Source organism: Pyrgilauda ruficollis, unplaced genomic scaffold, assembly GCF_017590135.1.
Source record: "Pyrgilauda ruficollis isolate IOZ18807 unplaced genomic scaffold, ASM1759013v1 scaffold12, whole genome shotgun sequence".
Lineage (NCBI taxonomy): Eukaryota > Metazoa > Chordata > Aves > Passeriformes > Passeridae > Pyrgilauda > Pyrgilauda ruficollis.
The window spans coordinates 7,602,862-7,674,950 of NW_024510321.1; the positions used below are offsets into that span (position 1 = coordinate 7,602,862).

At 38.6% G+C, this 72,089-nt stretch overlaps 1 protein-coding gene across 1 annotated transcript; it reads right to left on the reverse strand.

Annotated features, from left to right (window-relative positions):
• Positions 1-4,045: 4,045 nt before the first annotated feature.
• Positions 4,046-48,454, reverse strand: VIPR2 (vasoactive intestinal peptide receptor 2). Its single transcript, XM_041489551.1, has 11 exons — positions 48,223-48,454; positions 45,311-45,413; positions 33,822-33,929; positions 30,096-30,193; positions 15,447-15,597; positions 14,489-14,549; positions 12,111-12,180; positions 9,033-9,124; positions 7,055-7,184; positions 6,927-6,968; positions 4,046-5,344 (listed from the first exon to the last, which is right to left on the reverse strand). The coding sequence occupies exons 1-11, from the start codon at positions 48,271-48,273 to the stop codon at positions 5,171-5,173; spliced, it is 1,080 nt and encodes a 359-aa protein (XP_041345485.1). The 5' UTR covers positions 48,274-48,454; the 3' UTR covers positions 4,046-5,170.
• Between the last annotated feature and the right edge of the window lie 23,635 nt (positions 48,455-72,089).

Here is a 72,089-nt window from a genome sequence, read left to right on the forward strand (position 1 = left end):
TAATCTTAAATTTTTTACCATACTTGACAGATATAAAGTTATAACAAAGATGACAAAAGAGAAATTTGAAGTAATACTCATACATACATATTTTGTGCCAGGACAAAAAAAAGCTGCAGGTAATCATAAACTTATTACAGTGTTTTGGGAAATAGAGGGGTTTGGGACATTTCCGTCACTTTTTAAATCTGACAACAGAAATGTTCCTGAATTAGATTTAATTACAAGCTGCTATCACTGGGCAGAACCAGATTCAACAGAATGGTTAACCCATATCGTAGAATGCTCCTTTTAAGTGTAATCCTGATGTACTCTTGTAACATAGATGTTCGAACGCTTTTAAATTTTATTATTTTTTCAGCAACAGAATAGCACTGCATCCTAACTTCTGTATTTGGTCATGCCAGGGTAGTACTGACAGCCCACAGCTGATATAGGCACTCATGGTAACATGAAGGTACTTCTGTTGGTAAAGGTATTTCCTGTATCACGATGCACAGACAGTAATTGTTCAGATGATGACCCTTACACACAGCAGCAGACACAGAGTCTGCAGGTTACTTGCCAGTTCTTTCTTTTTGTCAGACATATTTAGGGCTTGATTTTTCCTTAAGGATGTTTGAAAAAATCTGAATAGACTGAATTTGGACTTTATCCCAAATCACTTTGCTGAACTGGGCAAATTCACAGTTAACAGAAGATGATTTTTAGAAAAATAGAGGACAAATGATGCAGATGATTCATCTTAGTCTTTACACACGGACTGTGTGACACATGCACCTGGCAATGCCTTATTTCATCAATCTGCCCCAGACAGAGTCTCTGGTTTGCTGAGGGTCTGTGCTTGTTGCTTTCCCCTCTGGCATGTTAAAAGCCAAGGGAAGCCTGGGGTGAATCAGGACATGAAGCAGATGCTACAGAGTGGGGTAGGATGGCTCCAACTTGACTGTAGAAGGTTTTTTGTAATGCTATTTGCCACCAATTACCTATTGCTGCCACAGTACACTCCATCACAAGCTTAGATTGGGTATTCTTCAGCTGGCTACCTGCAGTACAACATAAAGAAAATTTTGGGTACTGTAAAGCACTTTCTTTTAGCATATGGCCCTCCTACAGAAGGCAAAACCCAAAAACCTTACCCAAAACAACAAACATTTGTTGGAAGCTGAGGCCAGGCAAATCAAAATGGGACATAAGGCTGTGGGCTTTATCATGGCAGGCAGGGACACCTGACCCAATGAACTGTGGGATCCTCCCCTGCCTGACCTTTTGAATTACACTGCACGTTTCTTGGAGGATAACTTTGGCCAACCCAAGGTAATTGGCTTAAAAAGGAATATCTGTTAGCATTACCCAGACAGTTTAATGATCTCTTCTGGAGGGATACATCTTACCTGATTCTATCTCTGGAGTGAGAAATGTAAGTACTAGCTAGCTAACCCAGGCTTACATTATAGTAAGTGCAGAAAAAACTAGGTCCAGCTTACCTGCCTCAGATGCCCAGCTGAACATGGAAGGAATCATCTTCAACTAGTGCCTATTTCTCTATGATGACTGTGGAGGGCACTTTAAAAGTGCCTTTAACTCAGAGACAAACATGCAGCTTTCAGACACTAAAACCAGGGCAGAAGAATTTCACCTGAGTTTATCGAGCGCCCAGCTGAAATTGACTCTGCAGAGGAAAATTTAAGTCAGTGTCCATATATATCTTTTTAATTGTGGTTAGCAAGTGGAGAGCAAGCTGTCACTGTGTTCCCCAGGCATTAGCAGCAGGTAATGCTGACAGAAGTCACTCCGAATTAATGGTGCCTCCAGGGGAGCTAAAGGACAACAATTAACCATGGTCCTGGGAGTGAATTGTATTACCATTCTTGTTCAGTAAGTACAAGCTGTGCTTCTGGCTTTTCAGTGGGGATGGACAAAAAATCCCAGGTTTCTTGCCTTGAAGACTTTACAACTCAGTTTGGACCTTGATGCAACCAAAGATTGCAGTAAAGTAAAGGCATCAAGTATGCAGTAAAGGCGTAAAGAAGGGAGGTGCAGGGGAAGGTTACACTTGTCTTGCAGCCTCTGCTTCCTCCCCTGATGCTGCTAGGACTGAATGAGAACTGGGATTAGGGATGAAGAAGGCCAAATGATTGCATTGTTCTTTTGACTCTTTAGAGTCACCACAGCACAGAGCAAGAGCATTTAACCCCATACTCCTCAGCAAAATGCAATGAGAGACAAAGCCATGAGAAGCTGTCTTGTTATGGGTGTTGTAAAGATGAAAAACACTAGTCAAGTTCTAGATTGGTCAAACTGTTCTGCACCTTTTACTGATATTTTTATATCTGTCTATGAAAAGGCAGCTGCCAAACTGGTGATGATAGTTTTACTGCTATAACTTTGCATAAAATTATTTGGAAATCAGAAATTTTCCGTGAGTAAAAACAAGTGAGTGCAGTGCCCTCTGTGTCTTTACTGCCATGATAATGCCTGAACAAAGTATTATGAAGTTAAACTGCCTCGCAAAACAGTATTTAGATTTTCTGCATTTATATTATTAATAAAGGAATGAGGTTCTCCAAAGTACTGTATTTTATACTGGTTTGAAAGAAAAATATATACAGCACCTCTCTTTCCTGTGTGCCATTCATTGCATGTCCACATGGTCCTTTACAAACTCAGTGAAACCTCTGTGTTCTCCCACTATGAAATTCTCATGTGGCATTTCACCCTACATGAAAAATAGAATCAAGCCCAAAGGCATCTGCACCCTTTTAAAGGAAACAATGCTGGTTTGTTGCAGTATAAAATGTATTTTCTTATTAAGGCTTTTCTTTTTTATAACCCAGAAATAATTAAAATGCAGATTTTTTTTCATGCTCACCTAATTAGAACAAAGACAGTTTTCTCTAAGATACAATGTGTTATAAACACATATAATTGGTGATGCATCATGCAGAACAGACTGATGGAAATGATTGCCTGAAACATCTATTTCTGTGCTATCATTCTGTCTGTGTGTCAACTTGCTCACATAACCTCATTTGAGCACAAAGATGAGCACACTTGAATGCTTGTCACGTGTGCCTTTCTACCCCAGAAATTAAGGGGAAAAAAGAACATCCTGCACGTCTCATCTCAGGGAACTGAGCAGTCCCAATAACACTGCAGACAAAGAATCCTAATGTGCACAGATGTGTTTAATTTAGGTGTAAAAGCAGCTCCCAAAACTCCAGTGGGTCTCCACATATTTGTAGTTAAGAGCTTGTGACAAGTTTCTCAAGAGATCCAGGAAACAGACTAAATTTTAGCAGTTTCCTCAGTCTAAAGTCTTTGGGAATATATTGAGTTTAAATTCATGTGTAGGGGCACATCTTTAGACCCCATGGGAATGTTCTTGGGCCCCCTACTTCCACCCAGAATCTCACAGTTACTTTGCCAAACAGAAAACACTATGAATAATCTGGAAGTGATCAACAGCTCCTTTAAATTCAATTTTTGTAAGTAACAATTCTTTGAATGATTATTGTTTAACTCAAATGATACCTGCTGGTGTCATGTAATATTCACGAGGTTCTGCAGCAGTCATGTGAACCATGAGGCCCTTTCTATCTTTGGTCTGACAAAACTTTGTGTGACTCCATGGCAATCCCATTAAAACAAATTGTGTTTGACTGATAAATAGCTGGATTAAATCACACCAAGAATTGTAACACACTTAGACAGCTGCAGACAATATTTCCAGTACTGGTAATATTTTCAAGGATGTACAAATATGCCTGCCAAGGGATGCCCTTGCTGCTGCTCTTCCCTTTATCTGACAAGAGTAGGGACCTTGAATTCTGCTGGCTCCATAAAATCTGTTATCTGAAATATGAGGGCAATGGTTGGTGTGGAGGTACTCATGCAAAACATATTATTCCCACTTGTAATGTAGGGTGGACATGGTTAAACATTGACATGGGAAAAGAACATGACTGGGTTTGTTTCTTTCAAAGAGAGGAAATGTTATGTATATTTTTATAAGACTGCCAGTTCTCTGCCTTTTTTTTTTTAAACATGGCTACATAAGAGGCTTGGCATTATTGAAAACTCCTTCTTTATGCCTTTTATGGTAATTTTTAGGGATTCTATTTTTTTTTTCCTGGAGCCACAGTCAGGACTAAATTTTAAATAATTTCAGATAGATACAGAACTGAATAAACCTAAACCTTTTAAATTTTTTGTTAAATCTGAGTTGCAACTTCACTGCAATATTCCTTGTGTTTTGCAGTCAAATATGTAGTTGCTAGAGACAGAGTTCAATGATAATACTGTAAAAAATGGTATTTTCCATGTGTAATGAGCTATCCAAGGCTGTTTTTCATCCTTTGCCAGGCTGCTTTAGCAATAGAACACACTTCTTCAGAAAACTCCTTCATGAAAGATCAACACAAATCTCTGACTTGAAACAGAAGAGAGCAACTGAAAACTATTATATTCAAAAGTAACATGACAGTTTTTTCTGTATGGCCTGTAAAATAGCCCTACACTCTGCACCCAAACATCAAACCAGGCACTTTTGAAAGTAACAATAGGATTGAAATCAAACTCTGTAGAAAGTAATCTCTGAAATGTGTACCATTAGCCTAGAAGTACTACCTTTTTTCCCTCTCTTGTAAATCATGTTAATGATTTCCTGGATTAGCACACTGAACTCCCAGTGTGGTTAATTATGGTCTTAGTTTTGTTTTATTTTTTATTTTCCATAATTAGAAAAGAATTTCCTAATCCTTAAGGCAATGTTTCCTTAAGTATAAATAAAGTGTAAGAAATTTTCTTCCCATCTTAACCCTTTACATGTGCCAAAGAAATCTGCATTGAGCAGGATACCCTGCATGGATCTTATAGCCATTTTGGAAGGTAAAGGGACCTTTATGGAAAACGAATTTTTGAATTGTTATGGCTAGTAAACTGCAAGAGAACACCAGAATTAATATGAATACCATTTGAACAAAACAGAAAGCATCCATGGGGCAGGCTTCTCCATTAATAATAGCTTGGCTGCACAAACCAATTCCCCAAGTACCAACATGTAGAAAAGCAAAGCACTAAACTGTACATGTTATAAAATATCACATCAAGCTGCATAATGAATGATATATCCCACAGTTTTTTCATGTTTTGGGGGGACCTAGCTCATTTATATCATGGTGGTCTCTGTCTGCATAAAGGAGTGAGCTCTTGAATTCCTGTGGAGCTGGGAAACACTTTCTGATCCGTTTCGGGAAATGGATGAGCTGTGGAGTCTGTAGTCTCTGCCTGCTGTCTGCTTCCAGCACAAACTCCGCCACTTTCTTTTCAGCTCCCCCTGCACCTGTGTTCAAAAGGAAATGAACAATATGAACTGAAAATTTTCTTTTATGTGAGGAAATTTTCCATGTCTGTTGGCTGTCACATGGGCAGCTCTAGGAACAGAATCATAGAATGGTTTGGATTGGTACAAACTTTTAAGGATTATGTAGTTCTACCCCCTTCCGTGGGCAGGAACACCTTCCACCAGACAAGGTTGCTCAGAGCATCACCCAGCCTGGCCTTGGGATGGGGCAACCACAGCTTCTCTGGGCAACCTGTTACAGTGTCTCCACCACCCTTACAGAAAAGATTTTTTCCTTCCTAGATCTACCACATATCAGTTTAGAAGTGCCCTGACACTACAAGCCCTGCTAAGAAGTTTTTTGCTGTTTTTCTTATAATCCCCCCTTTATGTACTCCAAGGTGCTATGAAGTTCCCCCAGATCCTTCTCCTTTCCAGGCTGAGCAACCCTACTCCCTCAGCCTGTTTTCATAGGAGAGGTGTTCCAGCCTTCTGATAATTTCTGTGGCCTCCTCTGGACCTGCTCTAACACATCCATGTCTTTCTTGTACTGGTGACAATTCACCTCTCATGATCTGCTGGCCATGCTTCTTTTAATGCTGAATAGAGGTGGCTTTTTGGGCTACAAGTGCACATTGCCAGCTCATGGCCCATTCTTCATCCTCAAGTCCTTCTCTGTTGGATGGCTCTCAACCCCTTCATCCCTCAGTCAGCCCTGCACAGACCCTGGTCCAGAGCCTTGAACTTGGCTCTGTTGAACCTCTTGAGGTTCTTTCCCCCCTCTCCACAAGCCTGTCGTGGTCCCTCTGGATGGCATCCCTTCCCTCTAGAATATAATTTTACAAAGGTCACATAACTGAGGCAAAGACTGCCTACACTGTGTGTGAAGAAGTGCCTTAAGGTCACTTTCAAAAATCAATTTTGTATCACTTGTGCTGCAACAGTAGGTTTTGGTATTGAGCTATTTATCTCATGTACTTAAGGCATAGAATCAAACGATTAACCCAAAATCAGGCATCTCATGAATATCAAAGACCAGAACAGCACTCAGGAGAGCTGAATGTTAATTGTCTGTGCAGGTGTCTTCAGACAGATTCCTTCTGTCAGACACTGCATAGTGGCTGAAATCAAAAGGAATTTCTTGCATCTTTCTCAGTTGAGACTATGAAAACTATGACATGCTGAGAACTTCTGAAAATCTGTGCTTTTCTGAGGTTTAGATACTGACAGAGCATTACCCCTAAATACTTACTAAATGGTATTTCAAGTTCCAGGTGAATTTTCAGACGTGTTGCACCTCACTTGCACATTGCTTCTGTCAGAGCTAGATTAGATCATGTTAAATAGCAGAAGACACTAACACCTCAGTTTGCAAGGAATTCGATTTTAAACAGCTCTTAAAGCTCTTCACCCAGCTACACTGATTTCTCCTGTTGTATAAAAACTGTCACAAATATATTCCACTAATAGGAATGCAGACATCTTCTAAAACAGTTTCGTGTATCAGAGCAGAATTATGGGGGCACTTATACATTTGCTAAAATCAGTATTTAACATTCTCAGTAGGAAAGATGAGACTTACTTCACTGTTCAAAAAACAATACAGGACTGCAACAATCAACCCCTGGAAAGAGACAATATTCCTTAGTTAGTAGGCAGCACTCACCTAGGTCAGTAAAACTTCTTTTGAATAAAAACCTTGAAATTTACCTGAAAAGATCCCAAACACAACTCAAAGATTATTTTATAATTGTTGGAACTGCGGTCAGGAAACAGAGCAAACACTGTGTAGTGAACTCCAAATAAAGGAATCAGCAGCAAGGTGGATTTTGCAAGTCTCCTGGGTAAAGGAAAGAAACAAAGCTGCAATTTAATGATGAGCTCTTGTTTTACTGAGATGAATGTGTAACTATAGGGTTATTCTGTGCATTGCACATGCACAGTATGCAAACAGTACCTAGGAAATGTAATCCAGAATCATCTCAACTAATGGATTTTCATGAGCCTCAAATACTAAAACTTCATAGCTTTACTGATGGTATTAAGCATATGCCATTAAATAATTTTCAATGTTGTCAATTACATAACAAAATTTAGCAGAATACACTACTTACTGAAGTTAAGGAAACAGAACTTTAAATTACTAAGCAGAGCTGCTCTGACAAACAGCCTGTGAAACTACTGGAATGAAAAATTGCTAGTTTTACCTTATCTGTCATTTATTTCACTCTAATAATATCAGTTTTATATATTATACAGGGCCAGTCATGGACAATTTTGGCTGTCTGGCATCAGATAAAATTTTAGAAGTTATAATGTTGAGTTCCATAATTCGTCACTGTATTGATGAATAGAACTTGATTCAACAATGAAAGGATGCTGTTGTGAATTCACTTATTTTAACAGAAAAGTTAAGGTATTTCAAGTAGTTTTATTTTTTCTGTGTCAGTTTTCATGGCCTTTCTTTGTTCATAATGGCCCAGGGGCCGTATCTATTTATGTGGAAATAATTTCTGACAGCAAAGCTCCTCAAGAACAGCAAATCCTTCACATCTAAAGGTGATACCAGAAGCAGGAAAAATAGGGATTCCTTAGCAGAAGAAATTATTTACAACTGGAGGAGATGACACTGGCAGCAAATTTCCTGGTTCCCCAAATGAAATGGAAAACTGATTTTATTTGAACTTAGCCTTGTTCACTGCAAGAGTAAAACAAACAACTAAAAAGATGGAACCAGCTACAAGCAGGTTCAGAGGAAGGGAATAAAAATGGTGACTGGCATGAGCAGTATTCATTTTAGATCCATATTTCACTTTCACTCCATGCTTGGCTTAGTAGGTTTTGTTTAGTTGATGCTACTTTCTCTATACTGCACTTACATTTTAGTAAAAGAAAGGGACAAACAAAACAGTCTTATTCTTCTCTTCATTTTAGAAAATGCATTTGAAATTTTATAAACGAGCCTCCCAGATCTTTTAATTTGCTCTGCAGATGCAGTTTCTTGAGGAGGTTAATCTACTTTCCCATGGGTATCGGCTAAAGACCAGAAATGCAAACTTAATCAGGCAATCAAATGCTAAAAGCAAAGAGTTTACAGGGCTGAATAATGAAGGACAAGGTTGCTATTAATGTGAATATTTCATATGATAAAGTCCTACAGTAAACTGTGCAAAATGGTGGGAATGAAAGTAAGGGAATACATAATTTTCAAAAATTAAATAAATACCACATGCAAGCAATGAAAACTTTATGTCACAAGAAGTAAACTTGAGGGGATTTCCTGCCCATAGGTTGGCCATTGTGCTACATAATAATGTAGCAACTGCACAGTTTCATCTAGATTCAACAACCTCTCCCACATGTTTAGATAATTGAATCAGCAAACACAAAACAAGACCCTTGTAGCTCTGCAAAACAAATGTGCTTGTCAGTCCAGTTGTGTTGATTTTCTGTGGCACATCAGAATTTTTCACTTTTGCATCAAACATGTCACATTGTCTACAAAACACCTAAGGTCCTGCTTCTCTTGGCTTTAATGACATTATTTATTTCTGCATAGCGTGTTTTGTCAATAAGTAGTTCTAAATTAAATCTAATTATAGTAAGACAGCAGTTGTTGGTTCTCAGCAGATGAAATCTTACAGAGATTATTTTGCTTCTCTCTATAATATCTAAAAGAATGACTCACTTGTATTGTGACTGGTCATTTCCTCCAACATCTGGAGATCTTAACTTCTGCAGTAAGATTCTTATAATGCTAATGAAAAGTATAAAATTCACCTGCAAAGAAAACAAATATAATGATGATTTCTGAATTCTCCACTCAATATTTAGCAAAAAGAAATTCTTATCGAGTCAGACAGGAGCCAAGTCAGCATGGGAGTTGTGCACCTCCCTCCAGAACCCCTCAGCTCTGCAGTGCCAAACCTCTCGGGTTCTGTAGCACCACTTTTGCCATGTCCAGCAACCCCGCAAGCCCACACTGCTGTTCTGGCTGGCAAAAGTCTTTGAAAGCCCCAGTTTTCAGAAGTGTCCTCCTTCCACTACTTCAGCTGAGGACAGGTTTCCCAGGCTGGGACACTGGATGTGGTTTTCTGCAATCAAGCACTGTCCTAAATTGTCACGTGGATTCACAAGCGGAAGCCCAGAGGCAGTTTTGACCCTCCCTCGCTCCTCACCTCAACTTTCAGTATTTTCTGTCTGAATTAGGGTTAGAGAAGATTGTTGCATAGCTGATCTGTCTGCTCCAACCAAACACAAAAAGGGCCTCTCACAGGTCTTAGATATTGTCTTAGATATTGATGCTGACATTACAAATGAAGGAATCACAGAACAGCTGGTGTTGGAACGGACCTCTGGAGATCATCCAGTCCATCTGCAGCCTAATTCTCATGACAGCCCTCTAAGACAGAAGAGTAGCATTTCATTTTGTATTTTATTTAGTATTTTATTTTTCAGAAAGGCATCTGCATAAAAATCATTATGATCAGAACCTAATCAGCCTAGAAAATTGAAGTATGAAACTCAGTATGTCCTAAGTGTCACTCCCATTATTTCTTCAGTCTTGACTTGCAGCTTCCTCTGGTCCCCATCTCTTCTGGTGTTGGATTCTCTGGTGTGGTCTAGAAAACTGCACACTAAATACAGCATGTCCAAGCTGAAGTAAGGAACAGTTGGAATCCAGACCTTCAGAGCTACAATGTGTGCTAAAAACTGTGACTCCAGTTACATAAACAGCTGCATCAAATGCACACATCTTAGAAGAAATTAATCCAGAGAAAAATTTATATCATGGTGAAAATGAGAACTTTGTAGTTTTAAACTAACTCCATCCCAAAGCACAAAATCGGGAGTTGGAGTACTTAACCAGACAGTGCCTGTCTCACTGCTAAAAATTTCTGTCTTCATGTATTGGTGGAACCCTTCCTTCTCTTAAAAATTTGGCTCCAAGCTTTTCAAGTTCAATGGATTTCTATGTCTTCTATAACACAGCCTATAGAATTTGGGATACTAATAAATAAAACACAGTCATAGCAACTGCACGTCCCTCTGTTTTTAACACTTTGTTCAAAATGACAGGTGAAGGGTAGTGAAAGGAAATTATAGGAATGAAATAAAAATTTAGGAAAATTATATGTAATATATTGTTTAGAAAGAATAAAAAAGAAATGTTAGAAAATACAGGCTTTTGCTGAACTTAACATACTTTTTTTTTTTCAGACAGATGATTACTTAGAGGCTTACCTATAAAGGTAACAGACAGAAGTCTGTAATTGCAGATTTTATCTGCAGACTTAATACAGCTGAGTGCCCACAGCAGGGGATATTAACTTGCCATATGCACTGGAACCAGTATTAGTGGACAAGGAGAAAATAGGGGCAACAGCACATTCATTTGGAACAGCCACCCCCAACTGAAGTGTGTACAGCATGAAGTGTGAATGTCTGCCAAATGACTTCTCTCAAGCCAGAATTCTCAGGAGGAAATGCCAGGGAGGGCTCTGACACACGGAATTGACTGAAGCCATTCCTACTGTGCAAAATGGTATCTGAACTTGCTCTCACAATACTGTGGCATAGATCAAACTTTGCTGCCTGACCAGTACTCCATCTGATTTCTCTTCCCAGTCTTCACTAAGATCCAGCTGCAGTTCAGGTCTGCCAATGTGCCCTGGGATAACTTCCAGGTCTAGGGCTGCTTTGGAGGAGCCTTGCCTTCTGGCACATGCAGTCTCAGATAGCTGCTCAAACTGAGCTTCCAGAGAACAGGGTTTCCTGTAAACACCAGGTGGTTTGTTTTGCTTTTATCTTCCAACATATTTTCTTAACTCTGGATTGTTCCCCATTCTCCAGCTCCTTTGAGGTCCAAGTAAAGTATTCCCTTCCTGCTGTAGTTCTCTTGCATGCTCATTTCTTCATAAGATAAAACATCTCTGAGGCCTTATTTTATGTCATTTCACACATATGGCCTACTCTTCTTTCTCTTCAAACTGCAGAATTCACTTTGATATTGATGACAGGAATTTCTTCCAAAATTATTTTCAGCAGCCACAGATTGAAAGACAAGGCCGAGCTTAATGCAAACTCCTGAAATCTTGTGTAATCTAATGATGCCCTAGATCTTCTGCCTATAATTTTAAAACTGAAGCAAGTATATCTAAAATATATTCATTTGCTCTCTATTTTCAGAAATGAATATATAACTATAGTACATTATGCCCAAAGTTAATTACACAATCATTACAGTCAACTGGAATATTATTACACTAATCCAGTAATTCTAATGAGTTCCAAACAAGAAAAGCCCTGTGAAACATTCTCCAATGGTATTATTTTGCAAATACTTCATGTTTAATATACATTTGAGTAGGCTACCAATTAAAGAAAGATATACACAGCCATAATTTTTTTTTACTAATATCACATTCTTGATTGCAAGGCTATCTATTTACACACAAAATCAAATCTGCAATTCATTGAGAAGTATAATTAGATTTTTCCTTTCTCCAGGCTCATAAACAGGAGAGACATTAAAGAAAGAACAACACACAAATAAAAGCAACTGCTAATTTAATAGGAGGCAGATAAATTTTGAAGGCAACAAATTTTAATGGCCTTGGCATCTGTTTAACATTTCTCCTGCAGCACAATTTCTTTTCATTAAAATGGAATTCTTGCCTATCTGTAACTAGCAGTAAAGAATAATGGCTACATGCACTGCACAATGCTGAACAGATCTATAATTCATGCTTCAAATTTTACTTACTATAATAGAAATTAAAATTGGTATTCGTATAACCCACCAGGGACCACCATGCTCATTTGTATCCCAGCAGCTATAAAAAAAGAGGGAAAATCATGTTGACATTAATATCATCTGGCAAGCAAGACCTATAAGAAATATTCTTATAAACAAGTCAAAGCACACTAAAATAATGCCTGCTCTAGCCCAGAATTTGGCATTCAGTCCTTTCCTGCCATTAATTTTATTCCCTTTGTTTTGATATGCATACTTGGTTTCCCCACCAGGAGCACTGTGTTCACTGTGTTCAGGACTCCTCAGCAGAAGAAAGATGTGGCCTTGTCAGAACAGGTCCAGAGGTGATCAGAGGGCTGAAGCACCTCTCCTGCAAAGACAGGCTGAGAGTTGGGGTTGTTCAGCCTGGAGAATACAAGGCTCCATGGAGAAATCACTGTGGCCTTCCAGCATTTAAAGGGGACTTATAAAAAAGAGAGAAAATGACATTTTGCCAGGGCATGTAGTGATAGGACAAGGGACAATGGTTTAAAAATGAAAGAGGAGAGATTTAGATGTCAGGAAGAAATTCTTTACTCATAAAGTTGCAAAATCATTTTGGTTGGAAAAGACCTCTGAGATCATTGAGTCCAACCTTCAACCAAGGACCACTAGACCATGGCACTAAGTGCCACATCCAGTCATTTCTTGAATACCTCCAGGAAAGCTGACTCCATCACCTCTGTGGAGAGCCCATTCCAATGCTTTTCAACCCCTTCAGCGAAAAAATTCTTCCCAATGTCCAAACTGAACCTCCACTGGCACAGCCTGAGGCCATTTCCTCTTGTCCTGTCACTGGTTGCCTGGAGAAGAGAATGAGCCCCACTTGGCTACAACCTCTGTTCAGGCAGTTGTAGGGAGTGATGAGGTCTCCCCTGAGCCTCCTTTTCTTCACACTGAACATCCCCAGCTTTCTCAGCTGCTCCTCACCAGACTTGTGTTCCAGAGCCTTCACCAGCTCCGTTGCCCTTCTCTGGACACACTCCAGCACCTCAGTGTCTTTCCTGCAGTGAGTGGCCCAGAACTGGACACAGGTCTCAGGGTGTGGTCTCAGAGAAGCTGTGGACGTCCTATCCCTGGCAGTGCTCAAGGCCAGACTGGATGGGGCTCTGAGTAACCTGAGTGTGGCATCACTGCCCATGGCAAGGAGGGCTGGAACCAACTGGTCTTCAAGGTCCCTCCCAAACCAATCCATTCTGTGACTCTATGAAAGCAGCTAAAACATCAAGCACACTGAGCTGTACCATTAGACATCATGGAGGATGTTGACCTTTGTGGGAACCAAGCTCAGTTTCACTTTGTGTGAGGACATTTCTCCAGTGTGCACTTAATGCTGACCTCTGGGTAGCAGGAACATCTAAAGCAACTGACAGGTGCAACTGGAATTACATCATTTCTTGTGGGACATGTAGGTTATAGATGCCTGGAACTTGTTTGTGAAAATGTGAGACTGAACCTGAAGTTCTGCCTGAAAAACTGAATATTTTTCACCCTGGGCTCTGCACTTTTGATCCAAATACTCTTAGTGCTCTGAAAGGTTGGTCAGATTAGAGATTAATTACCCCTCAGACTTCCTCTGTAATCATAATGAAAAAGGGAAAAGGAGTTTGCCTTTGGTTTACACGTTAGACGTCTTGCAAAGAAAGACTTGAATTTATGTAGGACATGATTTTTCAGTTTAATTACAGAATAAATTGAAACATAATAGTTAGTTGGACAAAACAGGACTGTGCAAACTATTTGTCCACTAGTTAGGAATGTTCTCCCATTCCTTGGGAGCAGCAGGATCAAGTTTGATTTTCCTACAAAATTCTTGTCTCAGCTCCCCTTCACATGCCAGGAGCCAGGCTTAGCTCTAGTTAGCTTTAGCTTTACCTGGCTATGTGCATCTGACACACCCTTACATCACTTCACTTTTGGGAATGTAATTTATATTTACCCAAAGTTATCTACACTCCAATCCTGCGAGTTGCCAGTTAGCAAATTAGAATGGCCAGTGCCTTCCAGCACATGCTGCAGCACTGAGCCCAAGGACCCCACTGCTGTTTCCAACATTACTTTGACTTCCCAAGCAGATAGCTCCAGATGTGGGTGTGCCAAGGAGTAGCAGGAGTCATAACTTATCCCTGCTCTCTCCTGCTCTCTGAGTTTTTCAAATAAACATCAAGCATAAACCACAGCTGAAGAGCTCCCAAACACCTGCCCTTTTATTGCCATCTCTGAAATTTCAGTTCTGTGCTCATCCCCTCCAGAGCAGCAAACCACCTTCGTGTGAGCAATACCATACCCAAGGCAAGGATTGCACAGGCATGGGGGGGATTTAAACTTTCTCTCCCACACACACTCACCCAGTGTCCTCTAGAATGATCCGTGTCACTGTCCATGTAATAATGAATATTGTAGGAATTCCTGAAAAATGCCAGAGGTTTAGAGAATGATCACAAAAATGCAAGTCCACAGGGGGAAAAAAAAAAAAAAAAAGTTCAGCCTGCTGGTAAGCAGTTCTTCACCAAATACACAGCATATAGTAAACAGTTCAGTGAATGGAAGGAGAGGTCCATCTGATGAGCTACATGATTACATGTATACATAGGTAATGTATTACAAACAAAGACTGCAGGAAAGTGAGTTTATTTCTTATAGAATGCAGCCATAATTACTAATACACAAAAAAAACCCGCCTTTCTTAGGTTTTTTGCAAGGTGTCAGAGCAACTTACAGGGAAATAGATACAAGTTATGCATTCCCAATCCACCTCCAAGGACTGCAATATAAAATAGAAGTATAAATCATTTCATAAGGAACCTTATCCACACACTGGTTTATTCCGATTTCCCAGCAACACCCAAATGTTTTACGACCACCTATTACTGGAAGTATTAAAGTGTTCCATATAAATATCATGGCATTTTCTGTAAATGAAAGGAATATATGTATTTAAAACCAGATGGACAGTATTGTTTGGGCTCTTCAAAAAGGAAAATTGCATAAAATATAGCTCATGGCTGTGGAGCTAAACTTTAATTTTCCTCACAAATTAGGACACCTGAATCATATGTTTTGCAGTGGCAGCCCTTGCGCCAGAGCAATCCCTGGGCACAGGTGAAAGCTGTGTCAGCAGGGAAGAACTGCTCCAGCAGCTTTGTGCCTGCTCTTTCTCCTGTGCTGGAGCTGAGCTGAGCAATCTGTGAGCCTGAGGAGTCACCAGCAGAGACAGCTCAACTACCTTGGTATGAAACACTGAACCTGACCAACACACACACACACAGAAAAAAGAACATTACTGGGAGATGGGCAAGTTCTTACCCCATCCTATCAGCAGGTAGATCGTGAAGTGTCTGTTGGGGGAGAATATTAGCACAAGGAGGATGTGGAGGTAAAGTCCTTCTACCAAGAGCCAGTAAAAGTTTGCCATAACACCGTACTGAAAAAACACCAGAATTGCCTTGCAGCCCACCTGAAATATGAGAAGAAGGATCAAATTTGTCACAGGAAAGATGCCATATTACTTTTATTACTAAAGCCAAAAATCTTAGCTGTCTTTGTAGTATCAATAAGCCAGGTCCAGCAGAAATGTTTATCTTCAGTCAAGCAAATTGCAACATTGTAAATGTTACTGTATATATTGAGATAAAGTGAATTATTAAAAATTATTTAGATGGCTCTCATTGCAAATTCACTCAGAAGTTTTGAAAACTTCATAGGATAAATATAGAAAAATATAGTGGTTATCAATAAATGCACACTTCTGCAACAGTTTATTAATGAATTGCTATAAAATTAAATTATCATCTACTTGGAGTCTAATAAATGTATTAAAACCTCACATGGCTTCCTAACACAGTAAAACTTAACAAAGAAAGTACTTTATGATTTTTTCAAAGTTAAATGTGAAACTGAGTGAAAAATAACTAAATTATTATGAAGTAACTTTATGTGATTACCTAGTAGACTTAGAAGATAAAGTCTGGATTTTTAAAATTAATGTTTTCCCTTTAGAAAAAATTTTAATGTTTCTTAGTTAACAAAACATAGACATATATCAAAAAATGATACTTATAGTCTGTGTGCTGGTCTTCAGAATTAATTTTCAGATGTCTGTGCTGCTGATGTTCCATAGTGCTGGCTGCTGCTACTTTGGTACTTCCCAGTAGGAATCTGGGATGTGAGAATTGAATATGAAAATGTTCATGTGGACTGAGAATGTACCCAAGAAATGTGATGATATGGTGAATGTAACAGACTACACAAACTGGACCAAATAAAATCTCTAGTTTCTACCAGCTTTACTCACTTCTCCATTTTAAATACCCTTTACACCTGCATTTTTCTGTTAAAATTCCAACTACACCAGACACCTAAGCAGGTAACTTACTAATTTTCAGTGATTAATTCCTCTCTCTAAACCTAGATGTTTATTAAGAAGTGAGATGCAGTCACCAGCTGCTAAGCCAGAAGGGCACAGACCTCCTCAGGGAGACTTCTTCATAGCCATCAGCCCCCCAGGGTGTCTCAGACACCTCAGTGCATTCCAAGTAACATCCATGCCTGTGTACATGCTTATACAGAAAACTAAGGAAGAGTCCAAAGGCTTGAATTTATTTTATCTGATTTTAGCTGCCTACAACCAAAGTCTGAAAGCTAGCTAACTTTGGTAAAACTGATCTTACCTCTGGAGTTTGGGATATCCACTGCAGATCAGCAATGGGCCAGAAAATGTAAGATGGATAAAATTAAGCATTTCAAAATGCGTGAAAAGTTGAAATTTTCATGCAAGTTGAAATTTACTTTTATGCTTAGGACTCCTTACAATCATATCAGCAGTCAAAATTTTGTAATCCTTTATAAACTACAATATTCCCTTCTACTACATTCTCAATTTACATACCAGAACCCTGCATCAAAGTATTTTCCCTTCCTCCTGCAGGTAATCCTGTATGAGCTGTATTTGCTCATGCTGAACAGGGAAGGTATCTATCAGTAAAGTTAGCCAAAATTAATTCTCCTGTAGTCCAGAGCCAGGACCTACTTACAGAGCTTATGAACTGTGTGTTTTAGACCTCTGTGAGTGCAGCAGGACTGTGGAACATCACACACACATGACAGAAGGGGAAAACCCCACGTGCTGTTATGTGTGAAAGGCAGCACCAGTGCTTGATAGACAGACCAGCCTTGTCAGGCTGGTGCCAGATCATCCCACATTCAATGCAACAGAAATTAGCCAGCAGTCCACAAAATCTGACATATTTAAATAGGGAAGTATAGGGCTTTGTAGCCAAGAATAACTGGGAATGAATGAAACTGCAGAAACCAAGTAGAATTTTGAGAGTCCACTGAACAGTCTTTCAAGGACCTAAGAACTTCTGATTACCCCTGGCAATCTGTCTGCTATCTACTTTGCCTAATTGCAGTCTACTAACTCAGTTCCTGTTTTTCTCCATTAGAAATATCCCAGAGTATGAATTCCTATACACAGCTTGGTATTCACTGCTAAGAACTTCACATTTTGGAACAATATGGCTTCATCAAGACAAAAAAATATGTTATTCCATTTTTTTTCTCACAAGCCTGAACTGTCATTAATTAAAATTAGAAGGGATTTTTGACTGAAACAACATGGCAGCAAATGGGGCATATCATATAGAGGTCAGTCTTTTAACAGCAAAATTTGAGATTTTTTTTAAACCCCGTACATGAAAATGCAGTAAACATATTAGCTTGCCAAGAGTGTAGATGATAACACTTCTGTCATAGCCCAGAAGTACTGAGGAGTTAATGAAGACAACTCCTGCAAATATTTAATTTCCTGAGTTATTCCCTCCCTCCACTGATACCTGTCCAATTCCTGCACCCCTGATAAAGCTGCGGGAACACTTCCAGAGCAGCTGCCTTTAATCACTCCCAGCTGATGGCACTCCTGTTTGTCTTCAACCCTCCCAGCTGATTAATGCAGTGGCCATATTTGTTCATATTTATTAATATTTATTTATAGTGGCTGGCTGTTTATTTAACCAGCTGTATCTGGTCATGATTTGTCTTGGCTGATGAAAAGTTGTCCTTCATGTACATGTAAACAATGTTAAGGTCTCCTACTTGTGCTGCAACCTTCTTTATCTGGATTCATCGAACACCCCATTCTCCCAGTCAGTATGTTCTCTTCAGAATTGTCTACAGTGAAATCTTGGTACTCCTAAATATTTAAAAGGATCAGGGAGGAAAATTCAGTGATGAAACAGTGTTACACCAGGTAGCAAATGAGGTTTATTACCCATGAGGTTTGATCCTCTGGACAGTGAGCTGTGTTGGAGCTGGAATAGAGAATATCATCCTTGACTAAAACAGAGATTGCTCTTAGAATGAAAGAGAGGAACAGGTTCAGATGGATGTAGTTCCGAGTACAATGAAGTTTCCTAAAAAGATTTAAAAAGAAGCATTTTAGTTTATGATGCAGAAACTGTTGAAAAGACTATTACTCTGTGGACATTTCTTAGCAATATGAACCTTGAGTAAGAGCATACCCTTTCCTTTTCTGTCATTTTGTCAGGGCTGCCTTGCTGTTTTCTTTCATCTCTTACTGCTGTTCAGTATCACAGATAAAAGATCCCAATGGTATTTCTCGCACATTTCAGCATAACATAATAAACTGACAAAAAACTGACATAATAAGCTGACAATAAACACAGGCTATTGTATCCTTCTGTGTGTGCACTCATTCCAGTGTTTTTCTTGCAAACACAAGTCTGATTATCCTGGATATACTTCAGATGTGCTCTCACTTATTATTTTCTGGTTTCTTTCTTTTATTCACCTGTGTTTTGCTACAGAGTGACCTTTGATCCTATGATGATGGTGTATGCAGGAGCAATTAAAAATGCATTCAGAACATTTGATCACCTATCCTTTCTATCCAATGAATGCAAAACTTCTTTAGTCTGGCAGCCATGTGAAAGCCTTACAAACAAATGACAGACAAAAGATTCCATGTAACTGAATGAGTGCTCAGGGGAAGCAAGCTAGAAGTTGAGGGCTTTTCCCTTAAAATACAGTTCCTTCAAGATTTTCCTGTTGAAAATATTCTTTTTATAGAAAATCCCTAGAAACCAAAGTGCGAAGAGGTTTTTGTGGTCACAACCAGCACCTTGAGCTGCACCTGGAAACAGACCAGAAGCAAAGGCATTTTAGCAAGCATGAAGATGCAGTAGGTGTAATGGCAGTGTGCAGTGGTAACATATAAGTATTCTTCCAGTTGTGATTTTTATCAAACATACATAATTCTGAAATTACTGAAGCAAGGATAGTTACAATGAGTAAGGAAATAAAGAACAGATCTGCCATGTTAGGCCTGAATTTGGCAAAGGACATAATACCAGGCTGAATTTTAAACAGTTGTCTAAAATGCAGTGATTGCTGTGGCCATGCACATCCTTTGCTGAAATACCACTATTATGTTGGACTGCATCATGTGCTCCTGTGGAATTCAGAGATACATGCAAGCTGCAGATAGGAGGAAACTATTTTTCTTGAATAACTCATGTCGATCATTAGTTATTCATCCCATTCAGTGGCTCAAATAATAAATGTTGGATATATACAAAGCTGTCAAACAAATATTTTGGAGTTAGCAGGTAGAAATTAATTCCTAATTCAATTCACTATGTTGAGAGGCCCCAACACTCCTTGCAAATAACAGAGAGAGATTCTTCTTCAAGGGGGCTTAGAAGAACACATGTTGCCTCATGAAAAAAAGCCTGTTTTTCCCTTACTCAGCTGGAAGACTGGGAAAAAATACCTCTAGTTGGATACTTAAACTGAAGTTGAAGGTTTTGAGTACACCTCTTAAATGCTTGATTCGTTACACCTGACTTCTGGTGATGGGTGACATTCAGACGCATGTAATTCTCTGTATTAAACGTGGTTTTAGCAGTTTTCAAACTGCAGTGATCTGCATTGGGATCTGCCTGGAGCATTTGCTGGTAGAAGGAGTATAACCATGACTGGCTCAGTTCATTTTTTTAAAAGGTATTCCAAACATAACTATGGGTTACATATCTGCTCTGAATGGTCTCTGAAGATTTAGATATTGAGAAAATTTGATGGCAGACTGAAAGGCTTACAGATCTCACCATAGGAATATTTAATGAGAGGAATGAGGCTCTGACAAACAACATGCTGTTATCTACATATTATTTGTACTTCCTTTCTACCAAAACTGTGATATGCACTTTCTTGGCTTTCTTGACCCTAAGTGGAGCAGAAAATTGGTGTGAAGTTCATAATGGGGAAAATAAAGGCTATTCTGTTAGACAGGTAGAAGTGATACATAAAGGCATGAAAGTGGAGGGACTGAGATAATTGCGATACTGATAAGACCAGTAAAAAGTTTTTTTACTAGTTGAAGGTTTAAAAGTTATTTTACTAGTTGAAGATTGCCTTCAGTCTGAGAAAAGTCACAGAAATTGGGCAAAAGCAGGAGGCAGTACTGCCTTTTCTAACACTGCCTAACAAAACACTGCAGACCCAGCACAATTATCCACACCTTTACTACTGGAAAGGTGTGGATAACGTCGCTTGGAACCAGCGAGGCTTGTACGTCGAGCACCATGTTCAGTTCTGGGCCCTTCATTTCAAAAAGGACATTTTTGGGTGCTGAGAGTGTCCAGACAAAGGCAACGAGGCTGGTGAAGAGTCTAACAAACATGTTTTATGCAGGGCAGCTGAGGGAACTGGGGTTGTTTTGTCTGGAGAAGAGGAGGCTCGGGGGAGACCTCATTGCTCCCTACAACCACCTGAAAGGAGGGTGCAGCCAGGTGGGGGCTTGTCCCTTCTGCATGATTCAAGTGAAAGGATGAGAAGTAATGGCCTTTAGTTGCATCAGGGGAGGTTCAGATTAGGTATTAGACAAAAAGTTTTCACTGAAAGAATGGTCAGGCATTGGAATGAGTTGCCCAGGGAGGTAGTGGTGTCAGCTCTCTTTGGACTTGTTCAAAACGTGTTTGGATGCAGCACTTGGGGATACGGTTTAGGGGTGATTGTGGCAGTGCTGGGTTGATGGCAGGAGCAGATGATCCTGAAGGTCTCTTTCAACCTTGGTGATTCAGTGATTTGGTGATTCTGTGATTTACAGGTGGACATTGGTGATTGCCTTTGATTACAGTACCCCTGGAAACCACTCAGAAGTTTCTGCAAAACATGGCTGCGCTCATGTCCGCTGGTGAGATCAGCACCCAACTAATTCTCAAGAGCAATTCAAGGTGTTTGTTTTAATAACCAAATAGAAAATTCTTTATGTAATCATTCCTAAATTACTGCTCTTTTTTACATGGGCTGTAATGCCTGTAAATTTGTAAAATGCTTTGAAAATTATTAATATGATCATTGCTAGCAAAAATCTAGTCAGCATTACATTACTGTCAGCTGTTTAACTCTTACATGGGCTGTAAATTTGTAAAATACTTTGAAAATTATTAATATGATCATGGCTAGCAAAAATCTAGTCAGCATTACATTACTGTCAGCTGTTTAACTGAGATTTTAAAAGCAACATAGAACATGCTACATATAAGAGACAGAATTTCAATATTTAGTGCAAGTGGCTATCATTTGCCTTCCCAAATGAGGCTGGTAAAAAGTAGCAATGAAGCAACTCTTTTAAGTAAACTAACATAGCCAAAGGAATCTCAAATTACTTTAGTGTATTTATTTTTATAGAACTCAAAAGGCCAAGTAAGGAGGTTATTTTAATAATCCCAATTCACTATGATATTAGCTGAACATTCCCTTTGCAATCATTATACAGATATGGAAAAGGCAAAATGAAATGTGAAATGAATGAAGACTCTTGCAACTGCTCTGTTGTAGATATGGTTAAAGTGGAAAAATATGGGAAGCAACTGCCATGGATGTTAAGTGCATTCATAGCAACTGTTATGTTGTTATATATTTCAACCATTAGATTGTAGAAATTGTCTTTTTTACTTTGGTATAAAGTAAGTAGCTGTTCACACTGCATTGGGATGATTGAGACATGCCCAACAAAAAAGCTGGACTGGTTTAATTTTTCATAATTCCACACCATTTTGAAAATTCTGTCCAGATTTGATTTCAGGAAACCTCCACTGACTGAGACTCTTGAAATTGGAAATTGAAATCGGTTCCAGAATTCCTAAATGAAGGAAAAAAAGGTAGAAACCCTGCATGAACTTAATAACAAAGCATCAGTTGTCCTGCCCCATTGCTGTAACACTGCCTTGAATTTATCCTCTGGCCATGTGCTCTGAGCTTGACAGAAATTGTCAGGCTGCTGCACATGAAGTGACTCTGTCACTTTGCCCTGCTAGGGAGAACAAAAGAGGTTGTCTTCTGCCAAAAAAAACCCACTATTTCATGTAATGTTTCTGGCATTCTGTTACACACACATGCCCCCTACAACAAATAGTCCGGCTAAAATCAGAAGAAGAAGCCCGTGTAGTTTTAGCCCAGCAAACAGCTGTCAGCATCAGCAGGGCTGAGTCTCTCTGCTGGCCATTCCTTGGCCAAAGGGATGAATGTGAAATAACTGCATGGAACTATGTCAGGATTGAAGTTAATCAGCCAGGAGTGCTTGGACATTACCTTAATAATGACCATGATCATTTTACTCAAGCTAAGCACGAGAAAATAAGAAATGATTACACAGTTGAAATTATTTTATCATATGATAATAATTATCGTTATTCCACACTTGAAATGGTAGAAAATAACACCTTTCCCCTTTTCTCCAACATTTTAGTAGTTTAGTTTTATAATGGAGAGAAATATTAGATGCTACACATTTTTCTATGATCAAAAATTAACCCTGTGTCTCAAACAGTTGCAAAGGTAAGTAATCACTAATCCATTTTAATCCATTGCATTAAAAATTACAATTATTTAAATTCACGTTCTTTGATTTTCCAAAAAAAAATTTAGATGATTAGAATGCTTTAGATTATTAGCATGAAGCAATTTATCAGACTCAGCACCAAGGATGATGCAATCATACTGCTCCTTACATTTCCTGTATGAACATAAAAGATGTGCCTTAATTTGCCTGTAAGACCTCTATAACGCCTAGTGACCCCACAAAAAAAAAAAAAAAAAAAAATTAGTAAATGGTGTTCTCAAATTATATGTCAGTTAAACACACAAACTTCATAAAGACAAAGAATTAAATTCCACATTGTGCTGTGGCAATTGAAAACCAGGAAATTCATTAGACCAATATTGACTTAGTCACAGCTATTAAATATTTGTCACTCATCTGTATTTTAGCTAGTACCCTTTAGAAACAAACTCTTTGTATTATACTGGTGCAAAAGAAACAGGCCAAGCAATGCCAAATCTGATAGCACAAAACCCAGTGACTTTTATATAAAATGGGATGTCTTATTTATTTCTTATTGCTCTGTGTGAACAGTAATTACCCATGTCTCAAGTAACACTTAGCTTCAACCCCTAAACTTAAAATATAAATGTGCAAGATTTTCAGGAATAAAATGACTGCAACAAAGGTATGGATTGACCAAAAGATAATTTCAGAAATTATATATTCAAATATTTTAACACAGAAGAAATATTATAACCTCCTCAGATTTTATAGCTTTTTTCAAAGGAAAACTGATTCAAGTCATACACATTAAATTGAAATCCCAGTATGAAATTTAAATGACATGAACTTTTCTGCAGGTCTACCAAAATCAGAACATAGTAATAACAGCTAGCCTCTGCAAAATATTCACATGATTATTTAAACTATGCTGACTCCAAAACTGGAATCCAATTACTTATTTTTAAACTTCTGAGGAAAATATTAAAATTACAACCACTAAACCAAAGTCGTTAGGTGGTTAGGCAGAGAAAAAAAAATCAGTGGCTTATGATTTTCAGAAAAAAATAATGGAAATGTTTACAGGAAGCGTAAATGTTTTCTAAAGAGCTAATCCTAAAACATTTCCTTTTTTTTTTTTTTTTGTGGCTACTTAATGTTAATAGGTTTTTAAAGGACATAAACCCCTACATATAAAATGTAATTGGATTAGTACAAGTTTGCCTACTTTGTCTTAACTTCAATACATTTTGTCAAAGTCTATTTTTAGAAACATTTGTGTTTTGTTTTCTTAGAAAAGCCACCTGTTTCTGCTAATGTTTCCTTTAAATCTAGTTTCGTGTTATTTTTACTAAGTTCAGGAGACAGAATTCTTCTGTTTATTTACAAAATAGCACAGAAGAGCAGAGACACTTCCTAGGCAAGGCTGAGAGTCACCCGGCAGATCTCCCAACCTCAGCCTTGGCTTGGAAGGACCTCTAGGGGAGAGAAGGTGCCTCAGTGCTGAAGGAGAAAACACTGGAGAAAGTTAAGGGCATGATTCTTTGTCCAAAGGAGGTTTGCTGTTGACCAGAAATCACCCTTAATGTAAAAGAAAAGCCCTCAAATTTTTATTCCTTTCATTCAGAAATATAATTTATCATTGCTAAGGAATACATGACCATTATCATCCCAACTGACCCTTCATTTTGTCTATTCCCTGGGCTAATATAATCCTGTAATACTGCACCTAGGAGCTTCCCCTTTACAGATATAATTACTTAAAACTGTATTAAAATTTGTGAACTTAAATTTTCATGATGCATGTGTCAATATTTGAATATTTCATAATATTTGAATATTCATACTCAGAGAACGTATCAGAAAATCTTAAACTGTACAATGTAAAATAAGAACTGGGCCTAGCAAATGAGTTCAGTGCCTTAGAAACACTGAAATGAGCAAATGCAAATAGAAATGGAGTAAAGAACCCTAGTTCTTTCCTTCTGCTAAATTAACTTCAACAAGGCAGTAGCCATTTTTAAAATTTTGTACTTATACAAGAATAAATAAAAACTGAGATAAAGAGATGGATTACAAGTTGTGGAAAATTTAATTTTGTCTTATAGGACACTTCTACACATTTTAGAATTATGTATTTAGAGAAGAATAGAATTTACTGAAAGACATGCAATAAAATTGGCATTCCTCATGGTATTTAATAATCCTTATACAAGTAATTGATAATATCCTTTTTCTGACATTTTCCCTTCAATTCACCTTGAGCTTAAACACCACCCAGAAAAAAAGATGAGATCAGCAGTGCCATAAATATTTCCTATAGTAATAGTGGCATCATCAATTTTAATTATGCCAGTCAGAATGTCTTTTTATTCAAGGTTCCCTAACCTTAGTAGGAGAGATGCCAACTTTGTAAATGCACCATACAGGAAAATGTAAATTCCACATTTTCCTGTGTAAATATGAATCAGCAGATGTATCTGTGAATGTGAACACTCGTGGACTGGAATTTAGCAGCTTATTAACATTCTGCAATTAAAGCAAATACCCTCTTTGCTCTACAAGAGAGAATATCAGCTAATATTCAGTCCTAGTCCTCACTTGAAGTCAATGGAAAATTTTTGCACTTATTTTAAGGAATACTGGTCTCTCAATCACACCTCATGGAAAAATATTAATAAAAAATGCAGCCTAACATAAATAAATTTAGCATGACTTGCAGACACAAGGAAACACATTGGTAGATGTCTGCCTTGTGTCAGATTTTGGCGAGAGGCAAAGATTCAATCTAGACTCACTGCAAAGAGTGCATTATCCCAGAGCAACGATCCACTCCGCAGACAGCGGCAGTGCATCTGCTTTCTCAAGGCAGCCACAGCCAAGGCCCTGCTCCTGCCACGGCCTCAGCTCCCCTCGCCTGGAGAGGGGTTTCTGCTGCTCATCCAGGGTGGTGAGAGCGCTCCAGGAACTGGGCAAATGGGGAATGCTTCTTCCATGGATGATTGTGGGGGCCAGAGAACAGGCCCAGGAAACACTTGTTGTGCTCCCCTGGACAGCCAGCCCCTGACCCACACAGCCTTCCTCTGAGGTTGAGGAGAAAGCTCACCCAGCCCCAGCGGCCTTTGCGGTCATATGTTGATTTCTCCCACCCCATTGGCCCTTCCCCTTTGCTCCGCCCCCACAGCTGTACCCTATTGGTTCTCCAGTTTTGTCCCGCCCCTCATTTTTCCCATATAAACCCCTGCTTTCCCAGGCTCCTTGGCATTTTTGGCCTTGGCACCCTTTGCGGAGCGCCCTGCTCTTAGTAAAGGTGGCTACTCTGTGCAACACCAGACCAGGCTCCTGTCTCTTTCTCTGCATCACCCAGAAGCAGCTGAAGCAGAGCATCACTCCCCAGGCTGAGAGGAGGATGTGCCTGTGCCCCTGAGCCCTTCTTAGGACGCTTCCTCAGGAAGGTCACGGCGCCCTTACCTTCAGTCCACTGCAGCAGAAGATGCTTCTGCTACAGGCACAAGCTGCACCAGTATCAGCACACTTAATAGTCCTGAGGATCTTTCTGTCCATGAATTTCTCTTCGTATGCCACTACACATTCAAATCACACAGCCTGAAACTTGTATATAGTGGAGCTGTTGTGTGATCTAATAAAGCCTGTGTCTAAGATCAGACAAAGCTGTATTAACTGATTCAGTCATTATTTTAAATAAAGTGGACACATTTCAGTGCTTTACATTCACCAGACATCTTGCTGTATATTAATAATGCTGATACAGGGTTTAATACCTTCTGACAACAGCAAGGACATGTCTCCAGCTTGTTCAGTCTAGGTAGAAGATGTCAAAGTAAGTCAAGGAAAGACTACAGTGAGGCTTGAGTTTGGTTAACACACCTTGATGTGTGTTTCTAGCATGGTCAAATCAAGCTTGCTTTTTTTGCTGTTTGCGTGTTGTACTGCCATGAGCTCCACAGAAATAGAAAATGGGAAAAAAAAAGAGACTTATCTGAATGCCTAAGATGAACATAAATCTTGATCTTCAAGGTTAGCAGTAACTAATTTGCTTACAGAAAAAGTCTGGAAGCATATAATAAAGGTTTAAGTCTACACTTTAATGCCATAACAACATACAAATATTTTGTTCAGACATTATCATTGTTGTGCTTTAACCCCAGCGGCAACAAAACATCACACAACCACTCCCTCCCTCCTCCTGCCATGGCGTGGGGAGGACAACTGGGAAGAAAGGAAAACCTGGGTTGGGGTAGGAAGACAAGTGATGCCCAACTCCATTGCTCAGCAGCCCCTGACTGATGCCCAGCCCATCCCTGAGCAGCAGCTGACAGCTCCCAGTCAACTCCTCCTGGTTTATACACTGGAGATGACATTCTGTGGTGGGGAATGTCCCTCTGGCCAGGTGGGGTCAGCTGTGCTGGCCATGTTCCCTCCCAGCTCCTTGTGCACCTGCTCTCTGGCAGAGCCTGGGAAGCTGAGAAGTCCTTGACTTCGGCTAAGCACTACTTAGCAACAGCAAAACACCAGTATAATCAAATTATACCAAATAATCAACATTATTCTCACACCAAAATCAAAACACAGCCCTGTACCAGCTACTACGAAGAAAATTAACTCTATCCCAGCTGAAAAACCAGGACAGTCATATTTATCAAACTTATCCCCCCAAAACAGTGGCAAGAGTAGCAAAGAGCATTAAGATCTAACACAGAATAAACAAAGGGTTTTGTATCAGGCACTTACAGTTAATTTCAAAATGTTAAGCAAATATTTTCTTTTTATAGAACCTGCTAATATATCATTAAAATGAAATAAAAATGTAACATTTTTAATTTGAACATTAAATAGAAACTGTGGAAGCATGCAAGATCTTTCAGTAAGGAAATAAGAGGTGACATGTTTATGCTATTTTTTAATAAGCTTCCTCATTTCAGTGCATTTTTAAGCATAGCAACTTGGTACCTGTTAACAAATTACTTGGTATTTGCTCACAGATCTTTGTAATTTAAACCTTCTTTAGAATATTCAAAGCTGCCCCAAATAAATGCATATCTGCAGAGAGATATATGCCTCTGTGTGTGCATATATACATACAATATGTAAAATATGTACAGAAATAAGCCCCCTTTCGATTAAAGATAAAAGAATGTGTCTTAAAAGACAGAAAAAAATCCCAAAGGAATAAATAGTTAGTTGGATCTATAGTAAAAATTCATTCAGCAGTGAAGATGCAGGCACCAAACTTATACCAAAGTATACAGTTTCTACTCCTCTAACATTGTCTTCAAAATATAAAAAATAACACTTAGGACTCACTCCAGGAAAACTATTTTGCCACCTTCCCTAAAATATTAGTTAATGTAACGTTGAGGACAATCTCATATACTGCATGCCCCATACTGCAGAACATGTTGTTGTGTGATATTTTTATGCCCAGAACAGTCAGCATCCAAATATTAGGACTCTATTTTTAGCTTTCAGAGTAAAAATATTAGATTTAAAAAAAACCAACAAACTATACTGATTTATGATGAGTAAAGGTTTTGGTTTGAGTGGTTACCATTGAGCACCAAGATCTGAATTCAAGAAAACATCTTCTGTGAAAACAGGTAGATGGTGCAGAACCTCAAATACCTCCTGAAATCTCACTACTGCACGATACTTGCATTTTTCTATTTTCTCTATGATTTATATTGTATGTATGAGATTAAATTGACTGTATGTTTGCCAGTAATTTTCCAGTACCTGCTTTCCACATCCCTCTCCTGATTTTCATCCTCACATTTTTATTATTTGCTTTTTTTCAGGGCTTTTGCAAATGTTGCTGCTATATCCTATTTCAAGTTGTCTAGGTTAATTCCTGCAAGTATACTCAATTTGCATTTAATTCACCTCCTTCAACTTACTAATGAATATGTCAAACAAGAACTGCTTTTCCATTATACTAGTTCATCTTCTAACTGTTCTCACTACTTGAAATATTATATTTTGTTAATTTGAATTTTTATGTTTTGACCCATTTTCACACCACATGGCAATTCCTGGGTTAAGTGACAATGTTTAAAGTGGCTGTTTTAGCAGTAATGCATGTGTGTTCCTGAGCTATCAGATGACACAGATGTTTTAGAATTTGTCTTCAGAAAAGTTGGGAAAACAATATATTCTCTCAATTTTCTCTATTATCTATTTTCAACTACAGTAGTGGTTGGGCTTTTAAATACAGAAAGAAAATGGCAAAACCTTCCTGGCTTAGCTGGAATACCAGTGGATCTCTGCAAGCCAGACAGAACTGATCTGCTACAGCTATTCCACACATACTAAAATGCAGGGGAAAAAAACAACTGGCCCTCATGAGAGGGCTTAATCCATTTTGGGTAACAAGAGTTTTACTGACACTATGAGCTCATCCTTGTAAACAAACTCTTGATCTGTTAGCCTCAGCAGGAAAGCAGACAGAAAATACATAAAACATGATGGTAAAAACCCTTCCCTCAACAAAAAGAGATAATATCTACAAAGTGAACATATTCAGTTTCCCATGCATAGTGCATTTAGGAGACCTTGATAGCTTTCTGGATAACTTACAATTATTAGCACAATTTCAAGTCCAATATAAATCTGCCAATAATTCCAATGATAAAAATCAATTCTATTTTACTTATAACTTTAACACATCGCATCAACAAAGCGGTGCATGTAATATTAACAGATTATAACAGATTATTAGTATTAGGTTTTGAGATAACTTTTAAAGAAAATTCTTTTGAACTAACAAACTTCTAGAAATAACACAATGCAAAACATATGGTGCACCAGCTGAGTAGCACTGCAATATTAGATATACAGATGCTTCACTGCAATTACCAACTGTTTATAGCCTTGAGTTTCAAACAGTTACTGAGTCCTATATTCCTGATTTTATCTCATTGGACAACTGCAATCCAAGCGTATTGCAACCAATGCTGTGAAAAGTTACTACAGATTTTCATTAAATCTCATTTTTATTCAGTCTGAGTAAAATGGGATTTATTTAGAAGCAGAATGTAGCTGATAGCTGTATTCAACACCATCATCTAAATTAACAGAAAAAGTATTTTTCCTACCTTATAATCGTCTTCGTAGTCATTATATCCACAAGTACTTAAGATGTCAGGAAATATATCCGACCACCCATTACTCGTACAATTTTTGCTAATGTTTCCTGTAAAGCAAAATTAGAGAGTTTAAATCAGAAAGATCCAAAACTCTCCGCATCAATGACTCCTTAAACAATCTAACTGTGTCATTAGCTGATCACAACCTAGCTCTTTTTCCTTTGTTTCCTCAGACTCAACCCAGCCATTTCCTTTCATGTGCTTTTCATTCATATTCCTTTGGCTTTTACTCTTGCTTGGAGTTGCCTTTGCACTACAGTAAAACAGAAGTAAACCTAAGACTTTTCCTTGGGTATAGCAGCTATTTCTGTTACACATCTGCAAAAGCCTAAACTGTTCTGCTGTTTTATTTAAAATACTCAGGAGGGAGCCATACACTTCACTCTGTAATGGGCCATTTGTAGGTAAAGGAATTTGAAAGAAGAGTAATTTCAGTGAGAGTTGTTCTGACCTCCTGTTTAGGGCTTTTGAGAAGCCAATACTGAGAAATCTACTGAAGACTTACAAAAGCTCTTAGACACTAAGGTGATGAGTTACTGCTACAGCAAATGTTGGTAAGTTTGGTAATGAAGTTTAAAGGGCAAATTATGTCATAGACTGAAGAATGAGGTAAAGGTGCATGCTGAATTTCATTCTTTCAACCAATATTGGAACAATGTAGTACAAGGAATGTACAGGACGTGTGGAAGTATGGCTGGAAAGGAATTTTGAAGATTTATTAATTTCAGAAAGTTTCTGTTTGGAGATAACAGAAAATGTTGACTCTTTCCAGAGACAAAGTCACACAGATGACATGGGGGCAACCCATGATACTACTTCTTAATCTAATTAAAATGAATTAATTTTCAGGCAATATTGAACAACTTCAAGGGGGGAAAACAGAAAAGCCTGATATTGTAACTTACTCTTACAATGTTAATTTGTACCTCACATTTCTTAGAGCAATTTCTGTATCTATGATACTTGAAATCTATAATAATATACTGCCTTGGTTTGGAGTTTACCACTGGTCTATAATTGACTCAAAGTTTCCAGGTTTTCACCACAGAAAAATAAATTTATGTGCCATAGGTCAGTGTTGGTCAAGAATAACCAAACTTGTTTATGTACACTCCAAACGAAAGCTTTTGTGATCTTTATTTTGTTGATTGGTTACTGGAATTTCTTCTTTGTATAAAGTCTTCAGTGGAAAGTTGTAAATATCCAATAAGTGGTCCACCAGCCAACAACCAAATCTTTCCAGCTAGTAAAAAGGCCTTGACCTAAACCCACGATCTCCTCAAACAACGGGACCACTTTTGCCGTTTGGCATAGAAGTGACATTTTTAAAAGAAAATGTAACCTATTTATACACTGTGAAGAGTCTTCACTTTAACAGTACATCAAGATTCTCTGACCAGGCAGAGCAGAGGAATGTGTTAACAGAACCACAATTGCGTCAAAGCCAGTTTTGCAAGAAAAAACTCAACGTACTCAAGATACTCAAGTATTTTCTACTTCAAACACTGCAATACCTTCTAACCTAAAGAGAGTTGGGCAATGTTCTATGGAAGGCAATGTTTATTTCGACACCATCTTTTCATGCAGTTAAGTATTTCAGATGCCCACTTTATTTAAAACCTTTAACTTGATATATTTGAATAAAAACTTTACAGAATAACTTTCTGAGACTAATAATCTTGTAAAATACAGGAAAAACATTATAGGATGATATGATTGCTTTTGCAGTAAGATTCTTTTAATCAAAAGTTACTAATATTCAATACAGAATTAATCATGTGGTATGCTTAAACTATAACAGAGCACCACGGAAGAAATTTAGAGCCAGCATTCCAAAGGTTCTAAAGATGAGAAGAAAACTATTTTTTAAATTCACAATTTAAATTGGGAAATCCTTTAAGAAACTGATGGTATTTAAAAGCCTACTTGAGGTTTGGAATATTAACATAAAAATAAGGTAGTCTAGATCATCCTGTAGAATTTTAACTCCTCTTAAACACTGAAAGCTAAAACATACATCTCACAAATCTGGCTAAATAAAAAGAGTGAAATTTTTTGTTTGAAGGTATTTTCATAATTTTCCACCGTAAGAATTAAGTTAATTTGTAATGTGCTGTGTGTGAATTAAATAAATTACATATGCCTGAGCATAATCAACTTATGAAAGTACCAAGATGTTTAGTTAGCTCTTAATTGAATCAACCATGCAAAATGTTTGTTGTCTTCCTTCTCTGAAATTTTAGAAAGGGAAGGTCTAAAAAACACTCTTAATTGAACAGGAACATTTAAAATCAACCCTGTTAGTTCCACAAGCAGGAAGCAAACAGGTGGCTATGAAAAAAAGCTGGATCAGGGAAAATGATAGCAAACTATAAAATAAAGAAAAATTTCAGTCTTGCTGACACCATGGTGAAGTGAGATAGGTTTGTAATGCACTGTGAAGGTTTCAGACTTAAATATTTATTGCAGTTGTTTTATAGTAAAATTAAAATGTTGTTGTAATATAACTAAAGTTTGTGAAATAAACTCCAGAGAGAGTGTGCAAGCTCTAGCTTTTGGCAAATAGACAGAAGCAGTGTGATTTAATTCAGATTTTGAATTTTTGATATTTATTAGTTTGCCTTGCCTCATGACAACACTTTATTATCTTGGTTTGAGTAATTTGAAAACTTTTATAGATTTCACAACATTTAGCAACGATTACACATACTTTCCCCTTTACAAATTGTTTAGACTATTCATGATAAACTAATCAAGATTCACCAGTTCCAGGAATGAAAACCTTTGCTCATCTGTAGATTGTTTTGCTTATCTATTTTTTACTGGAACAAGACTTATTCAACAGCTTTGACTCTAAAGGTATTTTAGTCAAACCCCAAATTAGCCCCTAAGTTAAAAGTGATATTGTTAAAGCCCTCCACAGAGACACCAATCCCCAAAAAAATAATTACATAACTATGGTAAGTTTTTAATCTTTCACCAGCTCTTCATGACAATGGTTTCCCACCTGAGCAGTGGAGTAAGATTTTTCCAGCAGCATTTTGAGATATGTGTGAAATACTCTGTGTGCATAATTTATTTTCAAAACCCCACTTAAATGTCACAGGGCAAAATATGATGTATTGACAAGATGGTGCAGAAGATGGGAGACTTAAACCAGTGAAATGTTTCAGCAGTCTGAGACACTGATGAGCTCTTTTCAAGTTCTATTAAAAAGCAGAATAAAAGGCTTCATAATAACTACCTTAAATTGCAATAACAGTAATTTTTAGGTATTATCTGTTAATGTGGGCTCTTTATTCTCATGATGGCAAGGCAGAGCTCCCCTCCTGAGACACAGAGGGAACAACCTACATGTGGCCTGCTGGCAACTGTTGGAGATGTCAGTCAGGCTCAGCTGCCTTAATAATTAACAAAATAGGTCAAAAAAGAGCAAGCAATGTCGGCAGCTTTGGTGAGTGTCGCTGTATCAGAAACATACTTGTATCTAACTCAAAGAACACCAAACAGAACACAAAGATGATAATTTGGTCTTTTCACGGTGCATCCTGATCAGCTCTGACAATAATTTTTAATCTACAAAGAAAATTATACCCTCAAGTAAATAATTTTTAGCACATTATGTTACAGAATACCAGAGAGAATCCAGTAAAAATACACCTTAAAATAAAATACCTGGTTTTCCAGAAAAAAGGCTGAAAACTTTTGGACAAGGGACAGTGACAGTCTCTCCAATCTTTGCAGGACGCCAGCAGGTGATGTTATCCCAAACTCCAACACATCCTGAAACAAAACCAGCAATAAAACCTTGAAAGCTGGGTTTACCTTATTAAGACCTGGTGAAAACTTTGGACAAGCGGTTCAAAAAACATTAGACTCCTTCAAGAAAGCTTAAATTATTATATTTTCCATGAAAACTTTAAAGGAATCATAAGAGTCTGCTGATTAACCAGCCAATTTTGAGGTCAGTTAATACATTATTTGCAAAATGTCTCATTAAAACAATGTCATCATGATGTGAGGATGCTAAGAAAAAAGTAAGAAAGATTAAAAAGTAACTCCTGAGCATTGATATGAGAATTCCCTAATTACAGTTAGAATGGAGTTTTCTATCAAGCAGATTGAATATTACAAATAAATATGCAAGTAGGTCATTGGTCTCAGCACCACATATGATAGGAATGCATTATCATTGGAGAGTGTTTGGAACAATAGGCATGGATTTACAGAATAACCTCTCAAACTGAAAAAAAGACATTTGAACAAATAATGCTTCTATGTATTGGTTTCAGGAAGGGCAGAGGGCCTTCCTAGTTATATTTTATAGTGGCAGTAAATGCTTTTTACAATATGAAAGTAACTTGCTACAGCTTTGCCCATGTTCATATGTAGCTCAAAGGCTGTATCTTGTGAATGAGTGAAAATCTTCCTATAGCTGCTATAGGCATTTGGCTCAATCATGTCCTGTTGAAAGTGTCTGTTTATAATTTATATCTTCTAAGCTAAGCAAGCAGCTATGGAAGTTTGTCAACACAAGCCTTGCAAGGACAAAGAAGTAAGGAAATGTTACTCATATTATCTCAGTTCAAGTTATTTAAAAAAAAAAGAAATCGTACTAAACTCTGGGCGTATATGTCTTCAGATAAGGCAATTAAAAATTTTAATTTGCAATTAATGTTAAAGACAGACACTGGTGTTATCTCCATAAGAGTATTAGCAGTATAAGGGACAGTTTGTTCCTTTCAGTAGAGAACATAAAACTTGGATTGGGAACTGCTCACAGCCATATTATTCTTCAGAATATTTATAGTATTAGCAATTCATTATTAATTTATTCTGTGCTAGTGAGATCATGCCCAAAATCAAGCCACATGAGTTAAATGAAACTTGAAAAGGAATATTTAGAAGTTCTATATTTGTATAAAAACTTTTTAGTGCAATTAAACTTGGACAGCTTGTGTTGACTTAAAATATGCAGCATCCTGCTTTCAAAGTTTAAGTTACTTTCAAAGCACACGTAAACTAGGGAACCAAAGAATGTGTAACAGGACCAGCAGCTGGATTTGTCCCAGGGTTATGTCCTAGTTGCAGCACGAAGGAAAGCCAGAGGCACAGTGTTCCCATGGGCCTTGCTTTCCTTTGGAAACATCCACCCAAGTGTGATAGCTGTGAGGGAGCCTCTGAGTGGCACAAGAACAAGGTCTGGAGATGATAAATGAAGATGAGAGGAGGATTATGGGGGAAATTCTGCATTTGATCACCAATTCCACAGAGTCCTCTTTATACAGTTTCCCAAGGAAGTGCAATTCTCCAGAGGATTCACTTGCTTATGGGGATTGGGTCTTTCTTCACTCCTCTTGGGATTGTACAGTTCTAAATGCTGCATCTGTTCTATATTCAGAAAGATTATGCCAAAAATAAGGGATTACTAAAGGGAACACTTGATAAAGTTTATCTCTGTGAGTAGATAACGTAATGACTTATCCTCCACTGCCCTGTGTGCTGCATTGGCCTCTCTTGGCATTACCAACAGTATCCCTGAGAGATCTCCGATGGTGGCTTGGCCATCTGTACACAATTTCAGAGGTTTACACTGAGCAGGTCACCTTCAGAACCTTTGAAATGGAATTTCAACATGTTGAGGTCCTTCCTGAGCTGCAGTTCTGGGTCAAAATCAAGTCCAAATCTCTGTGATGCAGCACCAGAGCTTACTCAAAGTAAAAGAATTTTACCTGAACCAATTCAGGCCATGCTTCCTCCCCAGTTGATTTTAAGCCAAAACCAACATCAATAACACAACATGCAAGTAATCAGAAAGACAAAGAAACTGTTTTCTTCATCTGCCAGCACTCAGAACTACAGTGACAAACTGAAACTCTTTTGGCTTTGATTGATGGACTCCCTGAGCCAGCATAAACAAGCCCTGGAGTACACAAGAATAATTATCATCTTGTAAGACCTCAGACGTTTTTATTTCAACCCCATTTCCACTAACAGTGAGAGCTGAGATGAGTCATGAAGCTCTTCATGCACACCCATGGAAGCTGATGACTTTCTCAAATTTTCCCTTTTGTTTAATCCACTCTGTAAAACGGTGGGTTTGTTACAGCAATCTGCAAACAGCTCAGAGGACTTTGTAAATTTTTTCTATGCTACTGTACATTGACTGGGCCAAGGTTTTGCCAAACAGGCAGCAGAACAGCATGGACTTCAGAGCTCCATTGCTGTGTTTTCCACAGAAAACACTTGAAAATCTTATTCAAGCCTCAATTGCATGAAATACTATATAGAAAAATTGAAGTTCAAGTCCTATTCCTACCAAAATTAATCAACACAATTTGTATCAAATCTCAAAGCTTGCTGGAAGGAACTCAGTACACACGTTTTTGATGTTCAAAACATCACAAGTCACTCATGGTTTCTGGAATATGGTTTTTTCCTTTATTTTTCCTCAGTATTTTAGGACTTTACAAGCATCTATGGCCCAGGAGAGAATGGAAGTGCTTCAGATTCCTCAAATCAAATGGATGAAGTAACACCAAAGATGTATTTCCTTCATGTAGACTACATTCAAGTACATCACAAATCAGGAGTCACCAGAACTCCAAGAATATTAAGCCTCAATTTATGATTATCTACAGGCTTATTGATAATGGTACAGGACATCTGAGAAAAGTGCTGAAATGTCCTGGAGGCATTTATAGTCACTGAATGACTACAGTGGGCATCTGAATCTAGTCTGAATGCTGAAATGGTATTAATTACTGGTGTAATTACTGCTAGAATTACAACTAAACAGCAATGCATCTTCTGGACTTTCAAATCACACCTTTCCTCATTGCCCCATTCTTCCAATTACTACAGATTTTTAACAATACTGCATTCATTTATCTTCTTTTTCTCTTAGGAAAACATACCCTTATGCAGAGATGGGATACAATTAACTTGACTTCATCTTAAAACAATTGAAATTTGGCCAGGTTAATTGCTCCCAAAGATTGCCTGTTTCTTTTCAGTGACCACAAAGCAGTCTATGCTGCTTTAAATTCCAAATTGTTGGTAAGTAAAAGTGTGGTAAATGCTGTGCTAAATGTTTCTGTTTCTCTACATAGAATATCTAACTTGATCAAACTTAGTATTCTCCTCTCAACTTTCTGTCCAGCCATTAATTAATTCAGTGTTAGGATGCCTGGACTGTTATCCATTAGTGTATCACTGATAAAATCATTATCTAAAGTCTCAATTTCTGGAAATTTTACCCATCTCTCGAATATATAGGTCTGCTTCCTACTGTCTCTGAAGGATATTGATCAAGTCAGATAAAAAAATATTCATACTTTTAGATTTAAATCAGGTCTTATATGTTAGTTCTGGTAACCATTTTATCAGTAAAATGATACTTTCTATAGCTAGCTTTCTATTTATTTCTGTAGCTCACTTTTAAGGTAAAACTTTAATTGCTCCAATGTTTATTTCATATAATGTCTATAATTTTATTTATACTATTTTTTAAGTATTCTAAGTACCCAGATGTACTTTATTGTACATATTTTTTATTTTATGCTCATTATTGGATTTAGTCTCTATGTTTGCACTGTGCTTCAATAAATTCTCAAGCATTGAGTGTTTTTTTCTTTCTCTTTGATATGCTCACATAAAAAGTCAGTCCAGCTTAGATTTGTGATAGCTTCTCAGCTTTTTCTGCATGTCTACTATCATATTCTTTACCTTTTTATTTAGCTACTGGGTTGATTCTGGCTGAGAAAATTTTCTTCGCAGTTGCTAACACAGGGCTGTGTTTTGGATTTGTGTGGAACAGTTGTTTTTTGCTTTCCCTAGTAAATTGTCATTTTCTCAATGCAAGAGTTTTCCAGCTTTTACCTTCCCAATTCTTTCCCCAGTCCTGCTGGTGGGAGTGAGCGAGTGTCTGTGTGGGGCTGGGTTGACCTCTGGGTTTAAGCCATTAACACCTGTCAACAAAACTAGCAAGGGCAAAAAGAAAAAAGGTTCTTCGTCCCTGATTTTGTGGTGTCTAGAAGAACACTCCTGCAGCCTGCATAGAACAATTCCTTTTCAGTCTCTTCACTTGCACTGCTTATTTCTGTGATGTGTCATTCACAGAATATCCAAGGAAACAACCAAACTTCCCTGAAAGCCTTTGCTCAGTGACTTGCCCAAAAGTCTCTTCTCCTGTTCCTCCAGAGGACACTGCACATGCTATTGTTAGCTAGTTTCAATGAGATCACTTACTTTATTTGAATGTTTGGTCTTTAATGCTTGTCATGCATTTGCAGATAGTTCATAATTAAAGGAAACATAACAGACTATAAACTACATTTTGTTTCCCATTTTCTTCGGCTTACATAAGTGCTGCCACCCCATTCATCTTCCTGCTTTTTGAGATCCAGTCTTTGAGCAACAACTTCTCTCACCTACGTGTGCTTCTTTGTCTATAAAAACATAAAACACCGGGCTTGTGCTAGAAAATTTTGTTTATAGACACATTTTATAAATATATAACCGCTAGGTGGCACTTTGTATTTGGATTTAAAAACTGTCACTTCCAAGAGAGGTTTAGCATTTTTCAAAACTGTCTAGGCGTGCATAAAACATGAAAAAAAAACCAGAGTGCTTTGAAAATGAGTCAGAAAGTCGACAGCTAGCCCAGGGTTTATTTTTCAATGTTTTGATTTTTGTAGTTAACTTGGCAGAGCAGGAGCCATCTCACCTCTTATGGGCAATGATTTCTAGACTGCAGGTCCGTGTGCCACAGCATGGAACTTAGGTCGCATGGGAATTATGAACATATATGGACTGACATTCCTTCTGCATTTTCACACAAGTGATAAAAAAGAAACGAAAAAGAGGTGCTGCACAAGCTGGAGCAAAGCAGCACTGCTTAGAGCGGGAATAGGAATGAGACAGTCCCAAAAAAGTCTGCCCCACTGAGGGTGTTTCCCAGCTGCTTGTGTCAGGGCTCTGAGAGCACGAACAGGCTGTGATGGCCCTGCCTTCATCCTCCTCAAAGCCTGAGCCTTCCTCTCCCATGCCCTGCACTGTGGTCCTGCCCAGCCATCCCAGGGCTCTGCCCAGCCCTGGTGCCCTGTGCTGGGCCCCGACCCCGCTCTGCAGGCTGATGTCCCTGTCCCAGGGAGGTGACACCTGACCAAGAGAAGCTGCCTTGACCTGGGGGGAAGGACCTGCAGACCCTGCCTGCCCAAAGCCCCTCTGCGTGGAGCTCCTGCCTGCAGTCTGTGACAGTACAACACTGCCTACAGTGGGCTCCAGAAGCAGCTCCAGTTACTCAGAAACGTGGAGGAAATGCCAATGGAAAAACTTTTGATTTCCAGTCAACAAACACTACTCATAGACAGCAAACAGAAATTGGGAATTCTGCAGTGTACATCAGATTTCACTGGTTTAAACAGAATGATGAAACCAATAGAGTTTGTCTCATCGTAACCTAAAATAATTGCAGTTCATAGGTTCTTTAAAAGCCAGTTCTAATACCAGGAACGGCAAAAATACTGTTTCAAAGATTTCTAAGGGATTTATAGATTTTCACAAAATTAAACACACCAGAAGAAATGTCTTGTTTCCCTTTTGAAGAACAGTTTCCCTTTGGAGAATCAAAAATCTGTTGGCCAGCTTTACACTTAATGTAATTTACATATTTTAGGGTTCTGTGGTGAAATACAGAAGTTGTCAGCTAAAACTTTGAAAAAATTCCTCTCAAAAAAGAAAACAAACTTTCATCCAAATTTTCCAGGTAAATCCTGCTTTCCAATTACTCAAAATGTCCTGTGAAGACAAGAGCATTTATTTTTGAATGACTGAACAGCATGCTAATCTTACCATAAGAACATTCTTTTCTATTCTTATGCAAATATATTAATGTGTGTATAGTCAAGGCTGTAAGAGGTGCCTTCATTTTTACATTGCCCCAATTCTGACATGCTGTACATTCTTGAAAATGACCACTAAAAATCAATCTCCTGTTCATATAAACCCCACCACAAAATATTAAAAGTCTCTATTGAGAAGTTGGACCATATATTTCAGCTAGTATGTATTATGTCTAACCCATGTGCTATTTGTTGCATTAGCTGAAGCTTTTTCAGTGTTTTGGTACCCAAAATTCCTTCCTTGTGGTATTTCAGCTTTGGATGTCATAGAGAAGAGACTGCCATGGCCACAGCTGTCTTTATCAGGACTCAAGTGCAAGACTAGTCTGGGCAGTATTTCCTTCAGAATCTTCTGGAAAACACAATAAATTCATTTATGGATGTGCATTTTCCTTCTTCAGGGCTACAAATGCCTTATATTAATGTCTACTACTAAATTTCTATTTACATTTTGGGTAGAGCAGAAATTTCATGTCTTCAAAATAATTTTGGGCACCTGGTACTTCTCTTCTGTCCAAAGGGTTTGTTATTGTCACTCTTAGTAAATTTTACTATGTGAGATTTTTGAATGAGGCTAATCAGGATGTTTTCTTGGTCTTCACCATTTTATTTACAGTTAGTTACTTTCCAGTAGGCAATTCATTTCATTCAAGGCTCTTTCTCACCTTTCTCACCCAGCCTCCTTAAAAGACAGAGCTCTGCTGCTCTTCTGCCCTCAAGTATTTAAGTACAGCTTCCACAAAGACCAGACATTGTCAATACCGTAAGGGTCAGTTTTATGTGGTGCCATTAATGATGACACTTCAATCAGTGAAAGCCAAAACATAAAAATACCCAAAGCAGCCCCTTTAGTTTCCTTCATTAAAAAAAAAAAAAAAAAAAAAAAATTGTGAAGTAAAAAGTAGCACGATATCTGTACTACACCTGGAAAAGCAGCAGCACAGAAATTTAAGACAGCTAAAGTTGTGCTTCCAAGAGTTGCTGGTGCTGCATGAAAGAAGTACCATGACCCCACAATCTCATGTAATTCTGCTTTGAATGCTAGCTCAGAGGACTGCCAGCACCACTGCAGTCTGAAGTACTGACTCATTTTACAGAGAAAACAGCTTCAAAACTAAACAAAACCTGATGCAAGACCTTGATGAGAGAGGGAGCATAATAAAGGGGGAACCTTGAGGAGATTCCTTTTCATGTAGCAAAAGAAAGGCCTCCTCTGGCTTTGTGTCAGTCTCCTATTTACTAACGTGGAGGATGGAGTGATCACGTTGGTGTAGCTGTAGAGAGAGATGTGTGTATTACACACAAAGGTGTGGGGGTGTGTGTAAATGCAAAATATGCACCTTTCTTCCTGGAAAAACAACCTTAACAGGTAAGCTAAACAGTCAGATAAATTTATCTTCTGGGCAACGTGCCATGGGTCTGACATTTGAATGTTCATCCCACTGTTCTCAACAGCTCTGTTCCATCCCTGAGATCAGGAGCTCAGTGCTGGAATCACTGAGGAAAATTCTATTGACAGTGCAATTCAGGAGATTGGGTTAAACAGCAATATTGCTCCCTCTTGCTTTAAACTTAAGATAACTAAGAGCATAATTTTGGTGTCTTGTCTCTTTTAATTTCCTATGACAAGCTGCATTATGAAGTTTCTCTTTGAGAGATTTATGAAATTCTTTCCAAAGCCATTTTTCTTTTTGTCTACATCCCTTTCTCAGTTAAAAAGCCATATCTAAAATTAAAAATGTCGTCTGACATGTGGGTCTCAGAAGAACATATTTCAGAAATCAAAATCCAAAAAGACACACTTAACTGTGCAGCCACTCAGTTCAAGATGAATCAAAAGTTCCTAAACTTCATTCTTTTCATAATGAAATCTTTTTTAGAACTTTTAGTTGTAGAACCCTGTTAAAAGCTCCTGAGTTTTAACATTTTTGACCATAAGATTTCATTTTTTCACTTGAAGGTGAAGAGAAATGAGCCAGTTTCTTTATAAGGAAAAATTTTTAAAACTCAATAAAGGTAGGGACAATTTTTATGTATTTTCAATCACTTTTCTTGGGATTTTTTTTTTTTTTTTTTTTAGAAAACAAGCCATTGGTGCAGATAAAAAACAAATCCATTTTTTTTTTCCATATAGGTCTCAAAATCTGTAGCTATTATGAGCTAGATAGAACTCTATTCAAAGCCATTGGTAGCAGATAAAAAACAAATCCGTTTTTTTTTTTCCATATAGATCTCAAAATCTGTAGCTATTATGAGCTAGATAGAACTCTATTCATCTGTCCTTCAAAAATACAGAAATCTGCCCAAAGATAGAAGAACCTCTCCTAGGCTTCCAGCTAGGGTGCATCCATATCTCAGGGGCCAAATTATAGGAGGAAAGAAGACAACAAATGTGGATAGAAGCTAATGCAGTCTCCATAAAATAAACAACCAGATGTTCTAAAGAGCACCACAGGGAGGAAAGCACTGCCACAGGTCTTTGGAGAGTGACTTCTCCCCTAAATGGAGTGTAATGCTGTCCACTAATGGAAAAATATGTGCTAATGCCTGAAAATCCCCCAAAGGGTGCAAAGCAAGAGGTTCGGGTGTCTCACAGTCTGGCACTGGCAAATGAGCAGAACTTACACCAACTGGGTACCTTAGCCTTGGTCAAAGGATGTTTACACTGTCTTTAAACAATGTTTCTTTGCAAAACATGCTACTGTTTTATTAAGCCATGAAGTAAACAAGTACTTCATATACTTCATAGTCAGTGATTTTAGGTGCCATGCAAAAATTACTCAGCAAAATTCTTCAGCCCATGTCTTGAGATCTTACAGCTCAGGTGTAAAATCATTTTATCATGTCAAAGAAACCCGAATAGCCTTTAAATGTTTCCTTTTTACCTCCCTAACTGGGAGCTGGGAAGATAAGAAATTTAATACATAATTGTCATCTAGCTGAAAGAAGAAACGACTTGTCCTGCACAATTTGGATCCTCCAGAATTCAGAAGCTGTGCATGCCAGCCAAATTCTGGACCATGTGACATAGAGGTGCAAAGGTTTCCCAGGTGCCCAATAAATTAATGAAAAGATTCCCACTGGTTTTGATAATGGAGGTCCAAGCCTTCTGTGGAAAATCTCAGGGAACCCTTATTTTCAAGATCAAGACAGTTCCTTCATAAGATTTTTATTAACAGCTTTTGTAAGTCAGGTAGCACATACTAAAGCTAGAGAAGTATGGGAAGGGTTGGATAACCACCTTTCCCAATCAGGAAAAAGTGAAATAGCATTTGGGAATTTATTGTAAAGAATCATGTTTCAAATGTATTACAAGTTACACGTGGAGCTACAATTTGGACTAGTTCCAGCTTGTCAATTTTCTTTAGTAATTCTACTTTATCAGCAGTCAGAGTATTACTGTTCAAAAGAGTCCTTACTTCTTTGTATGATTACAGAGAGCTTACTAGGAAAATAAGAACACACAGAGAATGTCCATTTTTGTAAATGTAAATGCATATATTTAACATAGGCTACTCTCTGGAGGTTCTTGGTGAGGGTATCTGTAACAGAAAGCATAGAACAAATTCTCCTGTAGTATTAAACATGCAGTTTTCATAAAGCTGGCGCTTTATTCCAGTCTCCAACAAAATGGAATATTCCTTTAGTTTCAGATGGGCATTTAAAAAAATATCTAAATCCTTTCACTGCTGTTCTGTCACTGTCTGCAGGGTGGAATCAACACCATCAGACATCCTGTGTCCCTCCAAGAAAGAAGACACGAGTCTTCTTTCACAGCAGTTTGCCTTCAGAAGGCACCCATTTCCCAGTGAAAAGAGGCTGGGAAGAAAATACTGGCAGCAAACTTCTTTCTTCCCCTAGGGAACCCAAAATAAAACTGGTGTGCATCACAAAGATACCCTTGGAGCAGTGCAGCATCTGGATCACAAAAGTGTTTCTTGAGGAAAGCTTGACTTTCAAAGCCATGTAACAGCTAACAGGGAATTTATTGGCTCATGATTTAATTCATTAAGCTGGCCTACTAATTATTTCTCCATCTGGCTTCGCACTAGTATTATTTATGTAACAGCCATCTTTCTTCACCACTCATATATAAATAAAAGCCTTAAATCTAGATTAATTGTTCCAGTAAGTTTTAGCATTTTTTAAATTACTGATCTTGATTAATAAAATGGAGAAATTATAATAAAATATAAACTGTTGATGATCCTTTGAATTTTTTTATACAAATTAGTATTAGAATATGCATTAAGAGCGTTACACATTTAAATTGAGGAGAGGTGGAAAAAGCATCATAAGTTGAGACTCATGTTTATGCTCAAAGAGCACTGCAGATGGCAGGTCTCTGAGGTCCCATAGTCATTGTCAGAGTGTATTCAAAACAAAATTAACACAAAAAGCCCAAATAAATCATGTATTGACAATCTAAATTTATCTGTCACCTTTTTATTCTGCTTGCTGAACAAATGGCTTTACCAGCAGCTTCAACTTACAAGAAAAATGTTATTTTTCCATAAATGTTTTTTCTTCTCCCATGAGAACATGGAAAGGAAATCTAATAAAATCTAAAAAAAACACCAAAAAAACCCACCCCAACAAAACACCCAAACCAAACAAACCCCAAGCCCAAAAACCTAACCAAACCCTACATCTACTATTCTTCTTCCTTCCACTAAATTTCAGTTTGCTCTATCACTAGCTATATATTTATCTCTCTATGCAGAAAGAAAATGAAAACAATCAAGTAACAGAGAGAGTTGGGGTTTTGGGCATAACACAACTGTCTGGTTTTCCCTTTGCACGACTCCATGGTCCTCTAGGTGTGAATCTGGCCTTCAGTCTGAAACATTGTCCACTTGGGAAACCCAGAGATCCTTCCTGCCATAGCACTTTACTCTCAGCCACAGCTAGGGAGAGGTGCTTGGACCCAAGGCTGTCAGCTTTCCCTCAGATTTTCTCTTCCTGCTGGTCCTGTCATCACAGCTGCTCTGCCAGTCAGAAAATGCCACAACAACATCTCAGCACAGGAGAACGTGCTTGCTCCCAGCTGGTGTCCCAGCCAGGGCATTCTTAGCACCTGCACAGCTCTTACCACGTTTGCTGCAGCAGTGCATTTAATGCAAAATTCCATAAATTCTAAAAACTGTCAAATCCCAAGCACAGTTCAGACAACTACAGGAACTGCAATCACAACAGTAAAGAAGGTAAAGAGAGAAAATCTTCAATACTCCAGTTATCTCTACATTACAGTTTTCTTACCCTTGTAGTCCATTGGCTTTGCATTCTTTAGAAGTTCCATGCACCTGGTTTCCTCCTTGTGAATCTCCAGCTGAAATCTGCATTCTGGATGGACACCATCCACCTGTGTCAAATTAACAAATTAACAAATGTCTTGAAACTGGAATGAAAATGCTTCATGAAGAATGCAACTACCAACAACGAATGCCACAACTTTAACTGGCACAGGTTTCACTCAAGCATGTGCTAGACACACTCAATGCCCATTTTAGCTTCTCACACATTGACTTTTCAGAGCAAAATGTTGAAATACTCTACTGGTTTCTTCCTGTAGCATTCATTCAGCTTTCTAGTGCATTCGTCAATATTGTGCCACCAGATATTTTTCTCCAGAAAAACTCTGAGCTGAAACTGAAAAAGGAGAGAAGATTCGTTTGCTCTTTTCCCCTTTTGTAGTAAGTTAGGGAGCTGAAAGTTTAGTACAAATCACAGGACATGAAAATTTATCAAATTTCATTCTCTTTGACATGGTAAATTCTGCTTTCCTTCCCTTTTCCACCATATTTTATCTCCTGAAGGCCCCAGACCTTGATTATTTCATTCAAGCAAATGCTACACAAGAAGAAAACCCCACTATGTAAAAATTAAAGCACTAATGCCTTTACTGGTTCAAAGCACTACCCTCAGTTCTTTGGTTTTCAGAAAAGTTTATGTATGTCCACAGGAAGAGAGGAATGCAGCAGTACTGGAGAGAGAAACGAGACCCTGGAAAGTTGTACTGGGGTCAGCTCAATTCAGAGAGGCAGTCAGAGCCTCACAGAGAAACACATGGAAGAGACTGCATGGGAGAAATTACTGCAGGAGGTGGCAAATGGAAAAGCTGGAAACATCAGTGGAGCTGATGGGACAGTTTGATTAGCTCAAATGAAATCACATCTTAATACAATAAAATGAGTACTTCAGTCATCCTTACACCTCACACTTGTAGTTACCAAGAAAAAGGTGGTCTCTCTCCAAGTTTCTGTCTTTTCTTTCACTACTTTTAGGAGACATTTAATAACACAATCGGGTAATGATCTCTGATGCATGACACAGCAATTTTTAAAAAATGTTAATAATTAATTAAGTTGTGATTCTGGGCCCAGAACCTCGGATCCAGAGTTAGGACTGAGAACCTGATGATGCTGCAGTCTCTTCGTGGACAACCACTTGCACAGCTTTTAAAAATACAGTGCAAGAGCCATAAGCATAACAGCAGAGGCTGTTACGAAAACTCACAAAAATCTCTCTCTTCTCCAAATATCTCATTTCACAACATCAGAACCTGACTTCCTTTCCCATGTCTTTTGTCTAAGTTGAGTATTGCACATGTTTCAAGTGCAGAATTCTTTTCCTTTCAGAGACACATATTTAACATATATTAGGATTTCTAGAATTTGTAATTCAAAGTTCAGCATTACACTGAAAATACCTACATTTTGGTATGTATAATCTTCTTTCGCAGATAGCGGCCATGTAAAATAAAAGTCCCATGTATACATAATATTTTTTAATAGCACTTTCCTTTCAAAAAACTTACTTTTGGCTACTTTTCATTTCCAAGTGCTAACATTCCATAACTTGACAGTGGTTTTCCTACTCACCAAGAACTATTACAATTTCTGGGTGTTGGAAAGGAAGGTTCAGTTAATAAAAAAGTTAAATAAATGAAGGATAAATCAAACTAGCTACTGCAATTAAGAAGCCTGCTGAATAAACAACTTCACTTTCTGGTACCTCAGAAATATCCATTCAAGTACCTCCATGCAAGTATAATCTGGTACCTCAGATTAATAATAAAGTTTTGTTAAAATTTTTTTATTTCCCAAAGGTGGCATATTACTTTTCACAGGTGGGCTACATGCTAAACTGTACTGTACAATGTTCTAATGCATCCAGTTCATTCAGACGGACTTCACAAAGCTAAAGAGATTTAGGGTTCCAGACTTTGTGGCTCTGACCACCTCCCGAAACACATCAAGATTTTGAGGGCACTCAACACTTTTTAGGACTTATGCTCATGAATCTTTCCCTCTGCTTAACCAACGGTGGGTTATGCTTCATCACCAATGAACACAAACCGCATGTAAAGGCACACACCGAGCTGGAAATCCAACTCAGGAGTATCTCTGCATTTTAAGCAGCTCAATAATTTCTAAAGCATCTAGACCAGCAATTTGATGAATAAACATTTCTTCTGACAAGCAGCTTGCACTCACCTTCAGTATGGTTTCCCGACTTTTAGTGTTACACAGTAACAAAAAATTTAAAAGGCTTTAAAAAATTTTTTTGGTGTGTATCATATTTCCATCAATATAACTGACTTTTACAAACTACTTAAGAAACGCTTGAAAATATACAGATGATAAAAGCAGGCTCCCTAAAGAGGACTTCAATATTCTGATTACTTTGTACATCGCAATCCCATTGTACATATTGCAGAGCAGTTGTAGATGTGAGGCTTTTCCCCCCACAACGACGGCCAGTGGCTTCTGGACCGCTACCGGGCAGCGCTCGGTGAAAACTCTTCGCAAACCAGCGGTGTCCACCGGCCTCGGGGGAAACTGCGGGGCTCAAGCGGCGGTTCCGCGGGGATGGGACCGTGCCCGGCGGAGCGGAGCTGCCAGGGATGCGGCAGGGAGCGCCGGGGGAGCTGCGCGCCCGCTCCGCTCGCCTTCCCCGCCCGGGGACAGCGGCGGGAGGCAGCGCCGTCCCGGAGCGTGTGCGGCCGGGCCTCCGCACCTGCCGCGCCGAGCCCCCGCCCCGCGGGGCTGCGGAACAGCCCGGGGGGCTCCGCTCAGGCTCCTCCGGTAGGCGCCGTGCGGTGTCAGCCCGGCCCGCGGTCCGGGGCGCAGCGAGCGCTCCCGCGGGCGGGCGGCGCGCCCGAGACTTACCCGGGGCAGGCTCCAGCAGAGCGAGAGCAGGAGGATCGGCAGCGTCCTCATGCCCGCCCAGTGCCCGTCCGAAGGCGCTCCGCGGGCCCCGTTGGAAGGCGGGGAGCGGGGTCCGGGTCCCGCCCGGCACCATAGGGTCCGGGGCCGCTGCCGGCTCCCCTGCCCGCTCCCGCACCTGCCCCGCTCCGAGCTCCCGGCCCGACCGCGGCCGTGCCCGCCGCCGCTCTGCGCGGAGCTCCTCCTCTAGCCCCCGGCTCCTGCCCGCCCGCCCGTGTCTCCCCAGCCCCTCTCCTCGCCTTCCTTTTCTCCTCCTCCCTCTCGCTGCCTCCGGCGCTCCCCCCATAAGAGGTGCGAGTCGCTGCCCTGAGCCGGGACGCCCCCCGCCCATCGCTGCGCCCCGCAGGTGCCACCGCCACCCCCGGGCTGCTGCCGGGCACTGGATGCTCATACCCCTCGCTGCCCGCTCCCAGGTGCCGGAGAACCCCCTCTTCCCGTGATATACGCCCAGGCAGCCTGGGTGCCCATCCCGCAGCTCATCGGTGCCCGCTCCGGGATGCCTTTTGCCGGGGAAAGCAGTAAGATCATCGAACACAGACCCCTCAAACCAGGCACGCACGAAAAACGTTGAGGGGTGAGTGAAGCGATCCCTGGCAGGGTCCGTTTCACCACTGTGTAGAGCAACAGCTGTATTACTAAAAATTTCTTCCCCACAACTCTTCTTTTTCCGAGTTCTCAATAGAGAAACAAGAGTTTAAGGCAACTCCATGATATTCCTTGGCAGTTTACGCCAGGCATGGATCCGGGTTTTGCCTCACGAGGCATAGAAAGTACACATTTAAATGACATGTTAGCACGTCCCTTGTGTTACAGAAAAAGAAGCGTTTATATATTGGCTTTTAGCTGAAAAAGGGGATTTTTTACGGTTGCCTTTCCATTGATTTAATATGTGTTGTAATGTAAGTATTATGTACTAAAAGGAATTGAGGAGGTAGCATAAAACTCTCCTAAATAGCCCCCAAAAAAAACAGCTACAAGCAAAGCAAGGACACTTCTATGAGAAAAGCTAAAGAGAATTTTAATTTTTTAATGTGTAAGCAAAAATTATTTTCATATATTAAGAAGAAATACCTGATTATAACATCTTTGGTGTAATAAAAAAGAAATACTACAAACCAATAAACAGTACTATAACTTGCATGCTGAGAGCAGAGGGAAACATTCATGTAGAAAGAAAAAGTTGTAGGATGGTATATTGTCAGGTAATGAAAATATTCTCATTGTTGCAGAAAATAGTACCTCTTTGGATTGACTTTGATCTGCATGTGATAGGTGGACTGAAAGGCCAGACTGCATCTACTGACACAGCTGGTTTGCAGAGGAGACTGGTTATGCCATTAGCTCTAAGATTCCCAGGCAAGCTCTCAGGTCAAAACTCCTGGACACAGAGAATTGCACAGTGCAGCCCCTCTGTTTCCTGAGACCGGTGTCTGAGATTCCTCTTCAGGCTCTTGGTTGACACAGGCAGTCTGGATCTGCTCCTCACAATTTCTCTAAGAGCTATAAGTCTTTCCAAAATAACAATATCAAAACCATTCTTTTATCATTCACGAGAAGCTGATGTTTTATCATTACTGCAAGGCTTTGGAAAATCCTTCCAGTCTTCTCTCTTTAGACGTTCTTTCTTGCTCTTTGTGATGACTGGCATCCCGCTAAGAGAGCAGTCATTCTCATGAGTGGAATTAATACGTGCCAAGGCTCATCAGGTTCATCAGCAATAAACCCCAGGGCAGTCCCTGTGCAGAGCAGCCACCAGGCAGGCTGTGCCCCAGCTGGGCTGCCCCAGCAGCTGAGGACACAAGAGTTGCCAGACACCAAACCCCAGTGTTTAATTCTTCCAGCAAATAATTCATTAGGCTGTTGAAGCTGAGTAGCCTGGGAAACCAATTAACAAATTACTGTTAACGTTCTGTGTAGAAACAGTCTTGGGAACTGTCATCATTATTCCTTCTGTGGAATGACAGAAACTAATATCTCAAATATTAATAGTCCACATACGCTAGAACTAGCAAAGAAATTTTGAAACTTACATCTGTTCTATCAGAAGATTGTACAAAGATTTTTGTGATGTTTTATTTTCAATTAAACAACATTTTTAGGTAAAAAGAAATATCATCAGTTATTTCTCAACCCTTTCCTCCATTGCTGTTCCCAGTGACTCTTTGACATGAAAGAGACAGTAGATGAAGGAGATGTATCAAATACTAATATTTTTGTTTATATATAGCTAAGTGCTCCTTTTTCCCTAAGAAGAAAACAAATTCTTGATGGATAAAGTCCAGAAATTATGGTTCAAGTTCTTTTCACCTAAACCTATCACAGTTCAGTGCTCTGTTACAGCGGATGTAGAAGGGAAATAAAGAACAAGAATGAAACTAGAACAGCTGTTGATATATAGGAGTAAATACAAATGAGACTGATACTCTTAATCAGCAAAGAACAGATAGGTTTATGAAAGAACAAAGGAGTCATATACATTTAGGCAGAGTTGATTTGATGACATTTTAAAGAAGGGACTGTCAAATTAAAAGGAAAAATTTTATGCAGGTATCCACGAGGCACAGGACTGCGAACACACAGAGAGAATGGAGCCCAGAGAGAATGCACAGAAATTCATCACAATAGAGGTGGTAGAGAAGGAAATGCATTTTGAGAGAAATAAATAGTATTTTTGATCAGCTGAGCCTGGGTGTTCCTCAGAGGGCAGTAAAAGCGGAAATAGAAAGTTCAGTGATGGGCAATGGACACAGCGTCATTTTGAGCGAAACAAATAGTATTTTTGATCAGCTGGGTGTTCCTCAGAGGGCAGTAAAAGCGGAAATAGAAAGTTCAGTGATGGGCAATGGACACAGCGACAGGCAGCGCCAAGGTACAGCAAGTTCTCTGCTCTCACAACACATTGAGGACCCAAAAGCTTTTCCTCAGTTCCAGTTGTTGGAAGAGTCTTCCTGCTGAGGAAAGGTACATGCCAGTAGAGCCATAAGTAACAATTACTTGCTGCCTGGCCATCTGTCTGTTTACAATCCTCTAATACAGTGCTGGCAGTAAATGGCTGATTTAGAGTTTCCATACTGAAGTAATGAGACCAATCCTCTTTGAGCTCAGGTCTTATTTAAATTGTTGATGGAGTTCAAGATGCTTTGAAAATTTGTATTTTACTCAAAAATCTTCTTCATGTTCTGTGTATAAAGTCTCCAGATCCGTTGCTTTCATTGTTTAAAAGGAGTTGTTTTTGGTTCAATTATCTAACAATTATTGCTCACACAATGCATAATATAGAGTTGCCAGAAATACCTAAACTGCATGAAAAGTTTTGAAGGGTTTCCCTCAAAGCATGTGTACAAGCCATCCTGAACAACGTGCCTCTTGCAAGCCTGTCTGTCTCTTGAGCTGCTCAAGCTGTTTTGTGTGTTTTGAGCCCTGCTTTCCAGACCACAGAGAGTTTATGTGGAATGCTGTACTAAGTCTCATTGCCAAAGGAGTGCTCCTCCTAGGTGTTCACACTTTTCAAAGACACTAGGTCTTCATCAGATATTCCTAACTCTCCCAAAGGCACTCTACTGTCATCCTGCATTTTGTTAGGTTGGTTGTTTGGGTTTGTTTTTTTTTCCTGCAGTCCAAATATTTAAGGAAAGTTTCCATCAAGCCTTGGAAATAGATTTTAGAAAGGGTTTCTAGGAAAGAAAGATTGTGACTAGTGTATGTGCAGTTTGGATCTTTTATACTGGAGAAAATTAAAGTTCTGTAAAATTTTAGTATCAGTAACTATTAACATACTTGATCTTACTAAGCGTCTCTCAGTGATCAGATAGAATATGACAAAGAAGGTTCCAAGCCTGAGTGAGGCATACAGTATGTGTCCTGCTCATGACAATGGGATTTCAGACCTTGGGCACGCTCCAGGGGACGTGTGGCTGCAGCACCATCCTTTGAGAAGCAGCACAGTGATCCTACTGTCCAACACTCCAGCATCAAATATTGTAGCTGCAGTAAGAGGAGAAAATGAAATTCAGGTTCTCTGTGTTTTATCTGAAGATAAAACACAGAGATGGTGTCCAGAAGTTCTAAAATTTTGTCACCATTACCGATCATATTATGTCCCCTCTTGAACGCTGTGTTGGTTTCTAGGCAGAGAAACACCACACAGACAGAGAGTTTTCTAAGGAAAGGCTGTCCTCAAGCGTGTCACCTCAGCTTTTTCATTCTCCTGCCTCTGAGCATCTCCAACAGTGTGTCTGGGAATGAAGAGTAGCTTTATGATGTAGCTGAGGGTGCATCTTCTAGTGGTGAGGCTCAAACTGCTCCACAAAACACTTTTTGGCAGTGGCCCGTGCAGTGGCAGTTTGCCAATATCAGCACACCAACTCCACCCCAATGCAGAGACTCCCAACCAGCAGCAGTGTTGTCTTTCTGTAATGTGCAAGTAGCTTGGCTACCAATGATGTTTCTGCAGAGTGCAAGTAGCTTGGCTACCAATGATGTTTCTGCAGATCACAAATACAAAGAAATTCAGTGAAAACAAAGACACTTTCCTGTCTGGTTTGTTAAGTTCAGGACTGCTGAATAGCTTGTTTAGAGGGATGTCTGTAGCTGTGAAATCCTCAGTCAGAAAATGGCACAGGGATGCTTTTCACTGAATGAAGTCTACAGTACTTAGTGTAAAGTATGTGATTTTGTTCTTTCTCTCTTTCAAATTTAGAAGACTTCCATGTAATTTCAAAAGAGCGAGAGAGATCCCTTTAGTATAATGAACTCTTTCAATTTCTTGGCTAGGGTATCCAATTTTTCTGATTTCCATTATCCTCAGATCCTTATTATACTCATTAAACTAATAGGCATTCAGTTATATTCACATGTGTAGATGAAGTAGAATTTGATATTTTAAATTTATACGTTAAATTTAAAATAAAGAAGCTGGGTATTTGGCTGGTCAGTGCTTTTTTTTTTTTTTTTTGAGAGTTTACTGGACATGAAAGCATCAAATCTTTTTCTTCTGATACAATGAGAAGAAAATTCTCCCATTTAATTTTAGGGTTTTGTAATAGTTAGTATATTTAGTTTATATTTGGTTTGTTTGTGGTGGGTTGTTTTTTTTTTTTTTTTTTTTTTTCAATTTTAAAGTAAAGGGTAGATCTTCCCAAAAAAACTCTAAAGACAAAACAAAAAAACTACAGAAAAAATTAACTGATAAAGTGGTATAAAAGGCTTTAGAAGAATAGACAAGTAAGTGCAGAAAGGAAAACAAATGAAAAATACAATAAAATACAATTAGTGTTTATAAAAGGGAGGTAGTACTAGCATGAGATGATACTTTACTGAGAAGAAGTAAGAAAATGTCTTTCTATGCAAAGAAAAGTCATTAGATTTGTTCTAGATAGCTGTCAGTAATTTGTTTGATATGCTGCCATAGAAATTGTAGTTGAATTGATGGAGCTTATTGAAACATCTATTTGATTAAAATGTGATTAAAATGTGATTAAATCAAGATAACTAATAATGCTGATGTATAAACAGGAGGAAAAAAAGAAATAGCTGTAAAGTTCCTCAGAGATCAGGCCAGGGTCCTGTTTTATTCCTTTCAGTAATTATTTTCATCTTTGACAAAAAAATTGCTGCTGATTCAAGGTGCTGTTGGTAGTAAGTGATATTCAGGTAATCCTACAGAACTGGATCATCTGAAAATGAAGTCCTAAAAAGTAGTTGGAAGTTTAATAAAGCAAGATGGAACATCATGTGCTAAAAACAACAAATTAATGTTACCACCACAAGCTAAAAGGCAATAGCAGGAAGTCCTTTGTATGCAAGTCAGTGCATGGCAAATATGAGTATTAATGTGACATGGCTATGAAAAATAAATGTGATCTCAAGACACATGGGACAGAGACTTGTTGTAGAGTTACAAAGCAATGAATGAGGTCAGGTAACACACAGAGGTCTGGTCAGGTCTTATCCAGAGCACTGCATATAAATTTAGCAATCTGCAGTCAAGAAAGATGAATTCAGCAGATAAAGAAAATATTAATGAAGACCTAAGGATTTTAGAGAATGTTTGGTTCAATTGCCTGTGAAAATGTAAACTGAGATTAAATATGTCATCAGGAAAGGAACTATGTAGACTAAAGGAAATTTGGCAGAAAAATGGGTGGATTAATCGAGGTGAGAGTAAATGTGCAGATTCATATCCAGCTGCCTGTTCTGGATAAATATTTTAACAGTGAAGACAAAGATTTTTTTTTTTTTTTCAAGATAGAACATGATCAGCTAGTTAAAAGGATTTTTCTGTGGCTCTGTTCACAAACAATACTCTGTGATTTTCTCTATGTCTTCTCCAAGCCCCTATCCTACTTTGCTATAAATAGTCTTTCTCCAAATTTTCTGTTGAAATCACTCTTCTACAGAAAGTCGATTGCTTAATTTTTTTTTCTTTTTACACAGAAAAAGTAGTTTTCTATACAGAGTGCACACCTTTGTGGAAAATTCTATTTTTCATCAAAAATCTGACTAGTTTTGCCAGAAATACAAATATTTAGCTTTTTGATAAATATTTCTATTTGTGGCTTTTCAAAACAAGCATAAATTCTGCTAGAGAGGAAACAGAAGGCACTACCAGGCTCTACTTTCTGAAGTTTTTTTGTTCAATGGAACCTTTTCTTGGAGCAGAGCAGATTTTAGGGAAATTTGCAAAAATCTGCATCTGGATCCTGATGTTTTGGTAATCTGGGAGTATTTGTGTCAGGAAACCTGTACTGGTCTCTTCTCCAGAAATATGGGAAAATAAAACATTTAGATTTGTACTAAAGGATGATTGAAAAAAGAGATTAAGAATTCCAGCCATCTCTAGTCTTGGTAAAGGGGGAGGGGGAGAATTGCTTGTATATAGTCAAAAGATTAGGTTCTAGATTTGCATTATTTTAAATCTTGGAGTAGAGCCAACTAAACATATAGTGAATTTTCAGTCAGAGTAAATTGCAGTTTGAAGTTGTTTTGATTGTCAAGTTTTTGTATCTTTAGGATAGAACATTGTTTACAGTGTGGTGGGGTTTTTTGACACTTCAAGAAGAAGACTGAAATGCCTTTGAAATTAAGAACATCATTCTGTCAAAAACTTTGACTAGCCATGAGCCTAATGGATATAAATAAAGCAACAATTTCAGAAAGAGGAGAGATGAGATTTCAGTGTAGTTGTCAATATGAGGCTTGGTTTCTGTTGCTTAGCTCAAGCCTACCCAGGAGATAGGAAAGGAAAAATGTCATCATTGATGTAATCGAACTTTTAAACACTCTAAAATTACTGTCTCCATTAAGAGAAAAAGTCATCATGTAGCAAAGTAACAACACTGTAAGTGAAGCCTAATTGTCCAGTGTAACGTGATCTGAATGACATGCTGATCAGAAAAGGATTACTGAGGCTTGTATGAAGAATTTTCCCACGTAGCAGGAGAGTAAAAAAAATAGGTATTGACAAAACAAGCCCTTGTAATCCACAGGAATGTTCCATAGACAGGATCAGTACCACCCACTTCAGGTCCCAAGTTAAACAGAAAACACCAGAGAGGCAGGAAAAGGCAGGGCAGTTGTGCTTTGGACTGCCAGCATTTACGGGTGAAGACAGACGGGCATTCAGGTGAGCAGGTGTCTTTCTGGAAAACGCGGTATTGGGAGCAGAGCTGTGCTCTGTCCCTGTCTAGATTACACCTTTGGTACTGGGTTGAGATGAGCTTCTGGATTGAGACGGGCTACCTGGTTTGTAAGTTGTTAGAAAGGGTTGGATAGAAAATGAGATCCAGACCCACAGTGGCCCAGCTTCAGGGGGACACAGGGGGGATGTCATTGAACAGAGAGCCTGGTGGATTGGGCAGCCAGGAGATGTGTGCTCAGACCTCCCAGGCTTATATAACCCTGGATGCCTACATTTCCCACTTTCTGGGAAAGTGCATTTATTGCTGTGGTATTACACAGAATATAGGTATTAATAACTTTGAACAGATGAAATAAAGTGCTTGTAGGCCCTAGATGCTTGCATTTTGCTGGGAAATGGGTGTCTGTGGGGCAGATCTTTTCCCATATTTCCTCAATCATTCCTTAACAAGTGCTAACTAAACCCTGAAAATGTAATTCTGAAATCTCTTTAGCTTTGGTCCTAGGGAGGTGTTGAGGGTCCTTGGGTTTGTGCAGCTGCACTAGATATTGAGAAAGCTCAGACTGGAATCAAGGAACCCTCAAGAAAAATAGGAGTATTGCCTTAATCTTTCATTTTTGGCCAAGCTCTGTTCACCTTGAGATCAATGGCAATAGTCCCATTGGCTTCAGCTGGGAACAAAATCAAGCATTTGGCTGTGAAACCATGTAAATTCTACTCAAATCTAAAATTTCCATAAATCACACTGCTCTTTTCAAGGTGAGCACATAGCTGGCTGGGCTTCTGATCACCAGAGAAATGATGGCACAGACCCTTCCTAAGTATCCTACATCAGCTATAGGGTGGGGCATCTCATGTACCGAGGAATGATATGCACTAAATATGCCACTAATTAATTAGCTAACTCAGTCTCCACCACTGAAATGCCAGTTGAACTTTTCCCCTGTTGCAATGCTGTTTTGGACTGAGAACCTAGAAACTGATTCTAGGAGTAATTTCTCTGCTTTAATATATACTGTTTTTAATGGAATTGTGCAGAATGATTAGTGAGAGGCAAATGTCAAAACACCAGACAGAAACTGACTCACCAGTCATAGGATTTAATATTAAGGTCAGGCTATGGAAATAACAATGGCGCTCAGTCTTGATTATCTTGAGCCTTGTGCAGTGATTTACATTGGAGAAAAATGAGTGGAGTGGATATAATGTGCTAATTTTCCAAATTTGGTAGTATTTTATATATTCCTTTCACACTTGTTAGCAATGACACAGGGCACAAAGCAGTTAAAAAAAGGCAAGAACACAAAACAAAGGAACAAGCTCAGAATGTCCTAGAAGATTATTGCGAGTAATTGTCTGCAGGGATTTTAAGGTTTACTCTTTTTTCTTTTTAGGCAGGACTGAAATGTTGATATTCTGTCCAAACAGCGCATAGCAAGAGCACACAAAGCGCACGCTTTCCTTTGCTAGTCATTTCACTTTCCCCTGCTTTTTCTTAATGCATTTGCATGTGCCAATTGGTAACAAACCTTTAATGTTGATGCTTTTTATTTTAAAACCAGCTTTCATCACAGAGCTTTGATTGCATGGACTGCTCTGTGGTAAATGAGCTTCAAATTACATTATGCTTGAACTAACTGCATCAGCTCACGACGAGTATCTGAGTCCACAGTGGCACAGGAAGACATGAAAGGTTGTCAGGTCAAATACTGATATGCAGTACTAAGCTTCCATGTTAATGATACTTGATACTCCTCTATTACTGAAACAGCCCCAAACTCTCACCCTGTGACTTTGTACGTTCTGTCCCTTCACTGCTAGTCATCACTCTGTGCTGCTGGTTTGTGTTTTGGTTGTAGAATGGTGATGATTTACAGGATTCAGACTCAAAGTGTCATCTACTCATGTTCTCAATTATTGTTGTGTTTGATTATCTCAATGTTTATTGGCATGTGGCCTTTCTCCACTGCTGTCTATCTGCCTTGTACTGGCTGGACTAGATAACATTATTAGTAATTTCACTCCTTTTTTCTTCAACACCCTCTTAAGGTCATTTTCCAACTCTCCCTCATCAAGCCATGATGATAACTTATCTTGGGAGTGCAGTGTTTGGTCAATATATGGATTTTAGAATAGCCAGTGGCTATGATTTTGAATGCAGTAGCCACAGCAACTTCAGTACAACTTCATTTTGAATATATTGCTCATAGAGGTCACTTACTTAGCTGAATTTGAAACTAAGAGCCTTCCAGTTATTTCTAAATTATGTGTTTCTGAAAATTAATGGTATGTTTTTCTATTCTCTTGTAGATACTCTGAAATAAGAAGGGCTCACCATTCTGCCACGGGCTGAGTGCATTGATTATGTTAATGCAGAAGGGAAGAAAGATGCAGATGTGGCACTGCAGAAATGATGCATAAGGGAAAAATCAAATTTATGGAGGTAATACAAAGTTGAAGAAATAGTGAGTTGATCATGGAATGATCCAATCCAATAAATGTTCATGGAATGATAAAGTATGAACAGGTCTATAGGATGATACTCAACAGTCTGTCACTTTCTATGGAGTGTGGTGCCCCTGAACCTGTGGGTTAAAGAATAAATGATATCTGTGTGTATTAGTGTAACTTTCAAATTTGGTAGAAGGTACATAAACAAGAATGCCACACCTCTTATTTTCAAAACCAAGAATTACATACAGGGGAGGAAGCTCAGTTAAAGAGACAGCCAAAGGGTAAAGCCCTGGCAAGCAGCAGAAGCTCTTCAAAGATACCACATGGGAATTCAGGCCATCCCATTTTAGAAAGAGAAAAAGCAATCCAGCATGGCTGAGCAGAAAGGGTAGGGAATGTTAACAGATGCAAGAACCTTCAAAAGCCGAAAAGAGATTAACCAGAAAAACCATAAAACTCCATATAATACGCATGAAGAAGCAGAACAGGAAGGAGATGAACTTCCAAATGGCACCAGTACTAAGAAAGTCTTTTTTACACACATCAGAAGCAGCAAGCCTGCTGGAGCATCAGTATAGCAAACAGAGGATCAAGATGCATCAACATTTTTAAAAAGATAAGCCTTAGAAAAAAAACCCAAATGGATTCATTCCACCTGTGTATGCAGTGAAGGAGTGAGTATAGAGAGCTCACCATGGCAGAACCTTGATCATAACTGATGCTTAAGGAAAATCTATCTGTAGTCAAGATTTTTGTAGAAGTTTATGGCATAAAGAGAAAGGAAGAACAGTAACTACCAGATCTGGCAATATTCCCAAAAGATCTTAGATGAATTTCCAAGTGAAAGAACTGAGCTGCTAACTGAGCTGCTAATAGTGTGTGATGCTTCACTTAAGTCTTCAGTGCAGAAGCCTGGCAGTGAGATCATATGATACAGACTTTTAAATGGCATTCCAGGGAATGAGTATGGATGTCATGAAGATGAATAATGAAAATTTACTGATACTCTCAATACAAAGATTAGTTAGGACATGAAATTAAACTACCAAGTTGCTTTTTTCACACAATGCACAGATTATTAGACCCTTCCAGAGGATGCTGGTTGCTAAAAATTTATACAGGATAGAAATTGAACAAATTAGTGAAAGGAAAGCTGACAGAGGGTTAAGCACAAAGGTATTACCACTGGCTTAGGAAACACTTTAAATGCAAATCACTGGATTCTGGGAGAATACTCATCAAAGACCAACTGTCCCATTTCAACACTCTTCTGTACATATTTGCTATTTGCTGCTGTCAGAGACAGCGTGTTGGATTAGTATGGAGTCCTGATGGTGTTAGCTTTTATGTTGCAATGGTTTTATGAAGCAAATTAATTTTTGCTAGCTGTTTGCAGGTAATTAATAGTAAGAGGGCAGATTCCTTCTCCAGAATCATCCTCAATAAATGGTATCTGCACAGGATTTGGAATTAGAAGTTACTCCCTGGAAAATGAACAAATGAGGTCAATAATTCCTGTTTATTTAACTCTTCTTCATCTCTACCCAAAATATGAAAGAAGAAACTGAAGTATAAAGAAATAAATAACAGGAAAGGGAAGGCAGTATCAAAACTTTACCTTTAGTTTTGTTTTTAGTTTTAGTTTTAGTTTTCCCTTTTGATTTTCATACACTTTGAGTAACTCTATACACATTAGTAAATACCAGTTTAAAGTGCACGTTTATTTCTTGCTGACAGGCAAAATTATTAATATTTTTATGATAATATATTTGTAATCCGAAGTTTGCTTAAGCACTTTTTGTGTCCACTTAATTGTAAGGAAATGGAAAACTGAAATCATACTAACCTTGAAAGAGTTTATTAAAGGGCAGAAACAGCAACTAGAAATATGTGTTAGCCAAGACTGTTGTACACTGTGTTCCCAAACTAGCAAGCACAGAAGATCTGTTTTGATTGATATTTTATTTGGCATATAAATTTACTCTTATGCCATTTATTCCATAAATTAATCAGGTACAACATACCTCATACAGTTTATGGATCCCCTCATGCTGGAAGTTTAAAATAATATTCACAACTGGAGCTCCAAAGAGTTGCAGCATGTCTGGAATGACCCACAGAATTTCTCTACTCTCCCCCAAAAATTTGTATTAGAAACATAATACTGCAGCGTGGCTGGCCTGTCTCAGAGACTGAACTGAAAGATCTTCCAGGATGGTCTTTGTTAGCTCTTGGCAGCACAAACCTGATATTCCTGTGGTGTATCATGTTTTCCTAAGCCAAACTAATGCAAGGAATGTCCATTTAAGACAACTCCTTACACAGGCTGAGCATTACAAAGTGATGGAACAAAATGAGCCAGAATATACCAAAAGAGACAATACGCCTCTCTAAAGGAGAATCAGTATTTGGTTTTCCAAAAGGCCATGTGGAAGCAAAGGATGATGCTCTCAGGTATAATGCTACAGGTAAAACCATGCTTGGGAGAAAAAGGCTTCCTGACAAATCAAGTACAGAGCACACAGGGAGGAATGACAGACACTTTTGCAGACACTGCTGAGACTGAAAAACCTTCTGAAGGGAGCGGCCCTCATATGAATGTCTGGTGATTTTGGACAGTCAGCATCATTCTGGAAGATCTTCTTGTTGATGCTTTTATCAATGACAGGGAAGCACCCAATTCAAGAAACACCAGTTAGTCATTTGGGAGCACGTTGTTTTCTCCGGTGCTGGGGGAGTAACTGGGTAGAAAGAATCAATTGCTTCCATGCTGCAGTGGGAACATGGGACACTTTTACACAGACTTTAACATTGCTTAGGAGCTTGAGCTGGTAGGGCTGCTGCAGCAAAGTACATGTGGGGTGTCTTGGTAAAAACTCTGTGCACACAGAAAGGATTATTTACTTCCTTGGGTCTCATGAGCCGTGTATGGATATAGTGACAGTATGGCTGGCTTTGATTGTCTTATTTCTAAAGACTATCCAGATCTCTCTCACAGTTGAATTTTATTTTTTTGAATCAAGAAAAATATGTCAGAACATAAGTTTAAAAAATGTTGCCCAAAGAATGGCCAAAAGGAAAGTTTTAAATGGAAACAACCCCAAAAGCCCCAAAATCTATTGCTAATAAACAAAACAAAAATGGTTTTCAGAAAATTCTGGGCTCAGTCTTGGTACTTGCAGACTACCACAATGAGAAGATGTTGCCAGCTCCTGCTCGTTTTTCTGGAAAATTCTAATTTCCAAAAGCGTCTGTCAATGTGTTGCAGGACTTTGGCTGTGATTTTAGAACCCCATTCTAAAAATGTGCTGGGTAAAGACTAACCACCTTTAACAACACAAGGCTGGATTGAGTCCTAATAAAAATGCTCAAACTGTTTAATTATCTCCAAATATTTATACTTAAAAATGTATTTCAGTTAAAAAAAAAGTGTATTGTTTAGTAACAGTTTTTTCTGGAATTGCCCAGAAAGAGAAATATAAAGAGAAAAATAATTTTCTGCAAGGTCAGTATTGCTGAGATGAATACATATTCTTGTTTATTATTTCTATTTCAAATTGCTTCATTCCTCTGTAATAATTTTCTCTGGGAGATAAATCTAATCTCCAAATCCTGCCTACTGAATTATAAACAAATCAGATAAAAAAGTTATAAGCTAGTTTCATTCACAAACAGAAAATGGAGACTTTAAAACATATAATTCAGTATCAGGCCAAAGAAAATTAAATACATTCCTGAATTCTAGCACAGGTCTTTGTTTCCAATTCCCAATTCCAGATGAAGTGAATTAGCCCATAGCTTCTGTTTGAAGGCTTTGGTAATGATGCTTGGTTATGAGACCAAATATTGGACATCGGATGGCTTGCACGTCTTTCTACCTGATCTGCACTCACCAGCTTTAAATTAGGTTCTGCCAGAATGGGTATTGCAAACACTTCAAATGTTCCTCATAAATGGCTTTCCTGAGCTCAGTCTGTGGGCTGAATTTTACTTTCCTGAGCCTGAAGGCAACATTTGGTCTTCCCTTGGAAAATGAAGAGATGCTCTTCTTAAAATTTCCTTGAGATTAAATTGCAGCATCTGCTCAAAATACTGAGGGAAGATTGAATCAATAAAGTTACTGCATTTCCAAAAATACCAGGATTGAAGAAACTACTCAATTCTTCTGGTTTTGTTGTTTTGGTTTTATGTTTTAATTGTTAATTAAACAAGAACTAAAATTTCTTTCAGCACTTCCCAAGATGAGGTTTTAGTATCTCTCATGAACTGCCTTTGACTCCTATACTCCATTGTATATGCACAAGCACACATGTGAATAAACTTGGTATATAAGATACCCTTCACTTTCCTCCCCAGCCAGTAAAATATCTTCTGCCAGTTCCTGCCCCCAAATGCATAAAAAATATTACAACCAGCTGTATTAAAATAACTGGATTAAAAAGATGGCAGAAACTTTTTGAAATGCTGTCAAGATAATTTTGATTAAGGTTATTTCAGTTTCACAGCAGTTGACCTCAAAATAATAATAAAAATTGTCTTCAAGGTTCCAATTTCTATAGTATTACCCTGAAATTTTTATAAACATTTTATTTTTATAAACATTTCTTTAAAATATTTTTCATTCACTGGACATGAAGAGAAATGTCTGTTTATTTATAGACTGTAATGCATATGTCAGCTGAGGTCTCAGTCTTTTAAAAGGAAAACTTCTCATGTCTTATGAACTCATACTAAGATTTAAGATAAAGGGTTTGTTTGACATACTTTGTAAATCTGAAGCCCTGTCTTAAAGGTGGTCTGCAAAAATTGTATCTGGTTTTCTAAGGCTGTGAGACCTTTCTGATGACGCTGCTGGCATGTATGTGTTGTCTACCATTTGTAAAAAATGGGATTTGAGAAGACTGTTAGGGGGGTATTGTTTGTTTTTGGCGGCTTTTTTTCCCTGTTTACTTAAAAAACCTCAATAAATATCAACTCTTACTTTGTTTTGTTTAATTATTATTGTGAAAAATAAGGATGTCATCTGTTAATGCCTGTTTTCAGATGTGATGCCAAATATTTTTCAAAAGGCCTCCTGAAGTTAAGTAACAAAACATAAAGAGCCATGAACAACCAGAACTTTTTCGTTAGTATGAGAAAAAATTCTTTCTGTTCTGAATGGCTTCAGATTCACTGCCTTTGATCTCAGGATGTCACTTCTGATGTACAATATGTCACTATTGTACTAATATTTTGAGACAGACTTTACAGTCTGCTCATATTGTAACAAAAGAGATATACCTCTTAGCTGTAACCTCATTAAACCCCATGTACTATTGAGAGAGGAAATTTTATTGTAGCTTGTGTTATCTAGCAAAGAAAATCATAAAGGAAGGGCTGAGGTTTTCCAGAAGTATTTAACACATTTGATTAAATTACTTAAATCTTGCCACCAAAACTGGCCACAAAATTTTCCAAAGTACAAAACTTTTGTTATAAACATCTATAAGCTCCTAGAATCTTAAAATCCAAATAGGATCAACTAGGAAAAAAAAATTGCTGGGCCAATGGAAGAGAACAGCATTTTAATGGATGTGTGTTTAGCTTTAAATGAGAACATTGGTGAAGTGAACTCACATGGAAGAAAAATCTTGAGGGAGGAATGCATTCATCAGTGCCTAATAGGGTAAAGTTCCCAGTGACATTTTCCCCATGTTTAGAATATTTCTAGCATTTCTGTATTCCATGAATTCTCTTTTTCATAGCAAGGCCAGAACTACTACTGAGTTCTCTGGGGATGGATAAACTGATGGAATTCTTCCCTTTTGATTCAGCCACTTTCATAAAATTTCTGGCAACTTAGGATCTATGTTCCTGCAATAATAGGATAGTCTCACTTTTTGGGGGTTGTACTTGAATGCAAAATACTCCCCTTGTTATATGATACTACAGATAAAATCCACTGCAAACAAAGAAACAATGGAATTTAACAAAATATTATTGTAGATATGACTTTTTTAAGTGATAAAATTTATACTGTTCTAAGAATACATCCTCAGGTCTAGCTTTATTTTAAGCGTCAGCCTTAGTTATATGATCCTATATGCTGGCAGTGGCAATGACTTAAAATCTGCATAACCTTTGCTTTCAGAGCTCAGCTGATATTTCTGTTTTCATAGGGAGGGTGAGACACACACACAAAAAAAGAATAAAATAGTAAAATGACAATAAAATAAGGAAAAATAGTAAAATATTACCTATTATATAGTTTTCTTTATTTTACTATTTTTCTGTTTCCCATATCATTTTGAATATAAATATCCACATAGGAAATATTTTGGGTTTGGTAGAATCATTATATCATGACACCAGACATGGGTTACTTTGAGATTGATTACTTCTCATTTTTCTCCAATGACCTGCTATGCTCTTTTGAGAGGAATGAAGACCACATTGCACCTTGGAAGTTGCAATTCAACCAGGTAATCTGGCTTATGGAGAAGAAAGAAAACGAAACATGTTTGAAATGCACTTCCCAAGCACTAAAACTGCAAATCCAACGATTTAAAAGTTTCAGAAAGGAAGACTAAAGGTTACCTCTAACTTTCTGTTTGCCTTCTGGGTGTGTGCATTACAATTCAGACCTTCATTACATAATGGTATTTTCCCCCCAGTTATCTATCCTTCATTCAGTTCATGTACATAGAATAATTTCTTTTATTTTATTCAGTATGTGACCTTAGACATCTTGCTTAATTTGTGCTATCCAAACCCTCCTTAGAACAGAGATTTGTAAATTTTCTCAATGGCTGTTCTGCTGGGCTCAGTGTCAGAGTGTTTGGATACTTCACAAATGGAATGGATTAATTTTCACAGCACTCAGATGAGGTATTACATTATTAGCCCTTTGTAGGGACCTAAAGATGAAGATCAAAAGGTCACTACCTAATTTTGCGTTCCAAGCCAAAATGCCTGCAGCCTAATTATTTAGGACTTCCTATGATACTTTTCCAGCAACCTACAAGCTGCAATTTTAAGATACTTTGGTGAGAGTGCTTCAGCCTGTCCAATGAAACCAACACCGAACAGAAGCTCCCAGAAGGGCACTTATCTCACTGGCATCTTGCAAGGACTTCAGGCTTTACCCCCTCATCCCCACACTGCTCAGCCTGTGACCTCTTTGAGCTCTCCTGCCTCTGACCTGACCAGCCAGCCTTTGGGGGGAGAGAGGGAAGCCAGGCTGAGCTCCAGCCTCTGTGCTGCCACTTAATTCCACAGTACCTGCCAGGGCCTGCCTGCCCCTAGGGCTGCTGCAGGAGGGGAACTTCCTTTGTGGCCTCAGCTTTTTGGAGGGACAGCACAGAGAGAACTTTGACTTCAGGTCAGGCCTGCCAACATGCCCCAGGTATGTCATCTTCTGGGGAGGGAATGCCACCCCCTGAAGGACGCCTTCATAAAGCAAAAAACCACTGCAGAACCACACAGGCTCCCTCAATGAGAGCAGCTGGGCAACCTTCCATGGCTTTTTGTGAATGTGGGAGATCTCTGGGAGATAAACCATTATTACAGTAGTCAGGACAGAGCACTTCTAATCTCCCCAGTGAGTGTAGGAAAAGAAGCCATGATAACCATCTTTAAATATTAATTGAGGCCTTTGCTTCTACCAGAAAAGCACTTTCCTCTGTTGCCTAAACAAAACAAACAAGACACCAAATCCTATCTAAAGCCTCCCTTTCCTTGTAGTTCAGCCTTCAGCTCAAAACAAGGGCTTATTTTATCCCATAAAATGGAATGAGTAGAAAACAACCAGGCAATCCACCCTTGATTAGGAAAATAACCAAATGAACTCCAGCACACCCTTACCTCCAGCGTGCAACAGCCTCACCCCTGGTTGTTCTACACATACAAACTTTTGATTGTTGTCATCATTCAGCTTACATGGCTCTGGTGTCAGTGGTGGCATGAGGAAGGTCTTGGGCCTAAATGTTACTGTGATAAATATAACAAGGGGTCCCAAGGTGATTTGTACACCTTGTTATCAGAATGTAAGCAGTGAAATAGAGAAGAAACCAATTTAAACTTCATATAGAGAAATGGTCTTTCCCTCCCTGGTGTGGTGAAGTCCCAGAACAGAGCTAACTGTGACAATAATTTTAGGAGGAGCTAGGGAAGAGAAGTTTTTGGGTGGAGAGGTAAAAACCAGCCAGGTGGTTTGACCAGAGCCAGAGGAAAGGAGAAATCCTCATCCTGTTGTCTGTGTCTGCAGCGCTCTGGAGCCATCACAGGTGTGTGTGGGAGTGCTCCCACCAGCCTGGGAAATTGCTCTGGGTGGGCAGGAGATGCAAGGAGATTTAGGTCTCCTGGACCTCAACATAACACTTGTGCACATGACATCTTTTCACTTTTTGTTGTATTACTTATCTTTTGAATGGCTGAATTTTCAACTATTATCCTACTTAAGTTAACTTTAGATGTCATGTCAATTTCTGAAAATGGTAACATTTCAGCTCATATTACTGCTCTTAATATGGTTGAAGTGTTTGTCATGGATTTCACCATGCTCTTTTGTAATGTGTCCAGGATTCCTGGTTTCCCTAATTATACATAATTTCTGTATTATGTGCTGGATATTTTTTCTCTGTTTCTTTCTTATGTGCTTCATGAAGACTCTCTTTCCCCCTAGCTCCCATGCCTTTACTTCTTCTTCCGTACAATAGGTACATGGAGAGAACAGCAAAACCTTCTTAATGTTTTTAGTACCACCCTGAAAAAAGAACAATTGCAAGGAAAGTACAGCTCAAGCTGTGCAGGTGTGGACTGCAGCATACTGAGTGTTAATAAAATCCCAGGAGACTTACCCAGTTATTAAATACTGACAAGTTTCTATTGCTGACGGATTTTTTCAGAACTTCACAACATACAAAATTTTGAAAGATTTACTTAGGAATGAAGCCAGGATAACCCTCCAAACCACAGAGGTCCCCTAATTTCATTCAGTGGAATGATTGTTTTAATGTGAAATTGTTACATGCACACCTCCTACTCCCACTCACAACCCTCCCACGCCTGTCAAAGTTTAAGAGTCATTTGAATAATGCCCTTAACAACACACTTTACTTATGGTCAGCCCTGAGGTGCTCAAAATATTTCTTGTTATCCTATTTCAGCCTTATCATCATGGTGTTGGTGGGCTTTTAGCAAGCAAACTATTAATCTGCAGCATTTCTGCACTTTTTATTAAACAGTTAATAATTGCAGTTGTGTATGACAAGGAAATTGCTGGAACCATTTCTTAGAATGTTACAAAATAATATCAAGTGAGTTTTGAATATTTTCTCTGTACTACTGTTTCATTAGAAATTGGCAAGTTACAGAGACTTGGGAACAGTAAGTACCTTTTTGAGGAATAATTAAATGAAACAAAGAAACTGCAGTCTAGATGCTAAGAGCTTCACAGTTATTAATAAATTTGTTCCATAAATGCTTGAATATGCTCAGAATTTTAGAGACTGCAGTGGTGAACCCAGATTAGATGGCAGCTCAAAACAGGACCAAAATAAGGCTTTTTGTACTGAGTATGGAAAACCAACATCCCTAAATACTTCAAGAAAGCAATCATCTTCCCATTTCAAGGGTGCTGCACAAAGCTCTCTCCTTGTGTTTTCTCTGCTTTGGTTTGACCTCCAGTTGATATTTCTGGGTATCAAACCATTGTCATCAAATCTATGCAGTGTCAATGAACTCTGTGAAATTGCCAAGCACACAATATTTTTAATCAGTAAAAAATTCATGCTGAATATTTCTTATGCTTTATGAACAGAGAATAATAAGCTTTATGAATTTATTTAAAACATCCCAGAGAACACTACTGTAGAGATATGATTATTTAATTAATTTTGCATAATTATTTAGTGCTGTTTGAATTATATATTTTAAATGTTTTTATAATCTTAATTAGTTCACATAATCCTCCCTAATATTTTTTTAAATGAAATTAAATTGCATGGAAATTTTACATAGACATTGGTACGCTAATTCCTGTAAATTCCATATTAGTTTGAGGGAATAAATATATTTTTAAATCTATAGTTAAGTCTACAAAACCATGTCTGGTTTCAGGCACATTCTTATGGAGGAATCATGCATTTCTAACTTACCACAGTCAGTCTGGTCAGTGTTCCTCTACTAGTCCACTCCCTTTGTCCTTTCCACCTCTACACTAACCCTGAATACACATGGCCTGGTGGAAGGTCTTGTTTATTTTTTTTAAGGTGACGGAATATTTGTAAATATACATATTAAAAAAAGTATCTGTGGTGTCATGGCAGAGCACAAATGTGACCTATTGGAAATGGTGCAGTATTTGTAGGCACAATGGAGCAGCTCCAGCTCCAGGTGCCAGCCAGCAGGACTTCAAGCACTGTGTATCACTACCTGCTCCAGTCCTGAGCCCAAGTGCAGTCAGGGATGGAAGAGGAAGAGGATGTAGGGGAGCAGGAGTGTGTGTTCACAGTGTCAGTGAGAAGTGGTTTTCCCATGATAGCCAGCATTGTGGCTGCTTTTTAAGGCCACATGGCAAGCCAAGACTTCAGTCTTCACCATGGGTCCAGTTGTACCAAAAAGCAGAGCTTGAGTGGTGGACTCAAGTTTTGGGTGAACTAGTGAATTTTATGAACTACTTCAAATAATTTTAAAGCACTTGCTGGAGTTCAAGAATGTGCCAAGCTGTTTCTCCATACACAACCAAAGTGTTTTGCTTTGTTGCCTTGGTGAAGGTTTATATGAAGACATATGCTATCTGGCCCTAAAATTTTCTCTCACAGCCTGCCTGAAATCAAAAGAAGGGGTGTAGGAAGAAGGCAGGATGGCTGAAAGGGAATTGAATTGATACCCTAAAGTAATATGAGATGGTTTTGTTGCAAAACTTCTTTGCACAACTTCAAGCTATAGTAATCCTTCTGAAAAGATAAAAAAACACAACAAAATAGATATTTTTGATTGCTGACTGCTAGTGGCCATTGGCTGCTGTTTCATTAGTTGTATACTATGTCTCTTCTGACATTTAGTGTAGAGTAGAAAACATTTTCAGATGCTCTGAAATATTAATGAGGAATATATCAAGAATTGTCTGCAAAATCTCAGGATTGCATTGTGACGCCGTAAGAGAAGTCAGTGCAGATGAGCACCAGTGAACTGTGTAAATTCACAGCTACAAGGTGTTTCTACAGAATGGAGGAGGTCAATGCAGATTAGATATTAGGAAGAAATTCTTTGCTATGAGGATGGTGAGACACAGGATATGGTTGTCCAGAGGAGCTGTGAGTGTCCCATCCCTGGAATTGCTCAAGGCCAGGTCGGATGAGGCTTTGAAGTACCTGCTCTGGTGGAAGGTGTCCCTGCCCAGGGTGAGGGAATTGAAACTAGATGATCTCTAAGGTCACTTCCAACCGAAACTCTTCTACTTTACTACAGTCATTGTGTTACAACTGTAACATGGAGTCAGGAAGAGCCCAACAACAGTCTGAAAACATCTTAGGTTTTTCTGAGGGAGAATTGTGTTCATCTGTAGCTAATGTAACTTTGGATGACTTTTTCCACATGAGCTATTTATTAGTTAGAAAATATGTTTTTGAGTAACCCCAAACCACTTATAATTGCAGACTGAATTCAGAGAGAAGTTGTTAATGAAAAATATTACTTATTATTCCCTTATTGCATAATATAAAAAGTTATTAGTAACTTATTTTCTATTTATATTAAGATAATCTGACCAAAACAGTGAAAGAGAAATCATCACTTAGAATCACAAATACTGGAAGAGGTTGAATCCTTTGATACAGCAGTTAGGCTTTTATCCAAGGAATGGAGAACATGTATTTCCTTTTCTTCTTTAGAGATTGACATCCACCTCTCTCTCTTTCCAAGCATCTCCCTCTGCATTCACAGCCTGCCACTAACTGTACTGTACTTATCCCAAAACGATGTCACTGAAACATGCCCACACACAGGAAGGGACAACTGCCACCCTGTGAAGTGAATCTTGGTCTCAGTGATAATATTGATTTTTATACTTCTTGCAGAGTAGGGCAGGAACATGGTAGGAAATGTGGGAACCCTTTAGAAACAGCAGAGGAGCCAGCCTTAGAGCTCTAACCAGGGGTGATGACATAATTTCAGTTTACAAATCTCAGTGTCACACATATTTTCATTGCATCACAGCAGAGGCTGAGGCCTGATATTCAGATGAAACATTTTGTTGATAGTTGAAAACATATAATTTTTTTATGTTAAAGAAGGAAAGATCATAAATTTTTGTCTTTTGTTCTTTCCCACCAATTGCTTGATTTTATGAGATCTACCAAGAAATAATTATGTTCACTTTGGACATTTATATCTTTGATGTGTTCCTCAACACATAAGAGAAGGAGAGGCAATCACAGAGTGAACTGCTTTCAGAAATAAGCAATTGCCTTCAGTTCAAGAGCTGGAAAACAGTTACAGGGAGCACTGAGATTGCAGCTTATATCATCTAAGGAAGTTGGGAGGAAAGAATGATGTATGCTGTAATTTCTGGCCTGAGTCTCCAGTGCTCTAATCCATATACTACTCACCAGAGTGCTTATTTTTTGTTAGTGAAATAAAAGCTGCAAAAGTATTTTGTCAACCAGATTAACATTACAAATTAGCAGCATTTGTATTACATTCATATTTTCACAGCTCCTGTCAGAGCAAGATCATCTTATCAAGCTAATTGTACAAACAAACGTTTCTGATCTCTAGAGCTAACTGGCTGAATTCAGACACAGTGTACAAATAAAATAAATGGAGAGACTGGAGAAGAAGACAGAAGAGAAAAAACTATAAGGACACTTAGTTGAATAGACCATGTACATGGATAATTGAGGTTCTATTTATAAACTAGAGCTAAGCATGAGATACTAAGGAGGTTAGTAATCCCTGCTGGCCAGCTGCAGAGCTGTTAAAGGAAAGACAATTTGTCTTTAAGGAGACTGGTCCTGCACCCCCCTGTGTGGCTGAGTGGTATTTTATAAATGGCATAGAGTTTGTGCAGTTTCTTAATTCTGCTGGCCTTTCCTTCCTGAGTCACATATGCAAGGATAAAAGTCGTACCTCTTATGGCTATATACTTTTTAATCTTCTTTAACACTTGCAGCATATTAGGGAAGTCCTTTCCCACCTCATACTCTACATGGAGACCATTTGACATATCAGGAGTGAACAAATAAGTTAAAGGTTTTTATTTTACTCACAGGACTTTTCATAATTTCTGCTTTAGTAGTAATAAAAAGCCGTTATAATAAGTAGATATATTACATAGAACCATAGAATGGTTTGGGTTGGAAGGAACCTTAATAGTAATCCACTTCCAACATCCCTGACAGGGACACCTTCCTCTAGACCAGGTTGCTCAGAGCTCCATCCAACCTGTCTTTGAACACCTCCAGGAATGGGGCACCCCCAGCCTCACCACCCTCACAGTAAAATTTTTTTCCAAGTATCTAATCTAACCTTTCTTTTAGTTTGCCTGAACTCTCCCTTGTCCTGTCCTGACAGGACCTTTTAAAAAGTCCTTCTCCATCTTTCTTGCAGGCTCCCCTCAGGTGTTGGAAGGCCACAATAAAGTCACCCCAAAGAGTTCTCTTCTCCAGGATGAACAATTCCAATTCTCCCAGCCTTTCCTTGTAGGAGAGGTGCTCCATCCCTCTGATCATCTTGG

Bases quoted from the DNA above. Each gene is read 5' to 3' on its own strand.
- VIPR2 (XM_041489551.1), bottom strand. From the start codon at position 48,273: ATGAGGACGCTGCCGATCCTCCTGCTCTCGCTCTGCTGGAGCCTGCCC. The intron at 33,930-45,310 runs GTAAGAAAACTG...GTTTTGTTTCAG, and splicing joins AAAGCCAATGGACTACAAGG to GATGTGTTGGAGTTTGGGAT. The intron at 30,194-33,821 runs GTATTTTATTTT...TTTGCTTTACAG, and splicing joins CCTTTTTTCTGGAAAACCAG to GAAACATTAGCAAAAATTGT.